The sequence below is a fragment of the Ostrea edulis genome, chromosome 1, assembly GCF_947568905.1.
Source record: "Ostrea edulis chromosome 1, xbOstEdul1.1, whole genome shotgun sequence".
Classification (NCBI taxonomy): Eukaryota; Metazoa; Mollusca; class Bivalvia; order Ostreida; family Ostreidae; genus Ostrea; species Ostrea edulis.
Window position 1 is genome coordinate 89,868,679 of NC_079164.1, and position 72,089 is coordinate 89,940,767.

General features: G+C 36.5%; 5 protein-coding genes across 10 annotated transcripts; 2 read left to right on the forward strand and 3 right to left on the reverse strand.

Moving 5' to 3' along the window:
• Positions 1 to 227: 227 nt before the first annotated feature.
• LOC125675071 (enteropeptidase-like) lies at positions 228 to 6,230 on the forward strand. The gene is made up of 5 exons (XM_048912564.2): positions 228 to 359; positions 1,031 to 1,184; positions 1,849 to 2,072; positions 5,206 to 5,319; positions 5,447 to 6,230. Exons 1-5 carry the CDS (start codon positions 287 to 289, stop codon positions 5,860 to 5,862), a joined length of 981 nt encoding a protein of 326 aa, XP_048768521.2. The 5' UTR covers positions 228 to 286; the 3' UTR covers positions 5,863 to 6,230.
• Positions 6,231 to 9,202: 2,972 nt separating this feature from the next.
• LOC125675049 (uncharacterized) lies at positions 9,203 to 18,378 on the reverse strand. The gene is made up of 10 exons (XM_048912528.2): positions 17,859 to 18,378; positions 17,562 to 17,726; positions 16,705 to 16,923; positions 15,513 to 15,605; positions 13,840 to 15,012; positions 13,523 to 13,687; positions 12,340 to 12,591; positions 11,782 to 11,886; positions 11,221 to 11,313; positions 9,203 to 9,826 (listed from the first exon to the last, which is right to left on the reverse strand). Exons 5-10 carry the CDS (start codon positions 14,357 to 14,359, stop codon positions 9,603 to 9,605), a joined length of 1,359 nt encoding a protein of 452 aa, XP_048768485.1. The 5' UTR covers positions 14,360 to 15,012; positions 15,513 to 15,605; positions 16,705 to 16,923; positions 17,562 to 17,726; positions 17,859 to 18,378; the 3' UTR covers positions 9,203 to 9,602.
• A 709-nt stretch (positions 18,379 to 19,087) lies between these two features.
• Positions 19,088 to 22,341, forward strand: LOC125675082 (low-density lipoprotein receptor-related protein 12-like). Its single transcript, XM_048912583.2, has 5 exons — positions 19,088 to 19,321; positions 19,423 to 19,632; positions 20,053 to 20,214; positions 20,978 to 21,115; positions 21,896 to 22,341. Exons 1-5 carry the CDS (start codon positions 19,240 to 19,242, stop codon positions 22,048 to 22,050), a joined length of 747 nt encoding a protein of 248 aa, XP_048768540.1. The 5' UTR covers positions 19,088 to 19,239; the 3' UTR covers positions 22,051 to 22,341.
• Positions 22,342 to 35,095: 12,754 nt separating this feature from the next.
• Positions 35,096 to 40,190, reverse strand: LOC125675065 (uncharacterized). Its single transcript, XM_048912549.2, has 6 exons — positions 40,020 to 40,190; positions 39,866 to 39,930; positions 39,425 to 39,700; positions 38,719 to 38,812; positions 38,578 to 38,612; positions 35,096 to 36,591 (listed from the first exon to the last, which is right to left on the reverse strand). The coding sequence occupies exons 1-6, from the start codon at positions 40,115 to 40,117 to the stop codon at positions 36,092 to 36,094; spliced, it is 1,068 nt and encodes a 355-aa protein (XP_048768506.2). The 5' UTR covers positions 40,118 to 40,190; the 3' UTR covers positions 35,096 to 36,091.
• An 8,647-nt stretch (positions 40,191 to 48,837) lies between these two features.
• On the reverse strand, positions 48,838 to 50,927 carry LOC125675102 (multiple epidermal growth factor-like domains protein 10). 6 transcript variants are annotated; one of them, XR_008803084.1, is made up of 5 exons: positions 50,813 to 50,927; positions 50,659 to 50,723; positions 50,242 to 50,493; positions 50,001 to 50,046; positions 48,838 to 49,691 (listed from the first exon to the last, which is right to left on the reverse strand). XR_008803084.1 is itself a non-coding variant. In XM_056165486.1 (4 exons), the coding sequence occupies exons 1-4, from the start codon at positions 50,908 to 50,910 to the stop codon at positions 49,648 to 49,650; spliced, it is 459 nt and encodes a 152-aa protein (XP_056021461.1). In that variant the 5' UTR covers positions 50,911 to 50,927; the 3' UTR covers positions 48,838 to 49,647. The 6 variants fall into 6 exon arrangements, 2 of the variants coding, with proteins under 2 accessions (XP_056021461.1, XP_048768560.2); XR_008803083.1 differs by having other exon boundaries at positions 48,838 to 49,492; positions 49,598 to 49,691; positions 50,001 to 50,493; XR_007370347.2 differs by having other exon boundaries at positions 50,001 to 50,493.
• Positions 50,928 to 72,089: the final 21,162 nt, after the last annotated feature.

The window sequence follows — 72,089 nt, forward strand, 5'->3', positions numbered from 1 at the left end:
ACTGTTCTTTGTATGATTACATGTATATGCCCCTGTGGGTCCATAATTGGTTAATAAATCATATCATATATACTTCGAAGGTATTGAAAATATATTGATGTTATGCATACAATCAATCGTTGCAACATAATTTTACCGATGTTACCGATTTAGTGTTATTAAATTGAATTTTAAATACACCGCCGCGTCTGACACAGTTTGTTTACCTTGTTGCCAAGCAATTCAGCAGTGCATGTAAAACTTGTAAACAAGTAAAATGGCCGTCAAGTAATTTACAGGTATCAAAATGGATTTTCTATCGACGTTCCTGATGGTGTGTACCTTGTGTATATTTAATTCTGAAGCAGCGCTAGAAGCAGGTAAATGTCGTGCATGATGTTGATAATCAAAGTTTTAAAAACAAAATTGTTTAGCATAAAGCGAGTATAAACATTCCTTAGATGTATGATACTCATTTATTTAAAATCTTCTGACTCGTGAGGGTATGATCTTCTGGGTGCGTTCCTGCCTTTAAAGTGTCATACATGTCATATTAAAATGACATTTTTACATCATCATAATGTATTGATTTATTAAGTACATTAGTTTTGTTTGTATGTGTAGGGATGTGAATGATAATTATTATTTATCTATGTGTGCATGCATGTATGTGTGTGTATGTATATAATTATTGTATTATTAACTGTTCTTAATGAATACATAGTATGTATATGCTATTGTGATACGGTGTGATTGAAATACGTTCATGTTATGCGAGAAAAATTCGTATTATGTATTTAATATTTGTTTTGATATGGGTATATTTTGTTTCTAAATGAGAGAGAGAGAGAGAGAGAGAGAGAGAGAGAGAGAGAGATGAAAGGACTAATGAAATTTTCCATGGAAAATGAATTTGTTTAGATTACAAAATTATTGTCTTTACTTTCAAGGGTTTATGAAAAAGGCTGTCTTTAATGTAATTTTAAAAATATATATTTCTATCCTAAACCACGTATGTAAATAAAAGTACAAGGAAATATTTTATCTTCAGTGTATTTACCATCAACATGCACCTCACCGCTGTCGTCATCTTTTACAACAAGCATGCGTGTACAATCAAGTAGCGCACTGACGTATAGTGACAACGTCAACTGCGTCATCACTGTATCCGCACCATCAGGACACAAGGTTCTAGCTTTACCCAGGTACAACATCTGTCGACACTAATTAAACTCATAAATTCATGATTTACCCCCAAAGTTTGTTTTTTTTGGTTTTAACGATGAAAATCTACTGTCTAATGTGTTTAAAAGGTTTCACAAAAAAAATGAAGGTTACACATTATGACAAATACTCATTACAGAGAGTTTATTATTTCTTGTGTAAACAAAGACAGGTATGTTATTGTTTACAAATTTTTTAAAAATGTATGGTTATCGATCTAAGATTTGATACAGAACATTCGTGTATCAGATTTTAAGAAGTCTTTATGTAAAATGTGCCATTTTAAAGTTCAATATGTGTTTGTGCAAAATTAGGTTGCTTAAATTACAAAATTAACTGTTCACTAGTTTGTTTATAAACATAAACAAAACTCTAGTCTTGTTTATGTAACACAGTGTTGTGGCTAAACTATTACTCTTATCCTTGCATTAAGAAGGTCCAAGTTTTGGTTGTTAACTTTAAATGAATTAGATTTTATTATATTTAACACCAAAAATGAAAAATATTTAAAGAAAACCCCGAGAACCAGTCACTTTAATCAGATTGAAAACCTATCACATATTTTGTATATTTTGTTCAAATATTGAATTTATTGGGTAGAAATTATGTACCATTTCAAATTGAAATTATTATTTTATCTGGCAGGAGATTCGAACTAGAGGAACAACGAACTGGGGCATGCGTGGACTATTTAAATTTTTACGACGGAGCTTCTACAGGTTCCAGTAAGATTAATGCGCAGCCATATTGTGACAGAACAGGGCCGCACAACGTCAGTTCCTCCTCTACGTCGATGACCTTAGAATTCGTCACTGACGGCAGTGCTGGATACAGGGGATTCGATATCATATTTGCTGCAGTCACAAATGGTAATCAAACTTTAAGGAATAACGGAGATAATGCGACGTAAATTACAAGCAATATAGTCAACAACATTTTCTGTGCATTTGGTTAAGTTTGCTGGATTCTGTGTTTTCCTAGCCCTCTTCCTAGTTTACGAATAATTTCCTCAAGACAATAAAGATAGTTGATTTTCCTTAAATATAATTCGCAAAAAGATCTATACATAAAATTCAAGAATTCAGTTAGATATATCAATCACATAGTTGGTTTGAAAATTCCACCCTGGATAGATACGATTTTGGTAACCAAGCATCGTACAACCATTGGCATTTAATTTCGGTCTGCGCATGACCATACAGACCTAAATCAGGAAAGCCGTGTTCAACCCATACCTGATCATGTTTTATAGTCACGCACAAATCAGGGCCGTAAATTAACCTTCAATTTGGAGGAGGCAAGAAATTAGGCGGGGGTCTGGGGGCCGCCCAGGCCCCCAGACGCTGAGCACATTTTGTGCACACTGAACACGTTTCGTGCAAAATCCTTGATTCTAGGGCCTTCTAAGATGTTACTTGACTAACTCATTCTAAAAGAAAGATTTGGAATGCTTTTTAAGGGAGGTATCATGTTCTTAGTTATTGGAAACAACATAAATTCTAATGAACTTTAAATTTTAATTTTTTTGGGCTCAAAAGTTGGAGGAGGCAGCTGCCTCCTCCGCCTCCATGTAATTTACGGCCCTGCAAATCATGTCAATAACTTTTATTACAAGATCAAGAATTGCACAATATTTGCGCACTATATATTTGATTTTTCTACAGATCATAAATAGAGCCTCACACATCTGTTTTTACATGTAACTTATTGTGCTTTATCGGTCGTGTTTTCAAAGTCTACACTTTGACATCACAGTATATCAAATAGACCTCGGGGGAACTTACTATGACATACACCCCAGAAAAGATAGTCTCCATCAATTAATCAAAACATTTTCCATTCCGTTTTACTACAATGGGTTTTTCTCCTGATTTTATTATGATCGTTTTAAGTAAGATTATATCTGCAGATCCTAGGAATAGTAAATGTCCCTCATTTTAAGAATAGTACTGTCTTCACCACTTGTAGCGAATTTAGAGAAACAATTGAACGTAAAATGTAACATCTTCAACAGAATTTTTTACCTTTCCATCTACCAAAACTTTTCGTATAAAATACGGGAAGAGTAAACGAAACTTTTAAAGAAAGGTCCGGGAAATACACACAGCCAAGAATTAACGAATTCCAGTCTAGAGATAGTGTCCTTGTTACATATTGTGGACGCGGATGTGGCCGCAACAGTCTAGAGTGCGCGCGCGTCAATTATTCACAAATATGTGAAGAAGAATATATATATATATATATATATATATATATATATATATATATATATATATATATACATGTAGTAGCATGGAGAGCAAAACTCTCACTTATAACAGTGTGCGATTTTTAGCTCACCTGAGCTTAAAACTCAAGTGAGCTTTTCTGATCACCCGTATTCCGGCGTCCGTCCGTCTGTCCGTCTGTAAACTTTTCGCATTTTCAACTACTTCTCAACAACCACTGGGCCAATTTCAACCAAAGTTGGCACAAAACATCCTTAGTTAAAGGGAATTCTAAATTGTTAAAATAAAGGGCCAGGCCACCTTCCAAGGGGAGATAATCAAGAAAAGGTAAAAATAGGGTAGGGTCATTAAAAAATCTTCTTCTCAAGAACCACTGGGCCAGAAAAGATGCAATTTATAGATAAGCTTAATTAGGTAGTGCAGATTCTAAATTGTTAAAATCATGTCCCCCTGTGGTAGGGTGGGGCCACAATAAGGGATCAAAGTTTTACATACAAATATGTAGGAAAAGTCTTTAAATACCTTCTTCTCAAGAACCACTGAGCCAGAAAAGCTGAGATTTATATGAAAGCTTCCTTATATAATGCAGATTCTAAATTGTTAAAATCATGGCCCCCGGGGGTCGGATGGGGCCACAATAGAGGATCAAAGTTTTACATACAAATATATAGGGAAAATCTTTAAAAATCTTCTTCTCAAGAACCACTTAGCCAGAAAAGCTGAGATTTATATGAAAGCTTTCTGATATAGTACAGATTCTAAATTGTTAAAATCATGTCCCCGGGGGTTGGATGGGGCCACAATAGGGGGTCAAAGTTTTACATACAAATTTATAGGAAAAATCTTTAAAAATCTTCTTCCCAAGAACCACTGAGCCAGAAAAGCTGAGATTTATATGAAAGCTTCCTGATATAGTACAGATTCTAAATTGTTAAAATCATGGCCCCCGGGGATCGGATGGGGCCACAATAGGGGGTCAAAGTTTTTTTTTTTTTTTTTTTTTTTCGTTGTTCTTTTTTTTTATATAGTGCAGATTCAAGTTTGTTAAAATCATGGACCCCGGGGATTGGATGGGGCCTCAAGGGGGCATCAAAGTTTTACATACAAATTTATAGGAAAAATCTTTTAAAATCTTCTTCTCAAGAACCACTGAGCCAGAAAAGCTGAGGTTTATATGAAAGCTTCCTGATATAGTACAGATTCTAAATTGTTAAAATCATGGCCCCCGGGGATCGGATGAGGCCACAATAGGGGGTCAAAGTTTTACATACAAATATATAGGAAAAATCTTTAAAAATCTTCTTCCCAGAACCACTAGGCCAGGAAAGCTGAGATTTATATGAAAGCTTTCTGATATAGTGCAGATTCAGGTTTGTTAAAATCATGCCCCCCTGGGGTAGGATGGGGCCACAAAAGGGGATCAAAGTTTTACATACAAATATATAGGGAAAATCTTTAAAAATCTTCTTCTCAAGAACCATTGGGCCAAAGAAGTTCACATTTACATGAAAGCTTTCTGACATAGTGTAGATTCAAGTTTGCAAAAACCATGGCCTCCAGGGGTAGGTTTGGGGCCATAATAGGGACTACGGTTTTACATGCAAATAGATATGGAAAATCTTCTGATATGGACCAAGGTGACTCAGGTGAGCGATGTGGCCCATGGCCCTCTTGTTTTCAATATATCATAATATGCTATATCAATTTTATTAATGAGTGGTCATTCGTAACCGCCAAGACTTTATATTTGATTTTATTTCTGTTATTCGCTTAGCACCGTGTGCCGCAGATTACTTTGGCTGTACAAATGGTTTGTGCGTGGACAGAACGTTGCGATGTGACAGTTTTAATCAGTGTGGAGACGAATCGGACGAAACAGCATGCACAGGTAGCTGATTACGTGTGCATTTCATGTCATGATCATTTCACATTGATCACTCTTCTGAATTCAAATCCATGTTATTACATGTATCACGTGCTTTATAGTCTTTTGATTATTTACTTTTTTTATATAGCGGAAGAGCTTGGTATTGTTGACGATGATTCTGCTCTGATTTATGGATTGGCATTTGGCCTTGGTTCTGTCGTTGTAATAAGCATCATTGTCGGAGTTCTGGTGTACAGACATTACAGATGGAAGAGATTTTTGAACGAACCTATACCTAAAGACCACTATCAAAACGCTTCCAGCAATTATCCCGTCACCAAGAAATATTACAAGCGAGCCTATCAGTCTTACACATACAACAGCATAGATTCACAAATTCCATCGCGCATGTCCAACGACTTTGAAACAGATGACGATCTTGATGCCGGATCACGACCAATGACACCATCTTCTTCCGTTTCAAAGAAAAATAACCTGACGGTTCCAGTAGCAAAATCAGGAAAAGTTAACCTACGAGCAAATACGGGAGCTAGCAATTGCTGATATTTTACTTATTTACAAATTGCGGCAATATTGTCTTTTTCATGTATCGTTGAATTTTATACGTTTGTAGTTTATCTGCTTGTATTGAAAATACCTTTAAACTTTTATTAACACAGAGACTGATTCATCCTGTGCAAGAGGTGTACACTAACATAAAAGTAAGGTCGAATTCCTTCGCGAGTGAAAAATCTATGTCTACACTGCGAGTTATGGAACATTGTATATCATATGCATAAAATAATCCTACCACTTCTACATTACATTGTTTTATCACCAGGATATTACATATTGCTTCTTAAATCTTTGAAATTATTTTCTTTTCGCAGGCGAAAGTTATTTATGTATTTAATAAATATGAAAATATTAAAGCCGTGTTTTTAAATGTGAATATCCCAAATGCAATGGTGTTACATTTTATGATTGTTTTTTTTTTTAATTTTTCTTATTTGTGTGGATTTGTAAGGAAACCATACCATTAAAGTAGGTATGATGACCATAAATACACTCTGTGGATAATTTTACAGCAGATCTAGCGGTGGATTCAAGGTTTACGGGGATGGAATTCACCAAGCTTAGTTTTGGTAGATTGGTATCTATGACAATGTACAGTTTAATTCCCACGCTATTTCCACATACTTTTAAGTTTGGGACACCTGTTTAATTCTGATTTATGTTGTCTAAAGTACCTAATAGCACCAACAAGGTCTGTTTCCTCTTTCGTACCAAACCATGACAATTCCACCTTAACAGACAATTCAAAACCCATCTACTATTAAATTGTACATATGTCTATTCAATTGCTTAGTGTTTTGTACAAATTCACGTGTTTAGTGGGGAAAATGAGACGATAAGCTCCAAAGTATATAAAATTACCCGAATAAAATATTCTCGTTAAGTAATCAAGATACAGAGTGTTTGCATTAAGAGAATTTCAAACAAATGCATACCAATGTAAACTGAAAAAAAATCATAATTAAATTTATCTAAGACTTGCATGTAACTCGTGTAAAACAATTGTTTGGTATAAATCTTACTATAAGAAATGTATAGTTAAAATGGATTCATTACCGCTCTTACAAAACTTACTCTGTGTTTCGTAACAAGTGTAACAGCTAAGATCTATAATTACTGGTTTTGAAATCCACTATCATTTTATTTCATTCCGACGCATAATACCACTTGATTTGTAACCGGTATCATTTTCTTTCTTTCACCCCCCCCCCTTTTTTATTAAGAAGTCCATGAGCCGTAACGGTCACTTAAAAAAACAAGCACCAGCTTTTCAATGGACAAGCCACTCAAATACTGTGTTAATTATTTATTTTCAATAAGATTTTAAGATACACGTGCTGTAGTTAATTCTATGATTGCCATTCCCTGAAGCTTCAGTAAAGAGTCCAGAGGTCATGGAGTTCACAATTGTGGTAGTAGTCTTCACGTTCTTTATAACCAAACATACATTCCTAGACAACTGTAGTATTCTGTCGCAATGCACCGAAGTAAAGGTGATGACTACATTCATGGGTTACCAGTTTTACCGCGTCTGAACCCACCCATGATGCGGGGGTATGGGATTTTATTATTTTCGACAAGAGGCTACATCCTTTGCATAAACATGCATGTAAACAATATTTTTTCACAATGTACAGATAAGAAAACGGTGATTCTTAAAGATTAAATGCATTTACATTTATACCAAGTTAAGCTCCGCCACAAAGTATGGCCTCCTGTCCTTGGATAGGGCATTTCACCATGATCATACAGCATTTCGTCGCAGTGCACAAACTATATGAAAAAGGTGACCGGTTGACAGGAGATACTTACTCCTCCTAGGCACCTGATTCCACCTCTGGTGTACCTAGGGGCCCGTGTTTGCCCAACTCTCCAGTTTGTATTGCTTATAGGAGTTATGAGATTGATCACTGTTCGTTATCTTCACCTTCATAGTATTAAATGTATTTTCACTATATATATCGAGTGAATCATTCTCACAATTCCTATGGAGAATACAAAATCAAGATAGGGCAAACACTGACCCCTGGACATACCAGAGGTGGATCAGGTGTCTAGGAGGAGAACGGTCATATTCGCCGTGAACCCTATCTTGATCAGGTAAACGGAGTAATCTGTGATCAAGATTAGTATGTAATGAAGGACCTAACAATTAGTATGAAATACAGCACGTCAGGCATCATTCGACCTAATGACAGGTTGTGTTTGCAAATTAGATCGTTATATCGACCACAGAAGTTCCGAACTGCTGACCTCAAACGGAACTGTTGAAATCCCCTAAAGCCGCGCAAGGGTAAAGGAGATTTTTGAAAAATTAATGCATTGTTCATATCTATTAACCATAAGACTCCGCCTTAACACCATATGCACTGACCCACATCAAAATTGATGAAAATGGCAGAGATCACGCGAGAGACTGGCGACCTAATAAAAATATGCTAGGCCACGCGGAAACAGAATTATATTATAAATACATCACTCTAATGAAGAATTTAACCTTTTGATCTTTTGAAATACATTTTAGTAGAACTGACAAAACATTGTCATCTTTGTAAATACAAATGTAACATTGACGTTTAAACATTCTAACCACCGTTCCCAGGGTATCCTGCCAGACTAAGAGTGCGGTTTACAGCTCTCGACTGCAATCCTTTCTTATTTTGTTAGGGAAATAGGTATTACAAATAATAGCATAGGTAATACGTAAGAGCGGTGTTAATTAGAATGTGCTGTCTTGATTGTGATGCTGGGATATACGGTATTCAATTAGATCATCGTTGACAACCCAACGCCGAGGGTGTTAACAGAAATTCTAAAAAGTTTTCATCAATCCTTTAAACATACACGGTCTTCTATGTACTCTGCATATTTAATTACAATTCCTTTCCAGTATTTTTACTTGTTCATGCATAGACTGCTACTTCCTGCCTATTTACTGGCATGATTTTTTAAATCTAAAAACTAGTTGTTTTACCCTATGCTAATAACAGAAAATCGAAGTTTTCACGCGACATCTCAGTGATCGTGCATAACGTTTGAGTTGTCCAGTTCTAAAATTGGTAGAAGACAGGAAAATTGTTGGGACTTTGCCATATAGATAATCGTGTTGAGGAATGAAAAAATATATTTCATGGATCATACTCTGGTGTGTCCAGGGTTCCGTGTTTGCCCAACTATCTATTTTGTATTGTTTATAGGAATTATGAGATTGATCACTGTTCGTTATCTTCACTTTGCACTAAGAACACGTTACATGAAAAATATAGGGTAGCTTTCTATGAAATTATGTTTGAAAGAAACTGTATTTATGATAAATAAATGGAACTACAGAACATATTTCAACTTTCAATTTGTACACAGGTCCTCCAACAACTCATTATAAGTACTTGACATTTACAAGTAATCGTTGATTCAGAATTTACATTTGTTGTAACACTTGTAGGAAGCACTTTTCAAGGAAATTTAATTTGGAGGGTCTTGAAAACCCGGAAGAGTATTTTGCAATTATAAGGCCTTACACCAGGAATAGGTCATCAAATGTTCCGGCCTCCCTTTAAGTGTTTCCACTAATTTCGAAACATTACAAAGTACACATATTAGCAGCATTTATCCTTTGATAGGAAATATTAAATTGATAGATGTACATAGCAAAATTGCAGAAATCTACGTTGGTTTTATGATACATTTCCTTTATAAAATACAGAAATATTTATAGCAACTATATTATTCTATCTATGTTCTCTCAGATGACAGCCGTCGCTTGTCAACAATTTGACCCAGTCACTGGCAAAGTTGATGACGCTAGAAGTCTTTTTTCCAAGAATATCCGGATTGTTGCTTTTCAATCGGTCTTCATTGCTCGTTTCATTATCTTCGATGTTACTGAACATTTGATCCTCAGGTGTACATTGTAAAGGACATACAGTGGCTTGTCTCAGTCTCACTTTTCCACCTACAATACAAAGGCAGACTCTGTAGTATATTTTATGGGAGTCACTTTTAGTCGTATCGTATATTGTAGTATATTTTATGGGAGTCACTTTTAGTCGTATCGTATATTGTAGTATATTTTATGGGAGTCACTTTTAGTCGTATCGTATATTGTAGTGTATTTTATGGGAGTCACTTTTAGTCGTATCGTATATTACCGGTGTTCTATTGTGTGAATCTTTAAAAGCACGGGCCCAAGAGTAATAGGTTAAAATCTATTTTTGAATGTATGAATCCTCTAGAAGATAGACTTTGTTTCAGTATTTATAATAAGTATGTGAGAATGACTATGCCAATCCGTCGACTGAATAATTACAGAGCTCTGCCATGCAGTCGCCTTTCCAGACGGAATGACATAGTTTCATCCTGTGTTAAAATTCGTGAATATTAATGAGAGATGATAACCATTCTGTGAAAGAGAAATTATTACATGTTAAGAGTCGATAATAGGAATAACGAAAAGATTAATCTCATAATGGCATGTGTATTTGAGACGGAGGTAGTACTATTGTTCCAATAGTAGCGAGACACTTCGTTTGATCGAGCGTGCAAATTCGTGGGCGAGACCTCATAGATATCAATGAAACAGGTTTAACTTTTATAGTCAGTGACTAATCACATTAGAACAAATGGCATAACATGGTCATCCAAACTCACTTTTATCCCAACCATACGACCAATCAGTGAGTGAAATTACCATGCTTAATCAAACGAAGTGACACACTGTCGTTGGAACGATATTATCTCACACATCATTTTCACGTATTACGTTTTGGGAACCAGACACGTATGCTTGTTATACCGTTATATAAGTACACACACTACCAATCTATTACACGTAGGTACCAGTACATGTACTGTAAAACACGATTATAGCGAACTTCCAGGGCCCGCGAAAACAGTTCGTTATAACCAAACTTCAATATATCTAATAAATTCATTATTTTCCTCTCTTGTGAATAAAGAACACTTCACAATAAGCGCAAATTTATTATAATCGTGTTTACTGTATATCACATACAATCAACTTTTGCAATCGATTGACTATTATGCACTGCAGATGTGTGTGAACATGTACATTATGCAAGTCTCTCATCGCCGGTCATCTTATCAACATGCTTACATTAACGTTCTTCACATACAGGGCTCTCATCGTCGGTCATCTTATCAACATGCTTACATTAACGTTCTTCACATACAGGGCTCTCATCGCCGGTCATCTTATCAACATGCTTACATTAACGTTCTTCACATACAGGACTCTCATCGCCGGTCATCTTATCAACATGCTTACATTAACGTTCTTCACAGACAGTGTAACTATACATTCCTCAGTTAAATTTGTCACAGTCATACCTTGTTTTTCTGGCTTGGATCTTTTCGGAAAACACGGTAAAATCTGCGTGGTTAATTTCTCTGAATCTCGCTGGGAACTTCCACTAGCTAGTCCTTAAAATACTCTTACATACCGTTATATCATCTAATGTGCATTGAAAATATCACAGATCGTACAGTATTTGTACGTTTACATTTATATAATAATGTTACATTTTGTGTACTCTATGCCAAAATAGTAATGACAGTATGCTATTACTATTCTATTGTCTTTTCATACATAACTCCGTTTAGTGAGAAGAGTAATGCGCTCGTTTGCGAGTTCGAACCCGGGCAGCGCGTCTGGGAACGTACAATACACTACACCATCGAAGCTCTACAATCAGACAAGAACTGCGGTGGTTTAATGGACAGCGTGTTCGCTTAGGAAGCGCGCTGCTCCGGGTTTTAACTCGCGAATGAGGTCATACTTTCTAACTAAATAGAGTTATATTTTATGTGAAAAGTTTGAAGACAAAAAAGTGTAAAGTTACACAAAAGAATAGTGATAGTGTATATATAGTAGGGAAGCATGACAATTACCAATAAATGAACTGCCTTCTTTCGCAAAAGATTTCTGACGCTCCGACTCTTGCTGCTGAAGTGCGCTCCAAGCTGCAGCTCCGGTTGGACTTGATTCATATCCACCTTCAATATAAAAACCATGTCATTACATATAATTTGATGTATATCCACCAAGAATTGGTAAAAGTTTCCCGCGACATAACCATTGAGACCAATGTGTATCAAAAATATGAAAAAATAAGCTTAAAGAGGACTAATTTCGAGGATGTTCGGAATAAGACACGTGTGTTGATATTTCTAAAGAGTTTCGAGTACCCGCTCTCGATGGACGCAAAACAGAAGTAGAAAAAAAACCTACAGATTTTTACTACATGTACATGTATGTGCTAAGTCGTTATTCTAGTAATACTAATACACTACATGTATATATGGAAGCTCAAGTCAATAAAAAAAAGGGGGGGGGGGGAGAAAAGAACAGCCCACCAAAAAAAAAACAAAAAAACACACATACAAAAAAAACAACAAAAAAAAAAAAATAAAAAAAAATTTCTAATGTATTTTACGTTGAGTCCTCACCGGCGCAACAAGCACTGCAACTGCAACATCTCATACACATTACCGAGCACGGAAGGCAGGTACCACACGCCCTCATGCAGGGATGATTGCGCAGGCGCCCTGCTCGCCACAAAATATAACCAGGCCGCCAGAAACACCAAAAGAAGAAAACAAATATGAAAGCAGTAGCCAAAACAGCAATCAGGGGCGTGTAGTCAGGAGGTGTAGGAGGCGGGGGAGGGGACGGCGTGGTGGTCGTTGTTTTAGCAATTTCTGTGAAGATAAAGCATATGTCAAATTTAGAATACAAACTCAATTCAGACAATTTATTCAAACACCAAGCTCGTGTTCAATATTGTACTTTTAAACTTTATCGATTACCAATATCCAAAGACCTTGAAGAGAAGTGGTACTCTAATGGCCTTATATGGTTCCAGGTTCATACTTTTCTACCACTTGAAATCCTCCAGTGAAAAAGGAAACGAACAGTTTGAACTAACACTAGTGTTATAGGACATATAATTATTGCAACATTTGAAAATCTGAGTGCATGTACTTCATGTTTTGTTAACAATCATACCACGCGAGTGCCAAATGAAAACTAATGTCAATATGAAATAAATATCATCTTTTGGGAATATGATGGTGTGATAGCTACATATTTAAGTTTAGAACTCTTCATTGCCGTAACACCGTTTGGTGAACATTTTCATTAATTCGTATACAGTGAGGTCACTTTGATTAAGTTACCGTTACGACACATGCCACACATTTCCATCTGCTAACACATTTCATTTAAAAAAAATTAAAACTTTAAGGTATGGTTTTCGCATTTAAAATCCTTACATCTTCATAGGCGTAGCTTGGGTTCGAATATTACCGAGGCAGGGGGTCTGGGGGGCACAGCCCCCCCCCCCCAGAAGCTATCGACATTTTAACAACGTAAAAGGTGTTTTCTTTACCGAGGCAGCTGCCTCGGTTGCCTCAATGGAAGTTACGCCACTGATCTTTAGCTTACCATCTAGGCATCATTTCCACTGATCAATGCAAATTCGTGTTCTCAAATATTGATATTAAGTCGTAGAAATTCTGTCAAACTATTCATATCCAAATAAAATATTTGCTCTAAGATATAAAAAAAATAACACAAAATTACATGTACTTTCAAGACGCAAAAGATGTAACGCTAATACTAACTACCTACTGTAGCAGTTTCCAGGGGGCCATCTGCTAGTATCCGAGTTGTCCCGTGGGTATGACTGAGATTGACAGTTTCGTGAGTACCAGAAGTCACAGCGCAGGGAGTCGTCCAGGCATCGCTTGCTGTCGTTACACATCATGCTAATGCCTTCCTTTGTCTCCTTACACTCTGTAAGTAAGAACAAATAATGCACAATAAGGTGTTATATTTATTAATTTTATAATTTCAATTTTTTTTTAAAAATAAAAAAACTTCATTTTTTTTGTTGTTTTAAGGCACAAAGATCGTTTTGAATTGTTCACATATGTGCTACATTTTACCATAATCGAAAGAAGTGATGTCTAGGCGGAAAAAGATCTCAGAATACGTGAAATTTGTGGAATCGTCAGGATCCGGAGGGGACGGAGTGCGGTAGTCTACGTAGAAAAATAATGTGGCGTACTCCCCCTCCCATTCTATGTGTGTAGGCAAGGCTCCCCGCCCACAAAATGTCTCTTTCTCTGCAATGTTAGTTCCTTTGCCTTTGTAGAGTGTGACATACGCTTTCCCGCATTTTTGTGGGTCTTTTTCTATGCGGTCAACTTCCGGTCCCTTAAATCGGAAGTTTCGCCAGTACACGGACATGAAGCGCTTTTCCCCAGAAGGAGGCATCCCACGGACTGTCACGGTGCATTGTAGTAGTGTCCCTATTAAACTTGGAGGAGCAAATTTTCCATTTGTTGCCAATATCCCATCTTTGTCAAATTCAAGATAGGTCCCAAAGTCTGGTCCTATTTCCTGCCCACAAATGTCGGTCACAAAATCTAAATTTTGAAAATGTATGATGAAATATATATACATACAGTTAAAATGATTTTTAAAAATGTTTTGTGAAAGTAAAATACTCACAGCGTATGTTCCCTGAATGAACTTGTGATGTAAAAAACACGCCAAAGACAGCAAAATATACGGAGTATAACTGATCGGTCATCTTACAAAAGACACCACTCGGGTGCAGAAATATCTATACTCGAGTTTGAGCGCAACCTTTAATTTTAGATAATAAATCTAAAAAGTCTAATTGTTATATTTCACATTACAATAATTTTAGCGCCCCAACACATCGTTTCCAAGTAGCAACACTTTTAATCGTAATAAATGGAAGGGATTACGATCAACAAGAGATTTATCTCAAAAGAAATGTTCCCAATATAATTTATTTACAGTTTAAGACTTCTATTTTATTTCTAACATTCTCATCTATGAAAACATTTATGATAAGAGAAGTTTGGCTGATACAAGAAGTGAACTCTATCGATGTCCGCGAAGATGGCTTCCATCATAGGTCAGAAGTTTAATCCAGTTTATTTCAACATTTCGTATCCGATCATCTCCCGTGACGTCTGGTACATTCTCTAGTCTCCCATTAAATCGTTGAATAGGGTAAACCCTGTTCGACAGAGGACGCTTGCCTACTGAAGTCGTCGTTGCTATAGTTCTGCCGTCGATTTCATCTGCAATGTTCAGTTTATATCCATTCACTGTCTTGTATGGAGAGAAAACCGATTGTACTAATTGTGGGTATAAGGCCGTCGGAAATTTATTCCATATTTAACGTCAAGTCTATTCAAAACTTACGAGGGGAGGAGGAAAATAAAAGCAAACAAATCTTTTATCGTACAAAATTAATCTACACTGATTTTAGAGAAATTGAGAACCAGATGTACATAACGTCGAGTCTTAAACGTTTCGATAATTCAAAGTAAAACTGTTTCCTGGATAGAATTTCAACTCATCAATTCCAGCTCTGATCGCATGCTGTATCAACAGCCTGTGTTTTATCGCCAAAAGTAGAAACTTTTAAAATTATAAAATTAAGATCTATTTGTTTTTTTTTTTGGTGTTTTTTTTTTTTTTTTACCAACGGTGATTTATGTGAAAACATACACGCGCTTGGGACGTTAAACGTGTAATTCAGAACAGCCTACCCAACATAAAGAAATTCTATAAATACCATCTAAATCTGGATTGCTGCTTCTACATGAAGGAGAGGTTTTATTCAAGCTTCGAAACCAGGGTAATGGGCCGGAAAGAGTGGCATTGTAACCTTCAAAATTGAAAATTAATGCAAATAGTTACATGAACCTTACTTACTACAGTGATTGGTCAAACATATGGCAACATTTGATTTTTTCAGTGTATGTTTCATTGAAACACATTTTGGTTTTCAATACTATGCTTTGAAGTCCAATTTATGAACTAATCTTTATTAAATACGGCAATGTAAGCAATTTCTTATCACATTTGAAATAAATTTTCTGTCAGGCATTGTGAAGATGTAGCAAATGAAAGTCCACATTAAAAGTTTCCCCTCCTTCTTTATTATGGGCATATATTAAGTATTTCAAAGTTTCATATACATTGTACATGTATCAACATCGGGGTATTTCTTTTAATTTTTCGGTAACAATATTAATTAATCAGAATTAATACATTAAATTACTGCATTTTGTGGTGTAAAAGTCTTTATCTTTATTTTTTTCTTTAAATCCAAAACAGTATTTAAAAACATGTAGTGATAATTTCAGCTTTTGCAAAAACTTTTGGACACTCACTGCATCTAAATCCTAAAAAAACTTAACAATAAATATTTGTTTTAAACATTTGTGATATGTTCATGGGACATGATCAGAATCATTATCAAGGCGCAGTCGATCATTAATTGCTAATGATTAAAGAAAAATGGACGCTGGTATTACACTAGTACGATGGAAAATTTAGAACATACACATGTATACTGAAGAAATAAATTTCATTTTTGAAAACACCTGATAATATGAACTGCAACGCTGTACACCAACACGCTTTTCATGAAGCACCACTTACACGTTTCATGCAATACGCCGGAGGGAGGGGTGTGGAGCGTCTCGCTTCATACCCACATGGATTTTTCAACAAAAAGTGAAATTTATTTCTTATATTTAGATTCTACTTTCACTTCTGTTCGAATTCCCAGCCGTTAAGTTTATCAAGGTTTATACGTGCACTGCTCATAAATGCATCGTATTCATGAGGAAATGGATTATACCATTACATTTGGTAAAAATACAAAAATCGTGTTACCAAAAGAAGTATCTATTTTAAAAAAAAAAAATACACGATGAAAAAATTCTCTGAAAATATTCACTCTGTGTAATGCTACTCACATTTCAAGCAACTTTCGTTACGACATGCTAAACATGAGCGACAACAGGGAATGTTACGGAAGCGTGCACATCTCCAGGGCAGATAACCGGGTCTCCAGCAGCACCAAACCAGGACTAATGCTAGAACGAGTACACTGGTGATGACGTAGATAGGCGTGGGATCTGGAGGCGGAGGGGAAGGTGTTGGGACAGATGTAGTTGGAAGAGTAGTGGGGATCTCTATAAACATTACATAATGATTGAATACAGGATGTAATGATTAAAGCCTCGTCTAAGTCTAAATTAAAATGACATGATGTTCTGGCTCGATTTTCAACCTTCCGTATAATGTTAGCATCAAATGGTATGGATGAAACTGATTATCTTCATTTCACAAACACAAAAAACAACAGTCAACTAACTTGCTCGACTCCAATAATGCTGCTTCTGATCATGTAACAATTATGGATAAGCAACGCACACATCATTTGTCCATTCGAGAATTTTTCAAGCATATGGTGGCGTCACTAGCTATAGTAGAATAAGTGAAGTACCACAAAATGTGGTCTATCCATGACGCTCAGTGTCGTGGTAATGAGGGTTATGTATCGTGTCAACGCCTGTCGCAACACAGGACCACATATCTAAAGGTCTAATAATTAGAAATTGCATTAGAGTCGAGACAGTTGACTCGTGTTTCATGAAATGAAGACGAACATTTTCATGTGTAACTTATGATACTGACATGCTGATGAGGGTTGGAAAATAGGCTTAGGGCATTACTAGAAGAAATCATGAGACAGTACTTAAGTATGAGACGTATCTGAGCATTTGAGTACGTGTGCATGCAGCATTTGTCTCGAATTAATCATGATTACTGTAACAATTTCCAGGCGGGTATGTGACTACATCTGAATTGTCTTGTGGGTGGAGGCTGGAACGGCAGTTCTTTGATAACCAGCTGTCACAGCGGAGGGAGTCATCTAGACATCGCCGGCTATCGTTACACTGCATCACCACGCCGGGAATAGTACCATTACAGTCTGAATAATAACATTTTAACAATAAGATGTAGAAGAGACATGTCATTCACTTTATCAGAGACGCGTCCTCTTTCATAATGAAATGATAATTCAAAACTTTTTGTAAACAAATTTCAATGTCATTTTAAGTACCATAACTATATGATGTTACGTCAATTCTGAAGAAAACATCTGGGTATGGATATGGGTCACTTAAGGTTGCTGTAGAGTTCAGTCCAGGTTGCGATTCGATTCTTTTTTCTAGGATTGTTTTATTATCCCTGAAATCGATATGAAATTCAAGTGATATAAATTCCCCGCCTTCAAACTCGAAAAAAGACGGAAACGCACTTCCACCACAAAGTGTGTATTTCTCCGGTGCAGTCAGGTCTTTCCCGTTATAGATAGTTAAATACGCTTTCCCACAATTTTCAATTGTATTTTCAACTGTTTTCAAGTTCTTTTCTTTCAGTGTAAAATAACGAAAGTACAGTGACATATGTCGTTTTTCTCCGGTAGATGGCATCCCTCGCAGTAGCACAATACATTTGAAAATGGATCTCTTGACATGGTCCGGTACCGTAATTACGTTAGTCTTCCATTCCATCTGCGAGTCTCGGTCAAACTCTAAATACGCTCCGAAGTCTGGTCCTATCACCTTCCCACAAGAGTCGGTTACAAAATCTACAATTAGTGAATCTAAAGAAGTACTTAAAGACAATTTTTTACTGCTAGTATAATAGTTTTTGTTTAATTTTATTTTATTTATGATCATCTTTATGTATATTCATATGGGTAGGAATATGGTAAGTATTTTAAAAATATATGTACCATGAAACTGGGAGATTTTATAGATATAAATACATTGCATATCGAATATGAAACACTCACATCTACGATTTCCGGCTGCTACAAACGAAACAATCATAATACCCAGGACCACACACCTGTCCATGACACCTGCTTACGTCGACTGAGATTTAAGATCGGAGTCTTAAAGCCACTATGATGATGGGATCCATAAATAAGCGATTTTACATAATAAATGGCGAATTTATTTTTATGCTTGAAGAGCACGTACGTATGTCCTTCCTGAGATTGTAATTTCATGAAACTTACTATACATGTATATTAAAAGTTTTGCCAAATCCATAAATATTTGAATATACAACGGTGTGTCAGAATTAATATTACATGTAATTATCTTCTATATTGACATTACTTCTAAATGCTTGAGATGTAGTTTTCAAGAAAGAAAAAACCCCAATCTTTTCATATATTCACTATTAATAAATCATACGTAACAGTACATGTATTCATAATTTCCCCCCACATGGGAATCAATGTAATAATTCTTTCTAGTTGTACTATTCATACCATGTGTGATCTTATCAAATAAGCTGTCCTACTTAGGAGGATTTTCCCTACACCTGTATACAAATGTAATGTTGTACAGTTTGTACAATTAGTAGTGACAAAGGAAAAGGAAGCCTTATCAGAAATAGTAGAACTAACGTCTGTTGTTTTGATCTTTATGATGATTTCATCAAACCCTATGAGCGTTTTGGTGACAATTTTTGGAGCCATTATATGTTGTCTAGCCAATCATGAAAACGGTAAGTTGAATCTAATATCATTGTGTGTGGTTTTTCTTTCTGTACGTTCACGTTTCTTCAAAACCAAAACATTTTTAGTGCATGTTTAAACTTTTTTCCAGTATATATGGAGGATTACTGTAATAAGAAAGTAAGGATAAAGTCAACGCAGAACATACTCCTCTCTGAGGACATGTTTTACCCCACAGGGTGGAGATGTCAAATGACAGTGGAAGCCCCGCCCAATCACGTGATTTGGATCAATTTCCATTACTTTGACGTAGGAAGGCCCTCGGTAATTTATTGTACCGATGTACTGAGAATATATGACGGTAAAACTACAGATCACCTATACATATATATTTCTCTTACAATCATTTAACAGTGTTTATTGCAGACTAAGATTTAGAGGTGACTACGTGTATTCTATTGGAATACATGTATATCCTACCCCCCCCCCTTTTTATTTTACAGGATTTACGAGTTTGATAACTGTTCGTCATCTTCAAATTTTGCATTCTATTATGCGACTCTAAATGATGACATGTAAATCAAATTTTGATAAAACTTCGGCTTTTATTTTTTTTTTTTAAACCCCTTTTCGTTATCTATACTTTACTGTTGATAACATTAAATGAATGTACATTGTAGATGTTTGATACATGCGTCTACAGAGCAGAACAAGTGCCTGCTATGCTAATATTATCATTAAACCAAATCGTTGTTTAAATCTTCCATTTGGCGTTACCTAGGAGACGATACTCAATCCCCCGAGATCTCACCTAGTAAAGGTTTGTGTGGGAGGTTCGTTCCTAAGCCGGTAGCGACCAGTGGTAACCAAGCAACATTCAAGTTCAAAAGCATGGTGACAGCCACGAGTACTGGGTTCAGATTGACTGCCACTGTTCAAAGAAGTAATTAAATGTAGCCTTTTAGTTCCCTACCAGCGACACCGGAGAAGACTTTAGGTTTGCACTCTGTCTGTCTGTCAGTGCGGCAAATAAGTTTTCCGCACTTGTTTTGACAAGCTTGCAGATATTCATTTAATATTTGGTACATGGCTTCACCATGACAGGTTACAGATGAAGTCCGAATTTTGTTCCGGTTTGTTGATGTTTGCCTGAGTTATGGGTCTTGAACTTACAGGATTAACTCAAATACTCAGTTTTCCGCACCTCTCTTTGGTCATGCTTGCATATATTGAGTTGATATTTGGTCCATTTCATTACAATGACGAGTTACAGATCAAGTTCGGATTTTGTTCTGGTCCAGTGGGGTTTTGTTTGCTGAGTTACGGCCCCTGAATATAGAAAACATGAAATCCAAATCTGTCATAAGAAATTTGAGTTTAACTTTTATTTTATGAGACCTGGCTATTTTTGTACATAAACTGTTGACGTATAATTATTCACGCAGCCGACTTGACTTGGAATCGGTAGGGGACAAGGTTTGCTATGCAATACTTGTACTTATAAATAACAATGCTTACTCTTCTTAGTGAGACAAGTTAATATCAAGATGAAATCACAATTATTCTCAAAAGAATGATAAAGGGATAAAAACAATACTTAGTTAATACATGTATAATTAAACCTTTAGTTTCGTTGGCATGATAAAGATACATACTTTTTTTTATGATCACAAACATTCGGCTGAAACGAAATTTCAATATTCTAGAGCCAGAAAGCAAAATATGCTCCAAGGACGAATTTCAATGTCTTGATGACTTTTGTATTGACAAAAAGCTTAAATGTGACGGGAAAATCAACTGTCGAGATCAGTCTGACGAATCTGCGCAGTACGCCGGATGTGAAGGTTAGTGATACATGTAAGGATTATGTGTTGTAAACGGGCTTTTGTAACTTAACGAATTCGCATTTGGAATGATACCCGTGAATACTTTGTGCAAGCGTTTAAGTACGTATTTTAAAATAAATGAATTAAGTAGGTATTAATAAATGAATGAATGACCAAGAATAATTCGAAGAAGAGAAAATTGCAACCGCACAGAAAGCTGTCAAGTAATTTTCAGTTACTGATTCAATTCATTGGTCCAAATATATTCTACATTTATCACTTAAACCTACCCGGTTGAAAAGTTTTATGGCAATTCAAATTTTGAAAAGACTATATTTTGTAGCGTAATAATTGTTTAATCAAGAAGCCATGATTCTGTACGATTTTACCGTTTCTTGTATACCCTAAACGTGTGTTTCCATTTTGTAATTTATGATACTAGTAGTAGCGACTTGGAACGAACTTAAAATTTGTAAATCCATTGATTTGGTTGATAACACCGATTCCTAAAAACGACTAATCAATTTACTAAAAACTTCGTATAAAATTCTGGTTTTTAGCCACTAATGAAAAAAAAGAAAGACCTATAACCCCACTATTTATAGCCATGATTGCAACTTAAGCACAATTTTGAGAACTGGCTCCTAGTATGCTTTTTTACAACCTCAATTGCAAGCACTATTATTCTCGATTTTTCTTTTGATGATCTCCCTTCTATGTAGAAATTAAAAACATATTACCAAAAGAATTAACAATACTATAGACATCATGTTCTTATCTCCTTATTATCTTTACCAGGGGTGTTGGCAAAATGGACTGACTTGACCACTGCTGCAAAAGTTGCCATAATTGTGGGATTTTTTGTCGTGACATTCCTATCCATCTGTTTGATAGTGACTTGTTGTTATTCCTGTTGTTCGTCACAAAAGAAATATAAAAGACTTCAAGACTAATAGTTGAGATTTGTACATTGAATTCACATATTATTCATAGTATTACAGTACTTACAAGCAGGGATTTGTAAGAAAGAAATTTCATTCAAACTGAGATCATTCAATAGTAAACAGACAATCACATTTTGGTTCCTATATTATTGTACATCGTATTCCGAATATTCATCATTTCGATTTACAAGAGCATGTACTGTGTGTGGTCATTTTTTTAATCGAGGTGCGCATCTGACGAATACGTTGATGTTACAGGGGTTTCAACAATCTCGTTTGAAATAAACATTTTGCAGATTATATGATCGTTGTAATGATTTAATTTAATGCCTCGTTCACACGGATGCGCATTAAATTTTACTACGCATCAAATTTGTTTACTTCGCATTAAATATTACCGCCGTGTGAACGCTATTTAATTCGAATTAATTTAATGCGCATTATTTTACTTCGCATCAAATTTGATGCGAAGTAAAATTTAATGCGCATCCGTGTGAACGAGGCATTAATGACAATGTGAATCAACCTGTTGCCAACATGGTTTCTCGAGGCGAGTGTCTAAGAAGAAAGTGGTTGTGAAGGAAGTTAACAGAAAGAAAAGATTGTCTTGGTGCAGGGAAAAGAGACGATTAACAGTAGAAAACTATGGAACAGAGTTATTTTTTCAGACGAATCTAAAATCATGATAGGACATGATTCCCGTATGTATGTGTGGCGTAAAAAGGATGAGAGATGGCGGCCTGGTTTAGTGACACCACGACAAAGTAAGCCATGTTATGAAGTGATGATTTGGGGGGGGGGGGGGGGGGGTGCAACATGGGAAGGTGTGGGGACTATCAAATCTGTGAATGGCAATATACAGTGGAACCTCGTTAATCCGGACACTTTGGTTCCCAGCAAAATCGTCCGGATAAATGAAGCGTCCGGATAATTGAATCGCACATTTTCTAGCTTTGCATAAGTAGCCAATATGTGCCTACTTTATTGATGCATAGTGAATTAAACACATTCTATCATTGGATTTAACCATTTGCATTAGTAAATAAATTATGATAATGTTAACATTTACATGTATTTCAAAGCACTAAAATTCAATGTACGTGTTCAATGTATTTGCCTGTGCTTACATTGTACATACATATGATCCCTACAAATAAATATACAAAACTGTACCGTATGCACTAAAACAAATAATGAAGCACTTTATGTAACTATAAGTAAATAAATCATTAGTAACTAACATAATCATTTACACTTCAAACATTTCATCACACTTTTACTTCTTAAAGAGGCCGGTAATTTCCATCTGTCATGATTCACGGGTTCGGCGGTTTGTTAAAACAATCTTCATCGTCCAAAGTTGATATAAGAATTTCGTGATTATCATGTCAGTTGACAATATTCTTTAACCAAAATTCAATCTGCCAGAGTTTATATTTCTTATTTTATAATTATCCAAGACAATATCAGGAGAACAAAATCATTTAAGCTCGTAATATCAAGACCTACTACTGCTTTGATCTAGTCACGCGCACCTATTATTTTCCTGATGCGATAATAACGGAACAAAACGCGGGTGAAACTAACATTACAGGTACCTAAAGAATTTAATTGTCATTTTCCTTAAAATGGTAATTTTCTCACTTCTACGCAGAGTTTAAAAATTCGATAGCAATAAAGCTCTACAACATCATAACAAGGTACATTCTACATGCGTGACATTCTAAACGTTAAAAACTTATACTATATATACATGTGCATGAACATACATGTATATTTCACGCCAATCAACAGTATAAAATCCAGAATCTAGAAGTATAATCTACACTCTTTAGATTTGAATAAGCCGATATCAATTTACGAATCAATACAACTGATACGTGTAGCAGTTAAAAAAATTATCATTACGGCATGATGTTTAATTTATTAATACTATTAGGGTATTGATCAAGACTATAAAATAATATGCTACAGATATCCAAATTATTTACAAAATTCAACACTACACGCAAAAAAGATCCTATGTGCGAAAAATGGCAATACATGCACAATCGACATGAATTGGATGGAGGTGTTGACAGGGTACAGGTAATAGTTTGGCTTGTTTTTCTTTATAATTTACGCCTTGCTAAAATTGTCCGACACAGACCGTCCCTAAACAAAATTACCGTCCGGATTAACGGTACAATTTTCAATGCATTATAACGTTTTGTAGTAAAAAATGACCGTCCGGATCCGGAACGCGAATTTCCGGATTAATGATGCAAAATAATGTACAAAAATTCCGTTCCCTAGAAAAATCGTCCGGAAGGTGAAGCGTCCGGATTAATGGCGTCCGGATTACCGAGGCTCCACTGTAAACGATGAGAAATATCAGGAGATCATTGATGAGAACTTGTGGCCAATTATAGTCCGTCATTTCCCCGCTGAAAATTACATATTTCAGCAGGACAACGCTCCGGTACATCGGGCTAGAAGCACCCAGGAATTTCTTCACAGAAACAATGTTACCACCATGAGTTGGCCAGCACAGAGTCCAGCCTGGGGTGCGTTTTACAAAAGAACTTACGACTTACGGCCAACTTTACATACTGGAATTTTCCAGTTTATTGATAGATCATTCACTCCAAATGCAAAATATTTTTTTAAATTGTTGAAAATTAAGACTCAGAAAAGTTTTCCTTCATTCATTTAAAGTAATAACTGTGTAATAGAATTTATGACTTGCGACTTTGTCGTAAGTTGTTTTGTAAAACGGAACCCAGATTTCAATATCATCGATAATCTGTGGTTGCTACTTAAAGATGCATGAACTTTCTGGCAATGATATAATCGCAATTACTGAAAGTCCTTTTATCCTAGAATATTGGATGATAAAGGTTATAAAACTAAGTTTTAAATGTTCACGCTTAGCCTGAAAGCTACAGAATTAGTACCCGAGGTCAATCGTACGGTTAGTGCAGATTTTATATTATATAAATTATTGTCCAATCTTGCCTTTTGGATGTAGTTTTCTTTATTACAAAAACGACTGTCTTATGATAGAAAAGAGAAATCTGGACAACATTGTGCTCGATATAAACAAAGGCTTTGAAGAACAGGATATTCGATGCATATCTTACAGAGATTTAACAAAAACAGACAAACCCAATTTCAAAAGACAACAGAGCTCTTATTCATTTTATATTTTATAAGTCCCACTCGACAATATTTCGATAATGATATTATGGAAACGTCACCATTGCCGGTGAAGGGCTGCAAAAGTTAGGCCTATGCTCGGCGCTTACAGCCATTGAGTAGGGAGGGATCTTTATCGTGCCTCACCTGCTGTGACGCGGAACTTAGGTTTTAGCGGTCTCATCCGAAGGACCGCCCCATTTAGACGTCTCTCACGATAATCAAGAGGTACTGGGGACCTATTCTAACCCGGATCCTCACGAGATTCATAGCGCTTTATGTTAAAGGGGCATGGACACGATTTGAGCTGAAAATTTTCAAATCTTATTTTCCATTTTAACTGTTTTCAATGTTTAACTAAAGTGTTTCTAATGGTCAACCAAACTTTGAATAGCAGTTGTTGAGTTGCAAGTGAGATGCAGCACTCACAATTCTTTGAAATGTAAACAAGGCTCGCGCCATGATTTTGTTTACATGTAGATTTGTTTAAAACAAAATGAGATGTGCCAAAGACTAGAAACTATTCAATTTGTTCCGAATTAACTTATTAATTGAAAACATCTGCTTTAAACGAAACTTTGACTTGTATATTCAACCTAAGTAAACAAAAACATGGCACCAACCTTGCTTACATAACAAAGAATTGGGAGTTCTGTGTCTCTCACGTATTTTGACAACCGACACTCAAATTTTTGTTAACCATTAGAAATACCTTAGCTGAGCATTCTAAGCATTAAAAAACCCCGAAGAAAAACATTTGAAAATGTTCAGCTCAAATCGTGTCCATGTACCTTTAACGAACTTTTCAGTACAATAAAATGCCAATATATCTTAATGAACATCTTGGGGCACTGTAAATTGCATAATTCAAACTTTTTATATTTTACTAAATCATCGGGAACCGAATGTCACAGATATAGTGGAGAGGTCCTATGAATTATTTTCTTGATCCGCCAGAGTAATGTGTGTAATGCGACAAACCGTGAGTTCCCTTGGAGCACAACAAACACAGTCAGTTAAAAAGTGTAAAAATCTGCACTTACTGCCAAATTATGGTCCACTAAGTTCACGTGCTTGTCCAACTCTATTTGTATTGCTTATGGGAGTTATGATTGTATCTTGTTAAAACGTCTCACTCCAGAATTTTTCACTCATATGGAAACGTCACAAGGACTTTAAATTTAGGCCTATGCTCGGCGCTTACGGCCATTGAGCAGTGAGGGTTCTTCAGTGTGCTACACTTACTGTGACACAGGACATCCGTTTCTAAGGTCGTCTCCGAGGACCCGTGGCATTCACACCGAATGTCGAACGTTTGGCGATGGAACTGTCACTGTTTCAACGGCTTAAGTCTGTTGCGGCCAGGATTCGAACTCTGGCCTTCCGCATGGCTCTATCATTTTCTTCTAACATTCCTATCTGTTCTTGCACAGCCTGGTTACAGACTTGTGGAATCTGAGTCGTCGTTTCCTATCAGTGCGTCTAAGGCACGCTCAAGCACCTCCGTGTTGTTCAGTCGCTGCTGTCTCGCACGGAATCGTTTCTCGATAAGGGTAATTTTCTCACGAATCCTGGCATTTACCGACTCAACACCGGGTAGTTCCAACTTGAAAGAACTAGCACGTTTCCGGATACTTCCTGGTGTCCTGGGAATTCGCGGTGTCTTGGGTGTAGTAGGTAAAATATCCATGTTTCGAGAGAATGAATAAATCTAAGTAGATCTGTGTACATGTACAGCCAATTGAAGAATGATCAAGATACCTCTCAATATGGGCCGTCTATATGGTATCTGTGGCTGTTGTGTTTCTGTAATGGTGGTATCCCAAACAGAAGCTGACACGCAGTCTGCACCTCCTCTCTCTTTAGAGTTTCTGTGGACGTAGTGTTTGTGTAATGATGGTATCCCAAACATTAGCTGACACATAGTCTACACCCCCCCCCCCCCCTTTTCTCTCTCCCTTACTCTCAATCATTGGCTAAATGAGCAATTATTGTCAGATGTATGCAACACTATTGCAATGCCATATTATTTCTATCATTATTACATGTATTGCTACAGTTTTATACATTTTTCCTCTCTTTTTATAAATATAAAGCCGTAATAAATTATTAATAGAAATATCTCAATAACTCATATGTTTGTTTTTTGGTTTATTATTATTTTTTCATTGCACCAATAAAGCATTTTTCCTTTTCTTATAAATATAAGTAATTATAAATCATTAATAGAAAATATTGGTTGTTTTTCCCCCAATAATGTTTGATTTCTGATTGTGTTTGTTTTTGTTGTTATCCGCCACACTCAACAATTCAGTTATCTGGTGGCAAGAGATTACCCGGATACAATTTACCTGGGAAGAGACCACCAGCCTTCCGAAAGTAAACTGGGAAACTTTCTCACTTACCGGCGCCGACCAGAGGTGAGAAGCCGTGTGATTTTGAGCGCGATGCTCTAACCACTCGGGACCCACGGAGGCCCCTATTTCTGATTGTGTAATCTACAATACCTGTATATAGATGTGGGGGGGGGGGGGGGGGGGGGGGGGGAGAAAATACAATGATAAATTGCATTGTGTAGGGATTGTTATCCATTAAAATGTTGAGTAATTCATTAGCTCTATTAATTAAAATTTGTACTACTCAATAATTCAATGTTTCCCGCGAGAGAGAGAGAGAGAGAGAGAGAGAGAGAGAGAGAGAGAGATGTTTTGATTTTGTGGAATATCTAATCATTGCCACATATGTCCCATGTACGGAAGGTTTGCGGGATTTGGTAACTATTCCTGGACTATTCCTGGACTTGGCGGACGACACATTATTTCCCTCTTTATTCCATTTGACTGCCAAATAAATCTCCGTCGTCTGACATCCATACTGATGGCACAGGACTCTCACTCTAAGTAGCGGCTGTCCTGCCATACTCCACGATGGCATAGCATAATCCAAAACTTTTTGTACAGGAGTTTTCTGTTTTTACCGTTTTTGGACAAATCCGGCTTAAGGTTTTGTGGCCACCACGATGTTCTGTGCCTGTCATCTACCTCGCAGGGTTGTCAAAAACATTCCGAGCATTCTGAATGTTCAGGGACGGGAGGAATAATTACCTCAATCGACGAAGGTGCGTCTGGAGTTTCTTTTCCCCTCTCTACTTCCCAGTCTGTATTCCAGTCCTATCCGTTATATGGGACTGGAAAAAGTCACCCATTGATTATAGCTGCCTCATTGGTGGAGAACAGTGGCAGTGTGGCCAGCCAGGTTCAGGTTATGAACCCCTCTGCTGAAGAGGTGGTCATCCATCAGAATACCGAGATCGGAGAAGCTGCAAAATTAGACATTGTTGCTGCCTGCAGAATATGGCTGCGAAATTGGAAACAGTGACACTGTTAGCAGAATTTAGATATCAATCCAACCTGTTATGTGGGAAACTAACGAAGGGATAATTAGGTCAGTGACCAAGAATGGAAGCAGAGAGGGAGGCAAGAGTGGAATTGTACCCTCTCATCATAAGGACCTTTATGAGGTAGCAATTGCAGACCGATCAGAAGAAGAGAATATTACAATATCAGCTTTGTTACAAAAGTACTCTCACGCCTTTTCAGAAAACGATCAGGACATTGGTCATACCAATGTTGTTTATAATAGACACGGGGGAGACCAGACCCATAAAGCAGTCCCAGCGTATAGTACCATTTGTCCCCGCAGTGGAAGAGCAAGCGGCCATTGAGGAGATGAAGAGACAGGGAGTTATTCAAACTTCTAGCTCCTCCTGGGCATCCCTCCAAGTGCTTGTTAGAAAGAAGTCGGGAAAAAATCTGACCATGTCGTCTAAATGCAATGACAAGGAAGACTGCTTACCCACTGCCTAGAGTACAAGAGTGCCTGGATACAGTCTCAGGAGCTAGCCTATTTTCATTTTTTGATTTGACAAGCAGGGTACCACCAAGTCCCCATGAGGAATGGGGACATTACCAAAACTACTTTGGCCACGAAATATGGGGTATATGAATTTAAAACTATGCCATTGGGCTTATGCAACTCCCCTGCAACTTTCCAACGCTGGATGGAGCTCGTATTACATGTGCTACAATGACAGACCTGCCTAATATATCTTGATGATGTGATTGTTTATTCTTCGACATTTAGCGAACAAATCCGACGGGTGGAAGGTATGTTGAAAAGAATTAGCAAAGCTGGACTCAAACTGAAACCATCGAAATGTTATCTCCTTAGACCTGATGTCACATGTTTAGGCCACATTGTATCTGGGGGAAGGGATTTGGCCTTATCCTAACAATGTGGAGAAACTAGTTCAATGGCCCACATCAAAAAATGTCATCAAAATTCGCAAGGTACTGGGCATGAGTAGCTATTATCGCAGGTTTATCAAGGATTTCTCAACACTGGTCAGTCCACTGACCAAATTGATGAGGAAGGGCACTTATTTGGAATGGACAAAATCATGCCAGGAAGCCTTGGATAAACTCAAGATAGCCTTCACTGGACCAGAAGTAATGGGCTATCCATGAGATGAGGATGGATAGCGGATACATTTTGGATACAGATGCCAGTAATATAGGAATTGGCGCTGTGTTCAGTCAGATTCAGGATGGTAGAGAACGAATTATTGCCTATGGGATTAAGACACTCAGTAAGTCAGAATGTAACTACTGCATTACTGATAAGGAACTACTCGCAGTGAAGCATTTTATTGATTATTATAGACAGTATCTGCTTGGTAGGAAGTTCCTTGAACGTACAGATCACCAAGCTCTGATGAAAGGTGAATATAACTAACAGTTGTCAATGTCATAACTCCCGTTAGCAATACAAAATAGATATTTGGTCAAGCACGGACCCCCTGGATATACCAGAGTTGGGATCAGGTGCCTAGGAGGAGTAAGCATCCCCTGTCGACCGGTCACACCTGCCGTTAGCCCTATATCCTCATCATGGTTATTTAGTATGAAAGAACCAAAAGGAAGGATCTCGCGGTGGTTAGAAATCATGTCCGGATTTGACTTTGAGATTCAGCATCTTCCAGGAAGTAAGTACACTAATGCCGACGAAATGTCTAGATTGATTGATAGTATCTTGTTTAATGTCCCTCTGGAGAATTTTTCAGTCATATGGAGGCGTCACCAAAACTGGTGAATGGCTTCACAATGTCTGGACACATGGAAACAACTGTGCTGGCTACCAATGCTGAGCTAGTCTAAGGTGCGGGCCATGTAAAAAGTGTCATCGGCGGACCCAAGATATGCATGGTCCTTCAGTTTCAGATCAAGCTGAAGTGATATCCTCGTCCAAAAAGATAAAAGCTGTGAAGACTCACCAGTGAGGGACAGAGAAAGATATGTGAACACCTTGGTCTGTTAGGTACACAAACGAACAGCTGAGAGCATTCCAAGAGAATGATGAACACATTGGACCTATATTGAAGTTCAAGAGGGAAGGCAAGAGGCCTACAGGAGCAGATACAGAAAAATACAGTCCAGCTGATTTGGTCTTCCCTTGAAGAAATGGATGACCTTTTATACAGGATCGTTGTATCGAGAGATGTGACTGGGCCCTATAGTCAATTCGTGGTACCAGAGAAAATGGAATCCGAAGTGTTATACCAAATGCATGATTCAGTCTTGTCAGGGCATTTGGGGAAGATAAAAACTCGCCATAAGGTAAAGCAGAGATTTTACTGGTATGAGATGAAGGAAGATATTTACCTCTGGATAGTCAAATGTGACACCTGTACAGGAAATAAAGCACCCACGAAAACCAGCAGGACCCCGCTTTGAAAAATAATGGTTGGTGCTCCCATGGATAGAGTTGCAACCGATTTACTGGACCCTTTACCGCTGACACCACGAGACAATCGATACATCCTCACCATGACAGATTATTTCACCAAGTGGGTGGAAATCATCCCTGTGGCAGACCAATCAGCGCCCACTTCTGCAAATGCGATGCTCAATGAAGTCATGTGCAGATATGGATGCCCTCTGACTATCCATTCAGACCAAGTTCGCTGTTACGAGAGTGAAAATGCCAACTATTTGAGATACGTAAGGCACCTTCTAGTCCAGGAACCCAAAATGTAATAGGCAGGTTGAGAGGTTCAACCGTACCCTTCTGGGGATGATCAAGTCCTATATACGAGGGGAGGAGTCGGACTGGGATGTCCATAAGGGTTACTTGGCTGGAGCATGCCGTGCTACCCACCATGAGTCAACCGGGCTGACTCCAAACCTCTTATGTTTGGGCGAGAAGTAAGACTACCCTCAGACGTGACCCAAGGGGGTTGCCAATGAACGCATGGGAATTGAAAAGTACCCTGGCAGATAACATGTTGCATGTCCGTGAGAAAATGCAACAAGCACACAAGGTGGCTAGAAAACACTTAGTAAAATCCTGTCAAAGGAGGAAACAGGTTTATGATTCTAGGGCTAAAGTACAGACTTATGAGTCTGATGACAGGGTTTGGTATAGGGAGGACTTACGCCGAGGAAGGTTTGGTATAGGGAGGACTTACGCCGATGAGGTGTATGCCCTAAGCTACAGCTTACCTGCATAGGCCCTTGTGTCATTGTTGGAAAACTCAGGGATTTAAACTATGAGATCAGATTACCAAATGGTCGCAAAGTGGTGGTGAACCACAATAAGATGAGACCTTCTTTTGACTATGGGCCCGACAAAGACTTAATTACCTGTCATTAGATCCAGATAGGTAAAACGGTAGACATTTTTAATTGATTTCTTTATTATTTAGGAAGTTTGTGTGGGCAGTTATTATAACGGTAGCCTTTGTCAGATTTATTTCATGGTAGTACACTTGGTGTGACAGGTTCATTTAATCAGTTTTAAGAGGGGACTGGCGTACCGTGGTCTGCGGTGCCCAAACTACTTGGCAGAAAAAGGACAGATGAAGGAAACACATCACTATAAAACTCACTTGCGCCCAGATGAGGTACCATTTTGGTGTGGCTCTGTCACTTCACAGGAAAAACATTAAACGAGCTGAAGATGCACGTTATCACCTTTTTGCCGCGTGAGAGGAATAAAATGGGGGCCATGGGAACGTGAACCTTCAGCTCTGATCAGCTATAACTGCAGAAGAATGAACACCCCCACCAGTTTGGCAATGCATATCATATGGCCCTGACGAGGGAAGAGTCGGTCCGTTACTGGAATTCTTGAAAGAAAGCGCTGGCCATATCTACAAGGGGCACAGTGTCTGTTGGGAATACCTAAGGAAGGCGACAGGTCTGGGGAGGAATCCCCTCAGGGAAGTTAAGCAGAGGAAGCCGAGCCGGCCTGCTTCCATGAGGATGATAACATCCTGGACTCGTAGCTAGGAGAGGGAGAGGAAATGGATTTAGACGCTTGAGTCGCGGAGGTTCAGACAGAACAGGCCCTGACGAAAGAAGCGTGAAGCCAGACATACTTCCTTGTGGCCACTCTCCGCGAGATTGCCTAGGAGGTGGCCAAACTGCAGATCCAATTGGTTGTGGAGATTGGGGGACTCCGAAGACAGTTGGGTCATCTGCGCGAGGAGATGCGGGACGGCGGGAGGCCCTATCCTTCGAGCCGGAGAGGCCTCCTTAGGCAACCATGGAGAAGATACAGGAATTAACTTTCATGTGTATGTCTTTTATTCACTATTGGTTTTAGGACCATGCCTTAATGGTAATGATTTGATCTATTTATTGATTTTAGTGGATTTCAGGATTATCTGATAACCATGATGAATTCAGGACTTTTCAGCGACACCCATGGACTCAAGACAATTCAGTGTCCGTAACGATTTGAAGACTCAAGTTTATTCATGGACATTGATGATTTTTTACTTTTCAGTGACAGTGATGGATTTTCGGATTATTCAGTGATATTGAGGATTGTATCTATTGAGTGACAGCAATGGATTCGGGATTATGCAGTGACATTGATGATTTTAGACTATTCAGTGGCAGCGATGGATTTTGGTCAAATCAGTGACAATCTCAGGATATATATTCGCGTATATGAATATCAAATTGAGCTTTGGTAATTCCTTTCATTATATTTCATTTCAGAACCTTACTTGTGCATTGTGGTAAGATTTCTTAATGACAATTTTATCATGCATTAATAATGTTCTTTGTAGGATGGACATTATGACCCTATTACTATCATGGTATACTACTCTTATACAAGGCATTTATGGGGACGCAAATGTTGTGAGAGGGGGTAGTGTAACGTACCAGGGGACTGGCAGGTGTTATTTTATGCAGGATTATTGTTATTTTATGCAGAGCGCGGGGAGAGAGAGAGAGAGAGAGAGAGAGAGAGAGAGAGAGAGAGAGAGAGAGAGAGTCCACAGAGTGCGCGAGGACCCCTTGGGGTGGTCACGGTATCGTATAAAATCCTTTTGTGTACTAGTGTTATTGCTAAACGTATTAACCCGATATTTCTGCATAGAGGAAAACTACCCCCTTATGTAATTCAATAGTAGACAACACATGTACAATAACCAGGTTTAATTCTCTCAAAAACATTAAGAAAACTTTTGACTTCATCAAGGCATCTCAATGTTTTAAAATGTAAAATATTTTTACCTTTAACTTTCAGAAATATCTCTATTATAGCTATTGTAAATACAGAAGGAAGGTCGATGCATATGTGCATATTATCTCATTTCAAATGTTTGATCACTGATAAATGCATGTCGAAATTAATACATAATAAATATGTGGAGTAATGAAAGGTGAAGATGACGAACAGTGATCAATCTCATAAGTCCTATAAGCAATACAAAATAGATAGTTGGGCAAACACGGACCCCTGGACACACCAGAGGTGGGATCAGGTGCCTAGGAGGAGTAAGCATCTCTTGTTGACCGGTCACACCCGCCGTGAGCCCTAGATCTTGATCAGGTAAACGGAATTATCCGTAGTCAAAATCAGTAATCAAATAAAATATTTAGCCAAGAATTTAATTTCTCTATAAACTATCTTATGATATTGATCACTGTTCGTTTATCTTAACCTTTAATCCTTCAATGTTGGTGAGAAGATTTGACGAGCTAAGAAAATTTTCATCATTTCATTTACATCCAGTGTGCTCTGAGCTGCATGAACTTTCCATCGTGTTCATTTTGATTGCTGTGTGTTTGAGACTACTGAAAATATGATACATTGTACCCATAAGAAGTGCATGCACCAGAGACGATATGTTGTCCTTGAATCAATCAAGCGTAAAAATCATTGATACTAAAGAGATTACTCAATTAGTTATCGCTAGGTTACGGAGCTATGCTACACTAGAGAAATTTGATATGGATAAAAAGTAACGGAGATGAACAACAATATTTTGAAATTGAAAACTTTCAAATTTACTTTGTTTGGTAAAAAAAAATGCAGTTTTAGTAGAAAACAATCTGAAAAAAAATAAATTAAAAACCCCTGCTGGACACGAACCCACGATCTACAGTTCTGCAATCGACGTGCTAACCTACTAAGCTATGCGATGAATTTTGAAATTATATTTCTATTTTCATCCATGACTTAAAAGGAAGTCAGTCATTATTGCGATGTAGAGTACTTCCTTAAATGACTATGACAGACATAGTAGTTTTGGGCATGTGCAAAAACAAAGTGTAGGGTATCCACAACTTCGTGTCAGCTTTAAGCTATAGAGAATACAGATTGAATAAACACAATTATAACATTCTTGTTTGTAATATTGTTTCCCTCTATGTTTGCTTTATGTTGTAAGCTTCCCAAAGATGACCGCTCAGTAAATACGTAGTACAAAATATACTCTTAGTACTTGCTCATCAATTTCGGGTAATTGAAACTTTGTCTTACTCGTTTTTGATAAAGGTGATGTAAGGAAAACGAGAAATTCTGTCACAAGAGTAATTTATTACATAGTACATCATCAGTAATGTGTGCTTGGTTAATTTAGCTATGTAAATGTTGATCTTAAAACTGTCTGCTGTTTTGGCTACCTCTTGCATTTATAAAGCTTATTTGTAAAAGTCACATGATTGGAGTTAACCAATAGGGATGCTGTACGGTGACGTTCAGCCAACCACAAAAAAGTATTACGTCGTACACACGTATTAAGTTCTGTTGTACTGTCAACCAAAATATCGTACTCACTAAACAAGTATATGATTAAACAAATACACAAAAGATTATTCAATCAGGATTACAATGAACATATGCTCTCACTGTAAGTAACGACATAATTATCAAAACAAAAATATTTCATATGTAAACAATGTGACATACAACAGGTGATATTTACATTTATTGTTTAGTCCTGTGATAAAATGCATTGAGTTTTGAAGTATATTTGCTTACAAATTTAAAGACAAAATTACTATAAATCTGTTAGGTGTATGAACATTCTCGAGCGCCCCGGGGTGGCCGAGAGGTGAGAGCGTTCGCCCCCACATGCGAAAGGCTAGGGTTCGAATCCCGGCCGCGACAGACCTAAGTCGTTAAAAACAGGTAGTGACAATTCCATCGCCAAACGCTCGACATCAGGTGTGAATGTCACGGTTCCTCTGAGATGACCTTAAACACAAACGTCCCGTGTCGCAGTTGGTGTGGCACGCTAAAGAACCCTCACTGCTCAATGACCGTAAGCGCCGAGCATTGGCGTATATTTGAAACCCTTCACCGGTATTGGTAACATCTCGATACGAGTGCAAAATTCTCGAGAGGGACTTAAACACACCGTTATGAGACTACTTTCAAAAAAAAATATCATTGCTTACATGTCTGGCAAGTGTGATTATATTTTTATTTCTAAACAAATCTGTTTAAAATGTTAAACGTTAAATAGCTACTTTAAATATTACTAACTTTTGAAATCATGTTTCATTTTTTTTCAGTATCTCTGTATCTCTCTATCTAACTCCAGGTCAAAATCATTGCGTGCAAGCTCGTAATGTCTGCCATCTTTAATCTGTGTAGCAGTGACATTTGCGTCATCTGGCGTTAAGTCAAACCGACGAATTGAGTAGTGACGTAAAAGGGAATTATGAGCATAGCAGCTGTCTTCACTAATTCCTTGTATCATTTCATTTCCCGAAGCATCATTCCTCCCGTTGAAATTATTGGTGTTTTTGTCTAGTAACTTTTCCTCATCTCTTCTATTGAAAGTAAAACCATAAGGATTGTCATCCATGGAGACTGTCTCCGTGTTTTCTGCAGTGTTTGACGTGTAAAGAGACCCACGGTTTACTCTCAGTGTTAGCGTACTATAGCATGACTCTTCCTCGCTTAAGTGCAAAGGATCTCCATATGTATGGTCCACTTCATTATGAATATCGTCATCTCTGTTTTCTACATTACCACCATAGGAAGCACCGTGACGAATGCTCTGTTCTAAAATTACATCCATGATTTAGGTAAAGATTCATACAAACTATCGTCTGCTTGAATGTAATAATCTAATTAAATATAATTACATTAAAATGCGACTCAAAATTAAAACGCTGGTCTGTTAGGTAGCAGTTTCAGTATACATCACATGCACTTAACCTGCATCACATAATCATCAGCTAATGTTGACCAGTGGATTTATAGTGCAGAATGTCCGGCAGGTGATTTCATCAATCAATGACATTTATATGCAAGGTGAAGATAACGAACAGTGATCAATCTCATAACTCCTACAAGCAATACAAAATAGATAGTTGGCCAAACACGGACCCCTGGACACACCAGAGGTGGGATCAGGTGCCTAGGAGGAGTAAAAATCCCCTGTTAACCGGTCACACCCGCCGTGAGCCCTATATCCTGATCAGGTAAACGGAGTTATCCGCAGTCAAAATCAGTGTGCCAAGAATGGCTTAACAATCGGTATGAAACACATCAGACAGCATTTGACCCAATGCGAGGTTGTATTGACGAACTAGATCGTTATAACGACCATAGTATTTTCGAAATGCTGACTTTAATCGAGACTGTTGAAATCCCTGTATCATCAACTTGTTTGTCAGTAGCTTACCTCGATTTAAAAACTGACTATATCCAGAACAAGCTCTTGCATATCGAATGAGTTGAGATATATAAACACCATATGCAGGTGATAATGGAATATTGCTACACAAATATGGGAAGTTGACGATGGAGAAGCTGAAATCATCCCGTTTGTCATATAGTTGAGTTGTCAGTTTGCCGTTAATGTCTACTTTCAATAAAATATCTAAGTATGAAGCAGAAGTGGACGACTCTGTGGTGTCCTTTATTTCGAGCTCACAGGGGTATATCAAATCGACATATGAATTTATATGAAGAGTTTATGTAGAATAGGCAATGTTAACGCGGACGTCTTTGAAAACACTGGATTGAAATTCATTTTCTCTCGGTTTCCATCATTTAATGTTGAATATATTTGCTTTAATCCTTTGTGACCTTAATAATAGGATTTTACATTTATTTTCAATTTCTACCAGAGGGCGCTACGTATTCTATGAAACTTGAATATGCCCTCTTGTAGAGATTGGTTTCAAAAGTGAGTCTCCAAGCTCGAAGTATACACATGTATACAAAATGTCGCAGAAAAGTCGATATGAGCAAGAGGCTAACTCCTGCTAACCACGAAAACTCACTTGTTCTGGTCACATTTATATACATATATGAATGTGAAAGACACCAAATCATTAAAACGCGGCAAACTTCGTTAGTTTATAGCTACATTTGAATTTTCTATTTAACTTTCATTATAAATCTATGGAGTACCAATATTATACAAAAATCAAACTGACTGGAAATATATAGCATCACTTAACAAAAAGAATATTTCAATCCAATGTTTACTATGACACCTTCGTTTAGTTTGGTTTTTTCTGAGTATAAAATTTAATGTAATAGAATTCCATTGGTCGATTGATGACTGCACTATGCAAAAATAATGACGCTGTACTATACTGATGTAAGGTGAAAATAACGAACAGTGATCAATCTCATAACTCCTATAAGCAATACAAAATAGATAGTTGGGCAAACACGGACCCCTGGACACACCAGAGGTGGGATCAGGTGCCTAGGAGGAGTAAGCATCCCCTGTTAACCGGTCACACCCGCCCTGAGCCCTATATAATGCTGCATATACCAGTGTACTGTGGAATCATTAGAATTCGTGGTGGCTCAATTTTCGTGGGTACCCCTCGCCCACGAATTTACATCCCCAACGAATAAAGAATCGTAATTACATTCCAGAGTTATCTTTCTTACAAACATATAAATCCACGAAATTACGTCCCCACAAACCCGTAAAAATTCAGGAATCCACGAAAATTGTCCCCCCCCCGAATTTAAATGATTCTACAGTATTAGTAAAAATGTTTATAAGAATCATAGATTCACCTTGTTTCTTCTCTTGCTTTCCAAATGTGTAATTGCTGCAAATTTTAAATATAGCAAGTAAGTATCTAGGGTTCTTCAGGTAAGATAACGCTTTGAATGTTATGAATTTGGATATACAACTAGAAAATCAATACATATTACCAATATATAACTCCAATAAATAGTAAACACACAACGATTACACCAGGTAATCCGATATGTAATAGAAACTGCAACACGTCCTTTCGGATCGGATCTATCAGAACCAACAGAAAAATCACAAATATTATAAGGATGTATCAAAATGTGCAGTGTTTTATACTTATATATTATGTACGTGTAAGGAACATACAGTATGTCAATATTCTGTCATTGGTAGTACGTGTGTCGCAGCTAAAATATTTAGAAGAATGGTTACAGCTATAAAAACTACCGGATATTTTGGTACTGAATAAAGTAATTGCAGTATCAATTAATAATGAAAACAATTATAGATGAAATAAAAGTTACAAGTTAATATCCATATATGAAATAACATGTACACTTGTACGTTAAATGAAAAAGTTACCTTAAAATGTGTGAGGCCGCTACGTTCTTAAAAATCCAACTTGCGTCTAATTACATGATGTTATGTTGATAAACAACTACATTGTAACTACTAAACAGTCCTAATGAAACCATCGTGAGATTTACATTTATATCTTCTGACTAAGTCAAAACGAGAATCTTGTGTACGATAATGCAATACAATGGCGCATAAAATAATATTTCAAGACTTTGTGACGTCAAAGATAGTGTGATATAAAGGATGGGCAATATACAAATATAACGACAAATAGAAAGTTTACAAGGGAATTTTGATATTTACCCATTTCTGTAGTACCTAATCCATTTGTAGCTGTAGTATCTAATGCATAGGTAATATCTAAAGAAATTAAACACAGAGACTGTGTCGGTACTGGGTCCGAACTGTTGAGATCTGTTCTATTGTTGTCAGGTAGAGGTGTTTGTACGACACAACCACACACATGATGGCAGTATTCTGTATCATCATCACAATGACATGTTTTCAGACACCTTGAGCCGTAATTCCCCGGTGGACATGTACTGTTGCAATTTGTTCCATGAAATCCAGGCAAGCATTCTATAAGTAATTGTTGAAACATTCACCCCAATAATTAAGGAACGCTCATGTCTAGTCGCTAAATGCAATTCTATGAAAGAACTTGAAATGATGGTTACGTTTAAATGAAATACCGAATTTAAAATCTTCAATTGAACATTAGAATTTAGATAGAGTGTAATGTACCTATACACTTATTATTTTTTTCCATAAAGCTGGTGCAACACTCCTTCTTCAAAACACTCTCGCCACTATAAAAATAACGAAAAATAAATAAGCAATTTATCTGCCTCGTAGTGAAAAATGGACCGAAAAATAAACTTTCAGTAAAACTATATACCTTTCAGATACGTTTTTATAACAAAGATTTTCCCCCTCCAAAGTCCATGACAGATGTGTTGAAGAAAATAAAAGAATGACCTTTAAAAACACGACCATGGCTTAACCATAGCACAAACAACTCTTTTCAAGTAAAAGCGAGGTTTGAAGAGACGTTATAATATATCGGCACTGGGTGATATATCTGATAGCAAAACATCAAACAGGAAAAGGAGTATAATTAAAGTGATGTCATCCAATAGCGGCATACAAAACATCACAAGTACTGCCCTATAGTCTGAATTATCTATTAATTATCTAATTAATCAACATCATAATGAAAAAGTGCAGATATGTAACAGTGATCAATATCACAAAGCGCATAAACATTATAAAAGTAACAGAAGGTCAAACAAGCACCCCTGGAGATACTAGAGATGGGATTAGGTAACTAGGAGTAGTAAGCATTGCCAGTTGACAGGTCACTCCACAATGATCCCTATATATTGATAATAATCAGGTAAACGGAGTAACCCGAATGTAAAGAACGGCCTCACATTAGATATGAAAGACGTCAAACACCATTTGACACAGTAATAGCTTGTATTTTCAAATAAGATCATTATAACACGAGTGTAATATGTACAAAATGCTGACGTCAAAACGAGGCTTTTAAAATACCTACAACATCAACATATCTATCAGTAGCTTGCCTTGATTAAACAATTGATCATAAGTTATGTAGAACATGCTGCACCGCTATGTTGTGAAAATGATCGACTTGTAAGGTGTGTCTTTACACTACCTGTTTCGTTATTGATTGGAAAAGTACACAACTCACAAAGGAATAGTGATACAGACTTTGGAAGTAATGTATAAATATTACTTTAATGATCAGGTAAAACGTACATTAGAAAACAAGAGATGTTTGTAAAACACATATGCCCCCCATGGTGCAAAATTGAAATGGGTTATACACACACATCATTTAATTGAGAGTAGTATCATCAATTCAAAATATTGAGCAGACAATATCTTCCTATGTCAAGAGTGGATTGACCATGTGACCTAAAAATCAATAGGGGTCATCAACTCCTGAATATGTACCAGTGTACCAAGTTTGATGTCTGTCAAGCAAAGGGTTCTCAAGATATTGAGCGGACAGTATATTCCTATGTACAGTTTAAACCTTGACCACGCGTCCTCAAAATCAATAGGTGTCATCTTCTCCTGAAGATGTACCAGTTTACCAAGTTTAATGTCTGTCAAGCAAAGGATTCTCAAGATATGGAGCAGACAGTATATTCCAATATCCAGTTTGACCCTTGACCATGTGATCTGAAAATCAATAGGGGTCGTCTTCTCCTGAAGACGTACCAGTGTACCACGTTTGATGTCTGTCAAGCAAAGGGTTCTCGATATATTGAACGGACAGTATATTCCTATGTCCAGTTTGACCCTTGACCTTTGACCATGTGACCTCAAAATCAATAGGAGTCATCTTCTTCTAAAGATGTACTGGCGTACCAAGTTTGATGTCTGTCAAGCAAAGGGTTCTCTAGACATTGAATGGTCAGTATATTCCTATGCCCAGTTTGACCTTTGACCATATGACCTCAAAATCAATAGGGGTAATCTACTCTTTAGGATGTACCAGTGTCTTTCAAGCAAAGGGTTCTCGAGATATTGAGCGGACATTATATTCCTATGTCCAGAGTAGATTGACCCTTGACCTGAAAAACAATAGGGATCCTCTTCTACTCATAACTAACCCACATATGAAATATCATTATCAAGTGAATGGTTCTCAAGATATTGAGCGGACAACACATGGTCTACAGACCGACCGACCGACAGTTGCAAAACAATATGCCCCCTCTTTTTCAAAGGGGGGCATAATAAATGATCAATGCCATGTTATACAACCATGTTGAGACTTTTAAAATAAAAACGTATTGAAAAAAAACCAAACATTCAAAGGACAAAAATGAATTAATTGTAATATTCCATCAAATTATAACAGTCCTATTATGTCAATACAGATTGTAGGATTACGGTTGATAATCTTTCTTCGAATTATCCAAGCCAAATACCCTGAATTTCACGTTGTAAAACACATACATGTACAAAACAAAACACGTTAATAAAAAGAAAACTCTTGAACTTTGCTTCCATATCCACTCGGTCAAGTCAGATATAGGAAAGGTCAAGGAAAGAGAAAATACTTGAATTCCTGTTCAGACTGTATCGTTGTGTCGCGGTAAAAATCTTATATACATTTCGTAATTATTTACACGATCATAATCGACCATATGTTCTCTAAAATTTTGCTTGACCCTTCACCAGTGTAATTTATCAGAAAAAATCATTTTGGAAAATACTTCATGAAGCGCGTTATCCCTTCATTAAAAGGTTGCCGGTGTGGTGTGCTGCAGTTCATACTCTCCTCTATTTTTAGCAAGACTATCGCAAATGGTCGTAAACGGTCGTGAGAAGGTTATTTAGGGTGTTTTTATTATATGTTTATTTTGTGACATTCATTAGCAAACATGGCAAAAATACCAGAAAGTGTAGAACTTTACCGAGGGTAGTAACAACCATCATCAAGCACAGAGACTTTGCTTTGTTACACGAATAAAGAAGTTATGTATTATATTACTGGGTCTCTTAAGTTTTCATATCTATTCAGCGTAGCTTATTCGATATATGGTTAACTTATAAATCTGTGGATCATAGGTTTAAATCTCGCAGAATTTGAATTTTGTTTTAGTAATAAAATGTACTTTTGCAATAGTTTATGTAAAATTTATCATTACATCAGCTCAATATTATATGAATGTACTACTTTCCTTTTATTATGAATGTCTTGGGTTCTCATACCTCCTTAAACCTCCCCCAACAAGGCATTGTTTACAACTGCAACGCATTCATGAGGAAATGACTATCATTACATGTACAATTTGTAAAGATATCGAAGGCAAAGCTATTAGAAATATAAACATAGTTACAATGAAGGTCACCAAAATGTTTTAGGTCAGTGTAAATGATAATGCATGTATTGTATGAGCTATGTGGGTATATAGCCTAAGCATCAAGAAATACAGGTCAAAGGCAACTATCTTTTTCAAAATGGATTGTCTCTTAGAAGGATTCGAACAAGAATTTTACACATTTCGTTTTACCAGTGACCTCAACCTTATTCACGTCACATTTGTCAAGAAGTGTCAGCAAATCATCTTCGTTTCCACAATACTCACAAGAATTATTTCTCCATGACTTTATGTCAGGATCAAGACCCAATTAATTCATGAACACCTTTGTCTCTATTATGATTACCTGATATTTCTTTGTTGCAGACCGGAAATTAAAATGTTTTCCATATACTTTGACATTAGAATGTTTTGAAAACACATTTGATTACCAACTGTGGCATTAAAACTACGTTTCTTCAAAAAGCAATGTTGGTAGAAACGTTGTCAACGGGTATCAATGTGTATTCCTCATATATGTAAGCGGGTTAATTGAATTCAAGAAACGTCGAATTTATATTGTTACAGAGGATTATAAAATGATGATAATTTCTCACGTGTTTTATAGGTCAAAATGGCCTTATATATCCTGGATACGAACAGTCAACGTTACATCTGTCATAAGCAAAGATTGGTGATTCATGTATAGATCTGTTATATTGGTTCAGTTTGAAGGAGATAGCGAATGAATACTTTTACAGTAGCAATGTCGTCGTTGGGAACTTAAACGACGATGTAATTTGATAACAGTAAAAACAAATTAAAAATACACCATGGTCATGTTGGAAATGTCTGAGAATCTAATAAGTTACATTAATCAAACTAAAATATGGTAAAGTGAAGTCGAGATTCGAAAATAAAAAGGATTTTGAAAATAAAGATAAAAAGAGGGTCCAATCCTGAACCAAAATCGAGGTGCAATCCGGCACGTTTATCGTGGAAACGACCACAGTCCAATCCTGCACATTAGCAAATGTTCAAGTCAAGATATCTATCTAACCAAGGCAATTTAAGGGACAAATCGCATACACTGGTTCAAGTTTTCATCAAAAGATATGTGCAGAGTCTATTTTACCGAAAGTATCTTTCTTAAAATGCATGAAAACATGATTAGAAACATCTTCGCCCGCTTCGAATTCTATCGAGGCAACATCGTCAACTTCAATCAATGAATTTAGAGTTGTACTTGTACATGAGTAAGAATTCCAACAACCAATCAACTTAATGATGCCTCCCTGGCCAGGCAGTGTTTTAAATTCATAAATTCGTCGTCTAATAAGTCGGTGAAATGAAGAGTTTTAAGAGCCTACCTTTGTTTGGAAATGCCGTCTGCCATCTTGTTTTGTCCAATCCTGCACACGATCATGACAGTGATACCGTGCCATAAGCGTTTCACGTTTTTGTTTAAGTAAAAATAAAAATATCAAATACCTCATATCAATTCCAAATATATTCGTTGTTTTGTGCTCTTTCAAACCGTTATATAGTCATGTGGGGATTCCCCTTTTGCGCGAGTTAGAATATTTATAGACGCACCGCCAGAGACATGGCTTGGAATCGGCAAGAAATGACTCCAGTCCTAAACGTTTGAAAATCGAAGGAAGAAAATAGTTAAGATAGCAGAATTAACTGGATATGATTCATCTATATACTGAACTCCATGCTTCACTATTTGAATCAAATGCGCAGGAGTTCGCAAAACGAGCACCAAATGTATGAGTTCCCACTGCACCGTGTGTTTACTTTTAAAATTATCATCTGCTCGTTTTCTTTTACATGCATGTGTTTTAAGCATGTAAATAGGGGAAAGTTAATAACTTTTAAAACTACTTCAGCTGCTTTAAAGTCATTCTGTAAAATCAACCACAAAACAAAAAAACAACAAAAAAAACCCCAGGTGAACAATGGACCATTCAGCTTTAAAATCTTTCGTATAAAGAAAAGAAAAGCCTTGATGTGAAGATGCCTTGATTTGATTTTTTCCCGGGGTATATCTTCTCTTGTTGAAATTGGTTGGTTGGTTCTATATTGTTTAAGGTCCCGTTCGAGAATTTGTCACTCATATGGAGACGTCACCATTACCAGTGAAGGGTTGCATTTTAGGCCTATGCTCGGCACTTACGTACTTTGAGCAGGAAGGTATCTTTATAGTGCCACACCAGCTGTGACACAGGGCCTCTGTTTGCGGTCTCCTCGGAAGGACCGCCCCATTTATACGCCTCTTGGGCGTAAGGGGTGCTGAGAAACTACATGGTATTCTAACACGGATCCCCACGGGGTGTAGAAATTGGTAAAAGAATAAATTCATACTTTGGTTCTCATAGGGACTAATGCTAATAATTTCAACATGTAAAACTTATACGGTACCAATTTTGATGCACCAGATGCGCATTTCGACAAATAATGTCTCTTCAGTGATGCTCAACTGAAATGTTTGAAATCCGAAATAACTGTGAAGTTTTAGAGCTAAATATAGCCAAAACCAGCGTGGCAAAAAAGTGGAGCCAAATTCGTCCAAGGATAAGAGCTATGCATGAGGGAGATAATCCTTACTTTTGAAATGAATTTCTAAATTTTATAACAGCAATTAAATATACATCCGTATTTTCAAGCTAGTAACGAAGTACTTAGCTACTGGACTGTAGAGACCCTCGGGGACTAACAGTCCACCAGCAGAGGCCTCGACCCAGGGGTCATAATGTAAAACTTATACGGTACCAATTTTGATGCACCAGATGCGCATTTCGACAAATAATGTCTCTTCAGTGATGCTCAACCGAAATGTTTGAAATCCGAAACCACATTCAGATAATATGTCATTTTTAGACCACAATGGAAGTCACTTCATAGTAAAAATCCAACAAGAGGCCCATGGGGCACATCACTCACATGAGTCACCTTGGCCCTGCTTTTGTTCACCTATTTTGATTTGCAATCTTTATTCCCATGGAAACTTTGATCCCATATTGTGGCCCCAACCTAGCCTCAAAGGGTCATGATATATTGATTGATGGTATTTTGTTTAACGTCCCTCTCGTGAATATTTCACTCATATGGAGACGTCACCATTACTGGTGAAGGGCTGCAAAATTCAGGCCTTTGAGCATGGAGGGATCTTTATCGTGCCACACCTGCTGTGATATGGGATTTGTGTGATCTCATCCGAAGGACCGCCCCATTTAGTCGCCCCTTACGACAAGCAAGGGGTACTGACGCGGACTGGGTTTATGATATAACCATGATACATTATAACAAGATAATATATGTTATGAAATGTAAGATCTTGTCATTTAGGAATCTGTATTACAATATGAGAGCCCTATCTTAAACAGTTCAAAGGATTTTGCCTGTGTTACGTTTTCTTAAAAGTAGGTACAAGCCCATAGTTAAGGTGGAAAAGGGCCAAGTTTAGTCAAAACTGTCACAAAGGATGCTTGGGTAAAGAGGATTCAAGTTTGTTCAAATGAAGTGTCACACCCTTTTTGAAGTGAAAATAATCAAGAATTAGTAAAATAAATTGTGGCATCGTTTAAAATCTTCTCCACTCGGCCAATTTCAAACAAACTCGGTATAAATGATCTTTCGTTAAAGAAGACTTAAGTTGTTCAAATGAAGGGCATGATCTCTCCAAAGGGGAAATAAATCAAGAAAATACTAAACCAGTGTGTGGCTACAGTGTATCAATGCTCATATCAATATGCGGATTCATGACCCCCGTGGGTAGGATGAGGCCATAATAGGGGATCAATTATTTACATTGGGATAAATCTTTAAAAATCTTTTTCGCAAGAACAATACTCATATTGATATGCAAGACTTCCCGGTAGTGCAGATTCAAATTATGGTCCCTGGTGTTAGTGTGACAATAGGGGATCAAAGTTTTACATTGAAATATATAGGAAAAATCTTTTCGAATCTTCTCAATAACAGCATCATATCAATATACAAGCATTCCCAGGTAGTGTAGATTGAACTTGTTCAATCCAGGCGCCCCAGAAGTCGGATGGGGCCAGTATAGGAAATCAAAGTCTGATATGAGAAAATACAAGACATTAAAACAAAGTTTTGTTAAGACTATCAGAATCACACTACATCAAATAAAATGTGAATGTTCCTAAGTCGTGTTGATTCAATTTGTTATATGCCCTCATGACTAAAGTCAGGGAGGGGGATATTGTGTTGTCCTGTCTGACTGAAACTTAAATCTTGCTCATAACCTATGAATGGCATGGTGAGCGATAAGGCTATCACATTTCCTTGTGACAAGACTTCTTTGAGTTTGACCTACTTTAAAACAAGAGTACTGCCAACGGTACATAATACGCCCGTGAAAAGCTAATATAGGGTGTTTTTCTTACATCATGATTTGTAGAACTTGGCTTCAAGAAGTATCAACAATCACCAGGTTGTGACATTATCGTAAAAACAAGACAAATAATGTACTCTCTCTAATATTTTCACTTGGCATAAGATGTATGTTTACCAAGTTTGATGGTCCTTGCCCCAACGAATTGGTCTGTATCCTGCTACTACATGTACCACATTGACCTTAGAAACAATTGACATCCTCTATTTGGCATAAGGTATATGTGTACAAAGTTTGACGGTCCTAGACCTAACATTTCGGTCTGTATACTGCCTACAAAATTTTCCTACGAAGTGATACTCTGACTTTGACCTTGAAAAATATTACGCATCTTCCTCTCATCATGATGATTAAATGTACCAAGTTGCAATATCCTGGACCTTACGGTCGGTTTGCATCCTGCGTACAAGGTTTTCCTACTTAGTGATACTGCGACCTAGACCTTTGACCTCTAACCTTGAAAAATAATTATAGGAATCTTCCAAACATCATGGCGATCAAATATACCAAGCTTTTGTATTTCACGTATGCATTTCTTCTTTTAGTATAATTTATCTTTAAGGGAAGTCTAAAAATAAGTAATCCACTTTTCTTCAAAGAATTAAACAGATGAAAGATCTAAATATCAAAACTTTCACAGACGATTTATTATTATACAACCACCACGTTTGTGTGTGTTGATTTCATTGAATGTGATCGGACTTTCCAGATTACCACATTGTGATTTTCCAGTTCTGTTTTTCCAAGTGCTGTCTGGCGTGTTTCATACACATTGTTAGGCCGCTCTTTACGCGTAAGCGTGTTATAAAAATTTGTTTGCAAACACTGTTGTAGTTTTAAGACTACATCTTTCAAAAAACAATAATTCATTCCTTATATTCACATTTTTGAAGCCTTTCTTAATTGCAAGAGGGCGCTACCTTTTCTATAAAACTTAAATCTTGTAGAGATTGATTTCAAAAGTGAGTCTCATCCCGTGGGGATCCGGGTTAGAATACTTCCTCAGTACCCCTTGTTTGTCGTAAGAGGCGACTAAATGGGGTGGTCCTTCGGATGGGACCGCAAAAACCGAGGTCCCGTGTCACAGTAGGTGTGGCACGATAAAGATCCCTCCCTGTTCAAAGGCCGTAAGCGCTGAGCATAGGCCTAAATTTTGCAGCCCTTCACCGACAGTGGTGACGTCTCCATATGAATGAAATATTCTCGAGCGGGACGTTAAACAATATTCAATCAATCAAAAGTGAGTCTCCAAGTTCGAGGTATATACATGTCCATGTATGAAAGAATGTCGCAGAAAATTCGATATGAACAGGAGGCTAATTCCTGCTGACCAACAGAAATCACTTGTGGTCACATTTGCGGAATACGTGTACATGTATATGCGTGATGTGAAAGGCACCAAATCTTTAAAACGCGGCAAACTTCGATCGTTTATCTATTGCTACATTTGAAATTTCTATTTAACTTTCATTATAAATCTAGGGAATACTAGTATTGATTGATTGTATCTTGCTTAATGTCTCGCTCGAGAATTTTTCACTCATATGGAGACGTCACCAAGACCAGTGAAGGGCTTCAAATTTAGGCCTATGCTCGGCGCTAATGGCCATTGAGTGAAGGTCGTCTCCGAGGACCCGTGACATTCACACCTGATGCGGAGCGTTTGGCGATGAAACTGTCACTACCTGTTTTAACGATTTAGCTCTGTCGCTGCCGGGATTCGAACCCCGGCCTTCCGCATGCGGGGCGAACGCTCTACCTTCTCGGCCACCGCGGCGGTAGTACAAGTATTAGTCGACAAAAATAAACCTGACTGGAAATATATATCATCATGTAACCAAAAAAAAAAAAAAAAAAAAAAATATTTCAATCGAATATTTACGATGACATCTTCGTTTAGTTTGGGTTGTTCTGAGGACACGTCGTATAAATGTAATAAAATTCCATTGGTTGATTGAAGCAGCTAATGACTGCACTACGCACAATAATGACACTGTACTATACTGATAATGCTGCTTTATTTACAGTGTATTAGTAAAAATGTTTGTAAGAATCATAGATTCACCTTGTTTCTTCTCTTCCTTTCCAAATGTATAATTGCTGCAAATTTTAATATAACAAGTAAGTATCTAGGGTTATTCATGCAAGACAACGCTTGGAATGTTATCAAGTTTGATATACGAGTAGAAAATCAATTCATATTACCAATATACAACTCCAATAAATAGCAAACACACAACTATTACTCCAGGTAATCAGATATGTAATAGAAACTGCAACACGTCCTTTCGGATCGGATCTATCAGAACAAACAGAAAAATCACAAATATTATAAGGACGTATAAATAATTTGCAGTGTTATATACTTATATATGTACGTGTAAGGAACATACAGTATGTCAATATTCTGTCATTGGTAGTACGTGTGTCGCAGCTAAAATATTTAGAAGAATGGTTACAGCTATAAAAACTACCGGATATTTTAGTAACGAATAAAGTAACTGCAGTATCAATAATTAATGAAAACAATTATAGATGTAATAAAGTTGCTTATTAATATCCATACATAAAATAATACGTACAATAGTAAATTAATTGAAATACCTACCCTAAAATCTGTCAAGCCGCTACGTTCTTAAGAATCCAACTTGCGTCTAATTTTAAAATTACATGACTTTATGTTGATAACTACTAAACACAGTCCTATATATGTGCGAGAATGTGATACACTGACGCATAAAATAATATCTCGAAACTCTATGACGTCAAAGATAGTATGGTATAAAGAATCGGCAATATTAAAAAAATAACGACAAACAGAAAGTTTACAGGAGAATTTTGATATTTACTTATATCTGTGGTATATGAACCATAGGTGGCATCTAAAGAAATTAAACACAGAGACTGTGTCGGTACTGGGTCCGAACTGTTGAGATCTGTTGTACTGTTGTCAGGTAGAGGTGTTTGTAAGACACAACCACACACATGATGGCAGTATTCTGTATCATCATCACAATGACATGTTTTCAGACACCTTGAGCCGTAATTCCCCGGTGGACATGTACTGTTGCAATTTGTTCCATGAAATCCAGGCAAGCATTCTATAAGTAATTGTTGAAACATTCACCCCAATAATTAAGGAACGCTCATGTCTAGTCGCTAAATGCAATTCTATGAAAGAACTTGAATTGATGGTTACGTTTAAATGAAATACCGAATTTAAAATCTTCAATTGAACATTAGAATTTAGATAGAGTGTAATGTACCTATACACTTATTATTTTTTTCCATAAAGCTGGTGCAACACTCCTTCTTCAAAACACTCTCGCCACTATAAAAATAACGAAAAATAAATAAGCAATTTATCTGCCTCGTAGTGAAAAATGGACCGAAAAATAAACTTTCAGTAAAACTATATACCTTTCAGATACGTTTTTATAACAAAGATTTTCCCCCTCCAAAGTCCATGACAGATGTGTTGAAGAAAATAAAAGAATGACCTTTAAAAACACGACCATGGCTTAATCATAGCACAACAAACTCTTTTAAAGTAATATCGAGGTTTGAAGGGACGTTATAATATATCGGCACTGGGAGATATATATCTGATAGCATACCATAAAACAGGAAAAGGAGTATTATTCAAGTGATGTATTCCAATAGCGCTATACAAAACATTACAAGTATTGCCCTATAGTCTGAATAATATATTAATTATTTAATTAATCAACATCATAATGAACAAGTGCAGAAATGTAACAGTGATCAATATCACAAATTGCATAAAGATTACAAAATTAAGAGATGGACAAACAAGCACTCCTGGAGATACCAGAGGTGGGATCAGGTGACTAGTAGGAGTAAGCATTCCCAGTTGACAGGTCAGTCCGCCATGAGCCCTATATCTTGATAATAATCAGGTAAACGGAGTAACCCGAATGTAAAGAACGGCCTCACAATTGGTATGAAACACGTCAAATACAATTTGACCCAGCTTGTATTTTCAAATAAGATCATTATAACGAGTGTAGAATGTGCAAAATCGAGGCTGTTGAAATACCCACAGGGACTAAGCCCGTTTTGGGCCCGAACTCTGTGATACCATAAATATAGAAAGGGGTCTAACTCTGACACAGATAAAAAACTAACCACTCACTTCAAATGCCTAAAAAAGTCTTAAACTAGGTAAGCTAAGCGTAGTTTGTCGTTTTCCTTGCATAGATTAATGTTTTAACTACTTGCATGCCAAATTTCAAGTCACTGGTTCTTAAAATAACAAAGATATACGTCATCGTTCTCTCGTTTTCACTTGTTTATTTTTACTAGGACATTTACCGGTCCAGGTCACGGAGTCGTTTCTCACCTATGACAGCAGCGGAATTCAGACTAGTATGGAAGATTTCGGACCTGTCAATTAAAATTTCACATCAATTATACGCTACTTACTTCTTTATATTTTGATAATGTTCTTCGTTTATTATTTAAATGATCAGGTAAAATGTACTACATTAGAAAATAAATGAGCAATGCCATGCATGTTAAGACTTAAAATGAAAATATATTGGAAAAAAACCCAACATATTCCAAGGACAAAATTTACAAATTAATTGTAATATTCCATCAAATTGTAACTATTATTTCAATACAGATTGTAGGATTACGGTTGATAATCTCATTTCGAATTATCCAAGTCAAATACCCTGAATTCCACGTTGTAAAAACATACAAAAAGAAACACTTTGATAAACTCTTGAATTTTGCTTCCATACCCACTCGGTCCAGTCACACATAGGGAAGGTCAAGGGAAAAGAAAGAACATGTACTTGAATTCCTGTTCAGACTTTCTCGTTATGTCGCGGAAAAATCTTATTTCGTATTTATTTCGACAATCATAATCGACTATATGTTCCAATTTTTGCTTGACCCTTCACCAGTGTAATTTCTTAGAAACAAACATTTTGAAAAATACATGCACATGAGGGTATGAACTGCGACACTTCATGCTAGCATACTTCATAAAGCGCGTTAGTTTGCGCTCCATGAAAAATATGCCGGCGTGATGTGTTGCAGTCCATACCCTCCTCTATTTTTGACAAGACTATCGTAAATGGTATATACATGCAATGCGCCCGTAAGGTTATATAGGGTGTTTTTGTTGTAATATCTTTTCAGTTTGTGACATTGATTAGCAAACATGGCAAAAATGAGAGGAGGTGTAGAACTTTACTTAAATGTTAGAATCGGACATCACCAAGCACAGAGACATACTTTGTTTTGTTACACGAATAAAGAAGTCAGGTATTATATTACCGGGTCTCTTAAATTTTCATATCTATTCAGTGTAGCTTATTCGATATATGGTTAACTTATAAATCTGTGAATCATAGGTTTGAATCTTGCATAATTTGAATTGTTTTAGTAATAAAATGTACTTTTGCAGTAGTTTATGCAAAATGTATTATTACATTGTACATCAGCTCAATATTATATGAATGTAACACTTTCCTTTTATTATGAATTTCTTGGGTTTTCATACCTCTTTAAACCTCCCTCAAAAAGGCATTGTTTACAACTGCAACGCATTCATGAGGAAATGACTATCATTACATGTACAATTTGTAAAGATATCGAAGGCAAAGCTATTAGAAATATAAACATAGTTACAATGAAGGTCACCAAGATGTTTTAGGCCAGTGTAAATGATAAAGCATGCATTGTATGAGCTATGTGGGCATATAACCTAAGCATAAATACAGGTCAAAGGCAACTATTTTGTCAAAATGGGTTGTCTCTGAGAAGGATTTTACACATTTCGTTTTACCAGTGATCTCAATCTTATTCACGTCACCTTTGTCATGAAGTTTCGGCATATTATCTTTGTTGCCACAATACTCACGTTAAGATGAAAATTATTTCTCCATGACTTTAGGTCAGGATCAGGACCCAATTAATTCATGAACACCTTTGTCTCCATTATGATTATCTATGTTTCTTTGTTGTTGACTGGAAATTAAACTATATTTTCCATATAAAATGTTTTGAAAACCCATATTTGTTTCTTCAAACTGCAGTTGTAATAATAAGACTTACAAGCAAAGACAATGTTGATAAAAACTACGTCAACGGGTTTCAATGTGTCTTCATCATTGTAACCCTAATTTTGTCATCACTTCTGGTATACTGAATAAGAAACTGATAGATGGCAATTAAGCATTTATTTGAGCGTGTTTAATACGATATTTTGTTAATTTCCTGACTTTTGGACCTTTTAAAATAAGTAACTTCAGGTCCTCATTTTCACCTATATTGACATCACCAGTAAAGCTAGGTAGGGGGTGTAGTATGTCTAAATCATGAGATTAAATAGTCTGAAGATTTCTCATCGACAATTGTTACAATAGCTGTCTATCCATCATTCCGTTTATAAAACATTTGATTAGATATCGTGTCCTTCTCATGCTGGTACATAACGGAAAGGAAAAATACAGAGAAATGTCAAGTATAATGCAATTATCACAGCAAAAGCAAACAAGGACGTAGGTTAAGGTTTTGGTCACTCTGAATCCACTTCAAACGAAAAGAATCATTTCACAAATACTTTGTGGTTAGTGTAAAACCTATGCAAAAAGTACAATTGTACAATTCATCTAAAGAAGGAAGTGATACAAACGTAATAACTTATCGTTTGATTTACAAAATGGTGCCCTAAATAATTGCCGCTGATAGGGAAAACTCATCGTCAGAAACCCACGGTTGATTACGCTTCGTTCCTCTCTCCATCACCCGTGGGCCCATTCATTCTTACTCTCTCGTTCTCATAAATAATTAATGAGGCAATTTGATTGGGCGCTCATGGAAAACCCTAAGCGAATTTGTCCAATCAAAAAGACGCTTTCAGCCCAATTTCGGTATACAATTGCTGTGATAGCAAAGTTAAGTTAGTGCTACCTTTAAAAACAGAAGAGTTCCATTACTATAATGATTACTTTGATTGGACGATATTTTAAAAATATTTATTCATGAGAACGAGTGAGTAGGATTGAATGGACCCACGGGTGATGGAGAGTGGAACAAAGCGTAATCAACCGTGGGTTTCCGACGATGAGGAAAACTAGATTTACGACATTATGATGAATTATGAAATCAGAATGAGTTATGGAATTAAACAGGCATTTATTTTATTAGTCTCCTACCGACGAAGTCGAGGGAACTTTAGGTTTGCGCTCCGTCCGTCCGTCTGTCCGTCAGTCCAGTTTTCCGCACTTTTTCTCTGTTCTTGCAGATATTTATTTTATATTTGGTATGTGGCTTTGCCATAACAAGTTACAGATAAGTTCGAACTTCGTCTCGGTCCGTTGATTTTTCACTTAGTTATGGCCCTTGGACGTGGAAAAATAGCATGAATTGTTAGTTTACATCCAAGTTTCTTATCTCTGTAGATAAGAATTAAGAATACTACAATCATTAAAACTTCTAGCGTAGTAATACTACAATATAGCTAAATTATTCATGATCATCTACATGTCACACTTTATTGACTTGGTTATAGACCTAAACCTAATTATAAATTTGTCTTTTTTCTTGGTCTAGTCTCTACTCGAATAGTAGTTGATTTCCAATCATTCCTATCCTGGTTTGAACTTTGAATATTGTTGTGGTACAATGATTTTTGCAACCGGTAGGGGACTATGTATTGCCATGCAATACTCTCAGAATGCTTGTTTTTACAAAAAGTACAATATCTCAAGCATTAACGTTGTATGGTCCAAATTTGGTCCACCTTATAAAAATATTGTAACTTTATCGCACGGACCTATTTATGAGGTTGTACGACATGTCATACATTAACCAGAATTATTTGGTTTTAAATCGGTGATTACAAACAAGGAGCACTTGGCTATTTCTAATTCAAAAATCAAGTGACACTCACGTGACCAGCTAAGATTTTCCAGGTCTTATCTGTGTAAAGTTGTGTATATTTTGTTACTACAATACTGTGTAATAAGTATTTCACTTTTTAAAAAGAGAAACAAAAATATCAAATACCTCTTATTGATTCGTAATATATTTTGTTGCTTTACGCTCTTTCAAACCATTATAACCACCGCGATGGTCGATACGAATCCCGGCCGCGACAGACCCAAGTCTTTGAAACATGTAGCGACAGTTCCATCGCCAAACGCTCGATATCAGGTGCGAATGTCACGGGTCTTAAAACAGATATGTACCGTGTCACAGTAGGTGTGACACGCTAAAGAACCCTCACTGCTCAATGGCCGTAAGCGCTGAACATAGGCCTAAATTTGAAGCCCTTCACCGGTATTCGTGACGTCTCCATGAATAAAAAATTCTCGAGGGACGTTAAACAAGATACAATCAATTAATCAAATCGTTATGAATCCCCCATGGGTGTGTGGCTATTTATAGACGCATAGTCAGGCATGGCTTGGAATTGGCGAGAATTGACACCAGTCCTAAAAGAACAGACCATTTGTTTGAACATTGAAGGAGAAAAGTTGAACATTGAAGGAGAAAAGTTGAGAAAGCAGAATTAACTGGATTTGATTCGTCTAAATAATTGAAAGTGATACACATTCGCAAGAGTTCCCATCAAGAGCGGCAAATGTATTTATGGGTTCCAACTGTACAGTGTATTTCCTTTCAAAATAATCATCTGGTTGTTTTCATTTACATGCGATTGCTTTCAAACAGTGCCTTGGGGATCCGGGTTAGAAAAGGTCCTCAGTACCCCTTGCTTGTCGTAAGAGGCGACTAAATAGGGTGGTTTTTAGTATGAGACCGTAAAAACCGAGGTTCCGTGTCGCAGCAAGTGTGGCACGATAAAGATCCCTCCCTGCTCAAAGGCCGTAAGCACCGAACATGGGCCTACCGGCAATGGTATGGGTGAAATATTCTCGAGAGGGACGTTATAATATCAAATCTCGCATGTGCTGAAGGTAATGTTGATAACTTTAAAACTAATTCAGTTGCATTAAAGTCATTCTTTACACTTTGAAAAAGAAAAGTAACAGGTGACCATCGGACGTGACAGATTTAAATCTTTCGTATAAAAATGAAATGGAAAGCCCTATCATAGTTGTGAAGGGCTGCAAAATTTAGGCCTATGTTCGGCACTTCCGGCCTTTGAGTAGGAAGGGATTTTTATCTTGCCACACCTGCTGTCTCATCCGAAAGACCGCCCATTTAATCGCCTCTTACGACAAGTAAAGGTACTGAGAACATATTCTAACCCGGATCCCCACGGTTGTATAAACTGGAAAAAGTATAATAGATTCATACTTTGCATGGTGACCTATACTTTCCTTTGTGTCGTTTGGAAGCCCGTGATAATACAGGGTTTTTTCTATAAACCATTAATTGACTTTGTATTTTAAAAATGTTTTTCTCGTAGGGATTAATGCCAATATCTTCAACATAAATCACGTTCAGATAATCCTCGTTAAAATATTTTAAAACGACAATGGGAGTCACGTGATGGTAAAAATCCAACAAGATACTCATGAACCACATCGCGCACATGAGTCACACTGGCCCTGCTGTTGTTCAGCTATTATAATTTGAAATCTTAATTCCCATGAAAACTCCTGATCCTGTATTGTGGCCCAACCTAACCCCATAGGATCACGATATAACCACGGCACATTTAAGATGCATGTTATGAAATGTAAGATCTCGTCATTTAGAAATCTATATGATACAAAATATGAAAGCAGTTCAGAGGATATTGCCTATTTTAATTTTTCTTAAAAGTAGATCAAGGTTTCAAGGTGAGAAATTTTGGCACTACAAGAAATGTCTTCTCACAAGGAATGCATACATGATATATGAAAGATGTATCTCTCACTCAAAGGTCATGAGGAAGGCAAGTTTCGGTAAAAGTTTTAAAACTTTGGGTCAAACTCACATGGTCGAACTTCAAGGCATCAATTGAAATTTATTTCCAGAGGGGATATAGATACTAGATATGATAGCCCTAGGTACCCTAAATAGATCAGGAGATATTGCCTAGGTTAGGTTTTCTTAAAAGTAGGTCAAACTCAAAGGTCAAAAAAGAAAGATCTTGTCACAAGGCATAAAAATATGAAATATGATATATCATCAAAGGATATGAGCAAGATTCCAGACCGGACAAAGCAATATGCCCCCGCCTGACTTTAGTACTGAGGACATAAACCCAAATTGAATCAACACTTTGAACTTAAGAACATTTGCATTTTTATATGATTTAGTGTGGTCTCTGCTAATCTTCACAAGAAATTGTTTTAATTTTTAGTATATTTCCTCATCAGACTTTGATGTCCTATTATGTCCCAATATTACTTCTGGGTGCCTGGATTGAACAAACTTAAATACACTACCCGAGGATGACTGCATATTAATATGACTAATCATTGACCTGCTGTTCTTCAGAAGATTTTTTATAGATGTTTCCCTATATATCCTCATGTAAAACATTAATCCCCTATTATGGCCCCATCCTACCTGGGGGTCACGATTTGAACTTTGATCTGCATACTAGTACCAGATGTTTGCATATTAATACAAGTAATCATGACCCTGCTGTTCCTATACACATGTATTCCCATGTAAAACTTTGATCCCCCATTGTGGTCTCACATTACCACAAATCCATCCCATAAAAATTTTCCAGAATTTCAAGCTATCTAAAGTCACCCGACATGGACATAGAACTTTTCTCCATAATACGACAAAAGTTATACACAAGAAGTAAAAAAAATTTCATAGAGTAGATCAAGTCTCCATAATTTAATTTACAAAACATTTTACACCTGAACATCTAATAACATACTTTACTCACTTCACAATGGAGACTTCGCCCACGTAATATGAAAATCTGCTTGGAAAAGTCGAATTTACTGTTATTTTGTGCGTTTTTCGCGTATACTTGATTTTGCATAGGATTTTTGCAATGTTCATTTGAAATGGGCACATTGAAAAAGCGTTTTTGGAAACTATGGATTGGTTGTTTTAACTAGAATGCATTTTTTTCTTTTTCTGGAGAGTTTCAATTTTAACTTTGATATTTGTCCTTCTGTGGGTTCTCGGCTCGATAAAGTCACCCATCTTCTTTGAACCTGCACTAACCGGGGATTCTTGCATATCGATATGAATAATCGTGGCCCTATTGTTCTTGAGAAGAATATTTTTAAAAGATTTATCCTATATATCTCCATTTGAAATATTGACCCCCCTATTGTGGCCCCATTCTACACGGGGACCGGGGTTCATGATTTGAACAGACTTCAATACCTTGGGATGCCTACATATTGATATGAGCATTGATGGTCCCACACTATTTTTTGCATTTTCTTATTTCACCTTTGGAGAGATCATGGTCCTTCATTTGACAAGTTTGAATCCCCTTTACCCAAGAATCATTTGTGTCGAGTATGTTTGAAAGCTCTTGAAGAGAAGATTATTTCAAAGATGCCAGATGGTTTTTTTTTACTACTTCGTAATTATTTCCACTTCAATGAGGATGTGACACTTCATATGAACAAACTTGAATCCTCTTTACCCAAACATCCATTGTGACAAGTTTAGCTGATATTAGCTCTGTGGTTCTTGAGATGAAGTCGGAAATACAAGTTTACGGAAGGACGGAACAGACTGATGTCGGACAAAGATGACTTGAGCTTTCAGCTTGTGTGAACAAAAATCAGTACCTGTCCATCGCTGTAAAAATAAAATATTTACGTGATGTATCAATTCTAGGAAACAGCCATATATCTGAAACTCAAGAAACTTCATATGGATTTATCTTTAACAGAATTCTAAAAATAAGTAACCAATCCACCTTTCTTCAAAGAAAAACTCTGGAATTAAACAGATGAAAGATCTAAATATAAAAAAAATCACAGACGATTTATTATTATACAACCACCACGTCTGTGTGTGTTGATTTCATAGAATGTGATCGAACTTTCCAGAACACCACATTGTGCTTTTCTGGTTCTGTTTTCCGAATGCTGTCTGACTGTTTCAAACCCATTGTTAGGCCGTTCTGTTCACACTGATTTGGACTACGGATTACTCAGTTTACCTGATCAAGATGGTGGGCTCGTGGTGGGTGTGACCGGTCAACAGAGGGTGCTTATTTTTCTTAGACACCCGATCCCACCTCTGGTAATAATAATAATAATAATAATAATAAATTCTTTTATTTAGACAGGATAGCACAATTAGTACAAATGACTAGTTTACATTGTGGTCCTGTCAAGGGGTCCGTGTTTGACCTACCTATACTGTTTGACTTACCCATTACTGTATCTAAGATAGAATTTAATATAAAAGCATATATTCGCATTATCATCTGCACATAGGTACATTATTATGATGTTCTTTGCATATGAAAATACCCTTGATATTGAAATACAGAACCGCCCTAAAGCATTTCGATTTTACAAGAGCTTATCTCCGTGGAAAACATCTGTTAATACTTATTGAATACCTCTACGAGAGTTAGATGATTGCTCACTTATTATGTGGCCGCTGAACAAATGCTAAAGCGCGTACAAATACGCGGTAACACTAAATACTTCCATCCTTGTATATAATTGAGTTTGAGAGAGACATCTGTGTTAGAACTAATTTAATAAATTAGCCCAGGGTTAGTATATGATAATTGTTTGTTTGTTTGCTTTACGTCCCAACGAGATTTTTTGTGTGAAATTCCACACATTTAGGCTTGTGCATAGCGCCTATGGCTGTAGTAGTGAGGGTTCTATAACGTGTCAACACCAGCTGCCGCGACACAGTACCTCCATTTTAAAGTTCATTTCTAAGTTCATATCGAAAAGACCCGCGATTCTCTTAAAATTCTAAATGTTGAGCGTTTCACGAAGGAGCAATCACTACCTATGTTTAGGTCTTAGGTTTGACACTACCATGGCACGTGAGCGGACTCGAACTCACAATCTCTCGGTTACGAGGCGAGCGCTCTGCCACTGAGCTATCGCAAACGGTTTGTATGATAATTAAAAGTGTAAAGGACATTTTATTTGTGCCAATCATATACGTATCTATAGCTATGCACGTACATGTAGGAGGTATCAAGTTTTAGGTCTTTAAAAAAATGTAAACTGAGCAAACCATTTAATCAAACAATAGGACATATCCCGACTACTTTCAACTTTTCTTAAGTTTAATTCTTGCTGGGATTTATTTTATTTAGTTTTAAATACACGTTTCAAGTTTATGATGGCAAAACACTAGTTTCTGTGGAAACGGGGGGTTATCTATATTCGGTCTTTCCTATCACCCTCGATTCTGTCCAAGCCTTCATAAAGTATGTGGGAAATAAGTCGCGCTTCGGTTTGAATTTATTTCAGCTTATATTTGATGGGAATCGTTCGAAAACTTAAATAAATCTATTCATGAATGATTTTCCGCAAAGTTCGATATTGACAAAATTAACAACAACAATAAAACCTAACCCCCCCCCCCAAAAAAAAAGAAGAAGAAAGAAATTAACCCCCCCCCCCAGAAATGTTGAAATGTGTGGGATCGAATAATGTTTAATTGATCTCGACCACAATATCAGGCGCGGATCTAGATTTTTCAAAGGGGGGGGGGGGGGGGGGTGGTTAACCCAGAGGATTTGTTGACTGTTGTTGATACCATGATATGTGCTTTGTACAGTGGATTTATTTTATCGTATGCATGCGGTTTTATAAGTTAGATACCGATTAAAACATCCTTTAAAAAGAATTAAACGTATTCACAATGTTCATTGATAAATGTTCAATGTCTGACAAAAACTTAATTCACTTAGTCTTCATCAACACCCCCTCCCCCCTTAAAACAAAATTGTATGATGTTGAAAATGATAATCAGTGTAAATGTGAATATCGATGTCAGATTGCAAAAACTTGCAGGAGTTTTGAACCCTTCCCCCATAAATATTTAAAATTAAATTTTGATCCGGCATTGATCATTTGACATTTTCCCTAAAAGAGTTCAATTTATTCTTTTCGGATGCATGTTAATGAATCTCTTTGTTAGATAATTAATGTCCATGTAGTTTGATATTGTGGGTAATCCTTCATTAAAGCCACTCCAGAAAGTCTCTCCTTGCCTATTGTGGAACGTAAGTACATCTTTTCAAGTACGTGTTGAAATGAAAAGGACCTTATTTTCTGCTTTGCAGTTGGTAAGGGCAAGGTGCAGCTGATAAAAAATTATAATTTCTGCAGGTTGGAAAATATCTTTATTGAATTCCAACAAGCATTTACTTGGCATCAACTGAATCTACCACCGACCACTTCTGTTTCCACGCGTTGACCTCGTGTTGGAGAGACGTGGGCGATTGATAGTCATTCCCCTGCATATATAAACTCTTTTCCCTCCCTCTTTTAAATCAAAAGGGGGATTGCAACCCCCTCCCCCATCGAGATCATCCAATAAATGTTAAGTAGACTGAAATTAATTACCTTTACTGATTTGCAGTTTAACAGTCTGTATAAAGTTTTTCTATCACAGGTTTGTTGTTTTGTCATAGATTTGTTGTTTTTCAATTCATGGTATGAAATTCCCTACAAGAAGCTAGAGACCCCCCCCCCCCCCCCCTTAGAAAAGGGAAGGTATAACGAATAAATGTAATAATGATAAAGTATGAAAATAAAATTGAATGAATATAAAGGGGGGGGATATACACTCGAGATGCGGTTCCTTTTATGATATTTAATCCCATTTCATGAATTATACACTGTACACTTTGAGCTTTTAATATCTTTTATTCCCATTGGCATTTTTACTTATTTTGTTTCCAGTAATTCATTATTTTCATATTCAGAAGAATAAGTCCATTCACAGAAATGAAATCTAATGCGTGTGATGAGAAAATAAACTGAAAAAATTAAGATTTTTGTGCGATTTACTAATAGTAAATCATTTCACCCCTTTTGATCCTTTCGTATAAATGTACCTTTTATAAAAGCGGTCATTCTAGTCATCTTAAATAAGAATTTCAACGTGTACCAGTATTTTATTTGCTTTAAAAGCTAAAGCATTTTAATTATATATACACAGTAGCAACGTAAGGTACATAGTCTTACAGGCATAGTGCTGACATAATACGGGAAATTTCAATCTATTGAAATTCATTGTTAAACAAATGCAATAAGCATGTTTCAATCATTGTGTTGCTGTACAATACCTGAATAACACAGGTCCCAATGGAAAGAAATATATAACAAAATTTCGGACATCTTCACACTCTTTGAACATTGAGAAGGTTAGGCATAAAACTATTTCAAGAAATAATAGGATTTGTACATTTTGTAACTTAAATGAGTTAGAAGACGAATTTCATTTTATTTTAAAATGTCCTTTTTATAACGGTTTAAGAATTAAATATATCAAAACATTTTATTACAAGAAACCAAGTGTCTTCAAATTAGTAGAGCTTCTTAGTGTAAATATTACAAAAGAACTCAATAATTTAGGAAAGTTCCTACAACAGACTGCAAAGTTTCGATCTTCATGTAACTTATGAATTCTGTACTTGCTTCGACATATTATTCACGTGTATTGTTATATGTATGTTGAAATGCATTGATTTTATATACTCAAAATTGTATCTGTATGTCTACTCACCCTCTACTGTATAACTTGTATATATTTGTAAATATTTTGTATTTATAACCGATGAGCTGTATAGCTTAAGGAAAATAAAGAATCACAGGTACCCCCTTCGGTACAAAGTCAAAGCGCACCAGGGTGATTTTTGCTCAGGAAAGGTAATTTCATAAATATATGAAGCTGAAAAAAAAAAAAAAAAATTGGCGTCAATAAGTTTAATTGTACACTTTGACATACTTACCGCACTAATAGTTTTCCGTTTCCTGGAATTCATCAGGTAGGGTTAAAAGTCGTGTGGAGAGTGTCGGCACTAAAACATTTAACATGCATTTTTGGACAAAGTTCTGAGGTGATTGAAGTGAATGCTCAATAGAGAACAGTGCACGTTCCTCGCACGGTAAATGAAGCGTTTGGCGATGGAACTGTCACTACCTGTTTTAACGACTTAGTTGTGTCGCGGCCGGGATTCGAACCCCGGCCTTCCACATGAGGGGCGAACGCTCTAACCTCTCGACCACCGCGGCGAAATAGATGAAGGAGAATTATTATTTAGATTTGTTCAAGATTAAAGGATACGTCGCATGTTTCCAAAGTATACAAAATTATATGCATTTTGTCTTTCTTATGCATTCTAATAGTTCGCCTAAATAATGCGATAATAAGTCATACTACGGATTTTAATCTTAGCCCTGATTACAAAAACTCTCGCTAATTAGTTAGGTAGTCACGTGGTACAGTGATGTCACATGCGATCCTATTGGATCACCTGATAGTGAAATCATGGAAAACATTTATTTCAATGTTGACAAAGTTCCCGAGTCTTAACATCCAAACCGTATAGCCACCAGTACTTACACATAGCGATGTAAATACCGATTGTTAGGCCGTTCTTGGGACACTGATTTTGACTGTAGATAACTCCGTTTACCTGATCAGGATATAGGGCTCACGGCGGGTGTGACCGGTCGACAGGGAATGCTTACTTCTCCTAGGTACCTGTTCCCACCTCTGGTGTGTCCAGGGGTCCGCGTTTGCCCAACTATCTATTTTGTATTGCTTGTAGGAGTTGTGAGATTGATCAATGTTCGTTATCTTCACCTTTCAAAGGGGAGATAACCACAAAAATAGGGTGGTGTCCTTTAAAAATCTTCTTCTCAAGAATCACTGGGCCACAATAGGGGACCCAAGTTTTACATACAAATATATAGGATAAATCTTTAAAAGTCTTCTAAAAAAAACTATTGAGCCAGAAAAGTGAAAATGTACATGAAAGCTTCTTGACATAGTGCAGATTCAAGTTTAAAAAAATCATGCCCCCGGGGGAAGGATGGGGCCACAAGGAGGATCAAAGTTTTACATACAAATATATATTGAAAATCGTTAAAAATACTCTTCTCAAAAACTACTGGGCTAGGAAAGTTGAAATTGACATGAAAGCTTCCTGACATTGTGCAGATTCAAGGTTTTCAAAATCATGGTCCCCGGGGGTAAGATGAGGCAACAATAGGGGATCAAGTTTTACATACAAATATAAAGGGAAAATCATTAAAAATCTTCTGAAAAATCACTTAGCCAGAAAAGTTTACATTCACATGAAAGCTTCCTGACCTAGTCCAGATTCAATTTTGAAAACAAACCATGGCCCCCGGGAGTCGGTTGGGGTCACAATAGCGATCAAAGATTTACATGCGAATATATAGGAAATAGTATGTATTGTTTTAATAAGTATGAGACAGTTGACCACATGTAAGATTGTCAGAAAAAACAGTTCACATGTTGAAATCACACTGTAAGATATCAACGTAAAAAATAGCATACAGATTTCTGTCAATAAACAATACAATATATTGTAAGTTGAATTAAAAATAGCTAACATAAAGTACATGTACATCTATAATCTAGTTTGTAAACAACATCTATAATCTAGTTTGTGAACTACATATATAATCTAGTTTGTAAACTACATTTATAATCTAGTTTGTAAATTACATCTATATTCTAGTTTGTAACCTACATCTATAATCTAGTTCGTAAACTACATCTATGATCTAGTTTGTAAATTACATCTATAATCTAGTTTGTAACCTACATCTATAATCTAGTTTGTAAATTACATCTATAATCTAGTTTGTAAACTACATCTATAATGTAGTTTGTAAATTACATCTATAATCTAGTTTGTAACCTACATCTATAATGTAGTTTGTAAACTACATCTATAATCTAGTTAGTAAACTACATCTATAATCTAGTTTGTAAACTACATCTATAATCTAGTTTGTGAACTACATCTATAATCTAGTTTGTAACCTACATCTATAATCTAGTTTGTAAATTACATCTATAATTTAGTTTGTAAATTACATCTATAATCTAGTTTGTAAACTACATCTATAATCTAGTTTGTAAATTACAACGATAATCTAGTTGGCATCAGGTGGGGTATTCATTCCTAGAAACCGAGGTCCCGTGTCACAGCAGATGTGGCACGATAAAGATCCCTCACTGCTCAAAGGCCGTAAGTGCCGAGCATAGGCCTAAATTTTGCAGCCCTTCACCGGCAGTGGTGACGTCTCCATATGAGTGAAAAATATATTAAACAATATTTAATCAATCAATCCTAGAAACTACCCACTGGGATAGAAATATTTTACTAACTGCAGAGGGAGGCGGGAGGGAAAAAATTATTGAAAAATCCTGCAGAAGAGCTTTCCGTGTTTTGCTAACTTCTACTCAAAAGTTTAACAATCAGAGAGCTCAACAAGGTTTATCTACATCTATAATCTAGTTTGTAAACTACATCTATAATCTAGTTTGTAAATTACATCTATAATATAGTTTGTAAACTACATATATAATCTAGTTTGTAAATTACATATATAATGTAGTTTGTAAACTACATCTATAATCTAGTTTGTAAATTACATCTACAATCTAGTTTGTAAACTACATCTAGAATCTAGTTTGTAAACTACATCTAGAATCTAGTTTGTAAACTATATCTATAATTTATTTTGTAAACTACATCTATAATTTATTTTGTAAACTACATCTATAATATAGTTGGCGGCAGGTGGAGTAATCATTCCTCGAAACTACCGAAAAGAATAGAAATATTTTACTAACTGCATAGGGAGGCGGGTGGGAAGAAAATTATCGAAAAGTCATGCAGAAGAGATTTGGTGGTTTGCTAACTTCTGCTCAAATTTGATGCTATTATTTTAGGCGATCAGAGATCTCAGGAAGGGTTGTTGCAACGTGGCCCTCCACAGAGTTCAAACGTTGAAGAGAGCTTTGGATCCTCTACAGAGTCCAACCAATTGGTATAACTTGAAAAAACTTATTAATTTAGGTCATTCGTCTACAACAAATAATTTATATATCATAAATTTCATATATTACACGAAATAGTTTACAGAAAACTAAAAATCCACATCATAGAGTGGTAAAAATATCAAAATCATAGTTTCAATATCCTCTAAAGCCTTATATATTTTATACATGATCCGAGCGCCTATAATCGTGTCATAGGCTTTCATTTGAATCAAGAATATTACCACGATTCTATATTATTTAACAGGGGTTTACAAAGTCTCGTTTAAAGTCATCATACCGTAGATTCTATGGTCATTGTAATGATTTAATTTGCAAATTGGATGAAATGATCCCTGGCCTGTTTCATACCAATTGTTAAGCCGTTCTTTACATACTGGGTTTGACTACGGATTATCCCGTTCACTTGATCAGGTTATAGGGCTTACGGCGGACCAGTTAACAGAAAAACAGTTGATGCTTACTTCTCCTTGCTCCCACCTCTAGACTTTCCATCCATGCTCGACCTTTTCTCAAGTATGTATTCTTTATAGGATTTATGAGACTGACCACTTTTCGTAGTGCTCATGTTTTACCATTTAAAACAAACTAAAATAGATAAGTACATATTCGTGGTTTTATTTCCATTCACTTGGGCATTTGCTTTCCTTGACTTATAAGACACTCGCTAGGATGACACGAATTAATCAAAAACTGTAATCTACGAGGAAATATTTATAATATTTAACACATTTTCAGTATATCTATCTAGTAAAATGTAGAATTGACGAATTAGTACATTGTTCGTAGTTTATCACTATATTGACAATTTAATATCTTGATCAGGGATTTTTCGTATAAATTTACTCTTCTACTGAACGAATGGTTGATTTGATTATTGTTTAACGTCCCGCTCAAGAATTTTTCACTCATATGGAGAGTCACCATTGCCGATGAAGGGCTGTAAAATATAGGCCTTTGCTCGCTGCTTATGGCCTTTGAGCATGAAGTAGACTTAATCGGGCAACACCTGCTTTGACACGGGACCTCGAATTTGCGGTCTCATCCGAAGGACCGCCCCATTTAGTCGCCTCTTACGACAAGCAAGGGGGTACTGAGGACCTATTCTAACCCGGATCCACACAGGATTTCTACTGAATGTTAAACTAGATGTGTTACAAATTTATGTTCCTTCAAGTCATTTGAATGGAGACAAGTTCATACAGTGGACTATCTATGTGCTGTCCAGTAGAATAATCTTCGACTGAGGACATTAAGTCAAATCGCCTCTCAGCAGACTGACACAACAAAGAGGTATCACTCAGACCAGAGCATGCGTTTTCATAAGGTCCATTGCTGATCGTGCTTTCACACACGCTATCACCCTCTTCAGAATTCCGCCCAGCAAATGAATCGTGTAATAAACCGTCAGTCCTTTCTTCGGATATACATTCCATCCTTCCTCCATCAAAGTAAATACAATGGGAATCCGAGTTTGATGCTAATGTTTCAGATTCTTCTTCTCCATTAACCGTTGACCCTAAATTAACCCTCAATGTAAGTGTACTGTAGCAACCCGGATCATAACTGTCGTATATGGGATCCGTAGAGGACTCTGGTCTGGTATTAACCGCTTCCTGCTGTTCACCATATAAAGCGTTAAAGTGGGCACTGTGTTCTACAAGATTATAATTGTTTAAAGGTTATTTCATTTTCTTTCAGGTGTTAACCTTCCCTATTGAGATGTTATGAAGCAATTATTTTTCAGTAAAATATAAATAAACTTTACCTGTTTTCTGTTCTTTCATTTTAGAACGAATACAGCTGCAAAGATTTTGAATAGTTCATTTCAAATCTATATTGCTACGAATTAGAATTAGAATTTCCAGTAAAATATAAATTGATTCATAAATGTACTAGTTTTATTTCGTACCAATAAATAAGAATCGCGAAACACAAACTCATCCCTGCAACAGTGAGAAATATCAGAACGTTGTCATCCAAACTTGGGCTTTCCTTTTCTTCTGTTAAAACAAATATTTTACTATAGGAGGCAATCTGCGATTTTTGTTAGGTGCATCTGGGTTTATTTGATATTTTTCTGGTATTATAAGCATCCAATTAAGTAAGTACCGATGCTATTTTGCAGAGATGGAGAGGGGTGTAATTGTAATAAGTACTTATATATATCCATGTACTAAATTCTAAAAGATAAATAAATCATAAAACATCAATATCTTTTTCATGCTCTACAGCATACTAACCTTGACCTGAAATGATGTTTTTAGTAGTAAATTTTCCTGATTCTTTCGTCGGGGATGATTTGATTGTTTCGGTGGTGAACACACACGGGACGGTAGTAGTGGTCTCGTTCGTCTCAGTAGATTTGTTGTCGCTATCAAGAGGTTTAACTATACACCCACACACGTGATGACAATACTCCGTCTCATTCTTACACTTACATATACCAAAACATTTCTGACCAAAGTATCCCTCGATACAGGTGTTGTTGCAATATTGACCAATAAATCCGGGACTGCATACTGTATTCACAAATATAAATTTAATATGCGGAATATTTTAGCCTTTGATTGTCCATAATAGATTACACTTATTATAACTAGAGCATGGCCACTTAATATTTATTCTTTACTTTTACAAAAATTATGCCCAAATCCTCTTAAGGTATGCTCTCATCAATTATCATTTCGAAATGTATTTACAAATATTCATCATAGCAGAGAATGCATAGATTGATCATAGTTAACACCATGTAATAATTTTATTACCTGATTTAATACAGAGGTTGTTTACTTCTTTAAAGCCTGTACAGCATTGTGGTTCAGTGGTTTCATTGTATCTGTGTGGATGAGAAAGAATTGCCTCAAAGTTGAATACTATATATAATAATCATAATCTTGCTTACATAATATGATACTTACCTGCAGACATTTTCCCCTGTTAAAGTCCATACAATATGGATGAAACTATAAAATACAGCAGACTTCATACTTAATTGACGTATTTGTCCTCGATAATGAAATAGGAATTTTGAAAATGATCGTGCGTTCGATGAAATCAAGGAAATACTTTAATGTAATCCTACTAAATGCAATTAGCGCTTGCGCAGGTAATGCTGAAATCAGAATGGGTGATTTCATGTCTATAATGTACGTTGTTTGATTAAGTTTAATCGACTCGTACATGTAGGTGCTTAACGACTGTAGATACAATGATTTGTTTCAATCGTTTTTTTCTTCGTTTTATTGATGGGTTAATCCAAACTGACGATAGTATAGAGTATTTCATGCTGAAATATTTAGGACATACGATACCAAAAATGTTGGACACATCATTTTGTGTTTGTTTTCGTTGGAGTTTCTATTATTTGACCAAAGAAGAATGTAAACTAGTCATAAATACACGAAATGCACCAATGAAAAGCCGGATTGTCCGAGAAATATCATCTGTAATGAATGTGTGGAGTGGGGCCAAACTTGGTACATATTGTTTATGTGTAAAACATTTAATTAACATTTTCTTTAGTGCTATTTGATACTAAATGAAAAAAAAGCAGAGGTGAACAAGCTCACATACCCCACGCTCCAACATTGCCTGACAATGCCTCACACAATCAATGGTAATGATAGGCATTACTGCAAGAACAGGAGAGACAGACTCGAAATTCTAAGATCAAAAGGGGCATAACTCCCAGAAAAAAATATTGAATAACAATTTCCTGGAAATATGCAAATCTATACAGTGTGTCCTTATTAACTACAACGCTTCACGAAATTCTATTTAGCTGTCACAGAGGAGTTGCGTTGACCAGAAAAGGACTGACGGACGGGTAAAAAACATTACACCCTCCGCAACTTAGTTCCGTGGGAGTATAATTAAAACTAAATGAATATTTAGAAGGTGCAGGTAGTCCTATACGAAATTCGTAAATTTGATGATCCCAGGGGTAAGTGTTTTGCTATCAGGGTGGGGCCGAAATGGTCAGTTATTAAATGTGTGGACAATAAATTTCATGATTCCCGGTCTAGAGTCTAGAAAAGATTTATCATATCTCCTATGCCCACATCCTTGTTCAGTTTTGCTAGGAAAATCCAAACAAATTGGCTTCTATCCTGATTGTTTTGCTTGATTTCACATAATTATGAATGAATTAATCATTAGATGTTTTATTTGTAGATCATTTTCATTTATTAAGGTTAAATATGAATATATCATGTTTAATATTTTGATTACATATCTTTATTCAACATAATTTAGATAAAATTTGATCTTTTTATATTCATTTGTATAAAAGACTATTAAAATGCATTAAAATTTACTTGGTGAATATTAATTAAATGACATTTAACTTTTATATCTTTGTCAGTGAACCAAAAGAAATTGGTTTTAAAGAGAAATTTTGAAAAAGAAGCAGAAGATGGACGAAATGCTATAGAGGGTTTAATTAGTGCTGCAAAAAGCATGAAAACAGGTTTTCTTCTCATCATTAATATGTAAAACTTATACGGTACCAATTTTGATGCACCAGATGCGCATTTCAACAAATAATGTCTCTTCAGTGATGCTCAACCGAAATGTTTGAAATCCGAAATAACTATGAAGTTTTAGAGCTAAATATAGCCCAAAACAGCGTGCCAAAAACGTGGAGCCAAATTCGTCCAAGGATTTTCCTAGCAAATCTATTATGATATAAAATTGGAGAGTTTATAGTTTAGAGGCTTAACTTATCCTTATTGTTTTTGTCTAACAATATACACATGTGTGCATCTGGAATTGTTTAGATATTGTTATGAGAAATAGAGCAAACTGAATGCAGGATTTATCTAATGTTTATTGATTTCATTTTGAATGTGTCCATATATTTTTATAGGGTTTGGATGCAAGAGAAAGAATATACAAGGTAAAAATAACCTCTGATATGTTTCGAATTTCTATACATTTTGCATTTTTGAAATTTAGGAAAGCTAGGAATTTTGCAGCAGGTAATATATTCCATATGAATACTAAAATTCGAGTGAATAATTTCAGGCTTAAGTAAACCTCCACAGAGAAAACGAGGTCGGTTGGAAGAGAACAAACATCCAAACAAACACTCAGAATTTAATGAATCAGCTGCAATGGGTGCTAGCAGTAAGTACATTTTAACTCTACATGCAAGGTGAAGATAACGAACAGTGATCAATCTCATAACTCCCACAAGCAATACAAAATAGAAAGTCGGGCAAACACGGACCCCTGGACACACCAGAGGTGGGATCAGGGGCCTAGGAGGAGTAAACATCCCCTGTTGACCGGTCACACCCGCTGTGAGCCCCATATCCTGATCAGGTAAACGGAGTTATCCGCAGTCAAAATCAGTGTGCCAAGAACGGCTTAACAATCGGTATGAAACACGTCAGACAGCATTTGACCCAATGCGAGGTTGTATTGACGAACTAGATCGTTATAACGACCATAGAATTTGCGAAATGCTGACTTCAATCGAGACTGTTGAAATCCCTGTACCATCAACTTGTTTGTCAGTAGCTTACCTCGATTTAAAAACTGACTATACCCAGAACAAGCTCTTCCATATCGAATCAGTTGAGATATATAAACACCATATGCAGGTGATAATGGAATATTGCTACATAAATGTGGGAAGTTGACGATGGAGAAGCTGAAATCATCCCGTTTGTCATACAGTTGAGTTGTTAGTTTGCCGTTAATGTCTACTTTCAATAAAATATCTAAGTATGAA

Excerpts from the sequence above, each read along its gene's own strand:
- LOC125675065 (XM_048912549.2), bottom strand. The coding sequence starts at position 40,117 with ATGGTCGTGTTTTTAAAGGTCATTCTTTTATTTTCTTCAACACATCTG. Across the intron at positions 39,701-39,865 it reads AAAAAATAATAAGTGTATAG|AATGCTTGCCTGGATTTCAT; the intron begins GTACATTACACT and ends AATTACTTATAG. Across the intron at positions 38,813-39,424 it reads ATTAGGTACTACAGAAATGG|ATCCGATCCGAAAGGACGTG; the intron begins GTAAATATCAAA and ends TGGTTCTGATAG.
- LOC125675049 (XM_048912528.2), bottom strand. The coding sequence starts at position 14,359 with ATGTATATATATTTCATCATACATTTTCAAAATTTAGATTTTGTGACC. Across the intron at positions 12,592-13,522 it reads GCCCCCTGGAAACTGCTACA|AAATTGCTAAAACAACGACC; the intron begins GTAGGTAGTTAG and ends TTATCTTCACAG. Across the intron at positions 9,827-11,220 it reads ATCCAAGCCAGAAAAACAAG|GTGGAAAAGTGAGACTGAGA; the intron begins GTATGACTGTGA and ends TTTGTATTGTAG.
- LOC125675102 (XM_056165486.1), bottom strand. The coding sequence starts at position 50,910 with ATGGTCGTGTTTTTAAAGGTCATTCTTTTATTTTCTTCAACACATCTG. Across the intron at positions 50,494-50,658 it reads AAAAAATAATAAGTGTATAG|AATGCTTGCCTGGATTTCAT; the intron begins GTACATTACACT and ends AATTACTTATAG. Across the intron at positions 49,692-50,241 it reads TTCATATACCACAGATATAA|ATCCGATCCGAAAGGACGTG; the intron begins GTAAATATCAAA and ends TTGTTCTGATAG.
- LOC125675082 (XM_048912583.2), top strand. The coding sequence starts at position 19,240 with ATGATGATTTCATCAAACCCTATGAGCGTTTTGGTGACAATTTTTGGA. Across the intron at positions 19,633-20,052 it reads TGTACTGAGAATATATGACG|GAGACGATACTCAATCCCCC; the intron begins GTAAAACTACAG and ends GGCGTTACCTAG. Across the intron at positions 21,116-21,895 it reads GCAGTACGCCGGATGTGAAG|GGGTGTTGGCAAAATGGACT; the intron begins GTTAGTGATACA and ends TATCTTTACCAG.
- LOC125675071 (XM_048912564.2), top strand. The coding sequence starts at position 287 with ATGGATTTTCTATCGACGTTCCTGATGGTGTGTACCTTGTGTATATTT. Across the intron at positions 1,185-1,848 it reads AAGGTTCTAGCTTTACCCAG|GAGATTCGAACTAGAGGAAC; the intron begins GTACAACATCTG and ends TTTATCTGGCAG. Across the intron at positions 5,320-5,446 it reads GGACGAAACAGCATGCACAG|CGGAAGAGCTTGGTATTGTT; the intron begins GTAGCTGATTAC and ends TTTTTTATATAG.